Raw genomic sequence first — 67,902 nt, 5'->3', positions numbered from 1 at the left:
AGTCAATTATGCTATTGAATGAATGAGGTGTGAATGTGGAAGGCAACACCCCCAGACAGCAGCAACCCTCGGAGAGGGGATGGGAGCCAGACCAGATCAGTAGAACAGGTCAGCCACTGACTCACTACTCGCCTTCTCAGCCTCCCACCCCCCGCTCACCTTCTCAACCCCCTTCCCCACCGCCAGCTCACCTGCCCACCCACCAATTCCTGCCCGCTCACCTCCTCAGTCCCCCAGCTCACCTCAGCTCTCCCCTCCCCGGCTCGCATACTCATCCCCTGCCACTGCCCGCCTGCTCTCCTCCTCAGCCTCCCACCCCCCTGGCCAGGGATGAGCTACCAAAATCTTAACAACCAGTTCCCTCCTCACCCCAGGGGGTTGTGTCCCCCCGGGACTCCTGCGCCTATCCAACCCCCTGCGTTCCTTTTATGCCCCCCCCTCTGGACCCCACCCCATCCACTGCCCTTCCCTGTCCTCTGACTGCCCCCTGTCACCCCATCCAACCTCCTCATTCCTGATGGCCCCCTGGGACCTTTGCCCCATTCAACCACCCCTTCTCCCTGTCCCCTGACCACCTCTGGAACCCCTGCCCTGATGGTTCGCGGGACGCCTGGGACGACTGAGAAGCCAATGGCGCCTTCCCACTAAGGCCCAGGGTGGCAGAGGGAGGTAGGAGAGCTGGCGCGGGGAGCGGCTCCCCCGCGCCCCCCCCCGGGTACCGGCTGAGGAGCGGGCGGCCCCCCTGACCCAGCTCACTTTGTCTCTGTCTCCACCTTCCTGGGCCTGAGCGCGAAGCTGCCACACCGCTTCTCTTCCCTCCAAGGCTTCCTGCGCGAACAGCTGATTCACGGAAGCGGGGTGGGACATTCAGGGGAGTAGGTGGAGCGGAGGTGAGCTGGGGTCAGCCGCTGGCTCACCTGTCCCCCCGCCACTGCCCACCTCCTCAGCCCCCTCCACCCGCTATTGTGTCATACAGGAGGCCTGTAATATGCAGGGGGTCAGATTAGATGCTCTAATGGTCTCTTCTAGCCATAAAGTCGACTAATTCCTAAAAAACTGAGTGTAGCATTGGGAGCAGCAGCGTCTGATGTTTTCCTGTCTAGCTGGCTTGCTTCCTAGAACGAATGCTCCTTGAGTGGGGTGATCCACAGGGAGTAGCTCAAACCTCCAAAGTGCCTGGCCAGGGGCAGGACATTAGCCCAGCAAGGGAGGGGTGTGGCAGTGACATCACAAAGGCCTTTTGCAGGGGCTCAGACTATTGGCCCAAGGTGGTGGGGAGGTGGTGACCTCACAGAGAGATGCTGACATCAGCCAGGCAGGACAGGGGCGAGGGGCCAGGGAAACCTCAGAGACCCTGTGGCTTTGCTTCAGCAAGTCTCCTTCTCCAGGTCTCTCTTTGAGGACTGGGGGAATATTGGGGTTCCCGTACCTGAGCGCCAGGAGGAACCTCTTTCGAGTTTTCTCCTTCCCTTTTAGTGATTTTACTAGAAAACAGATGTCCCTGTTTAGAGGGTTAGAGCCTCCTCGAGGTTTGAAACTGTTCGGTCTGATCATTCTGGTGACAGTTGAATTCATGGAAAGCATGATCTTAAGGAGGCAGAATTTTATTCCAAACCTGGGATCTTGTCCCTTAGAATCACTGAGGACATTAGGGTTTGTCCTTTTTGTTTCAACTTTTCCTCCATCCATCCCTCCTTTCTCTTCCTCTCTTGCTTCTTTTCTCCTTTCTCCCGTTCCCCTCCTAACACCAGGAGGTGTGTGTGTGTGTGTGTGTGTGTGTGTGTGTGTGTGTGTTGCGGGGGAGTGCTCGGCAGCTCTCACTGTGGGAGGTCCACCCCAAACTCTGGAGCTGCAGTAGTGCTGGGGCAGTGATCCCCGCCAGTGACCTGGGCCATCCTTTGAGCTCTCTGGTGAGACCTCTCAGCCTCCCATCCTCAGTCTCTACCCTGATTGGCTGAGCAGGGGGTTATTGACAGGGAGGAGACTCAAGGCCTTTTTGTTCTCTTTTAAGACCAAGTAAATAAGTCATAACCACTTATATGTTTGATGGATTTTGCTGCTTCTCTGCATTAATTGTCTCTGAGCAGTTCATGATTCTCTCTAACTTTGCAGTTCTCCTAAAATACTGGCTGAATAATTACTGTGCATACTTGTTGGACTGGAGCTCATCTGAGAGCACTTTCTTGAGGTCATTCAATTATGTAATTCAAAATCCGATGGTTAATTTGACAATCAGGGCTCTGGGTCCTATTCCCAATTCTGCCATTGACTGGCTGTGTGACCTAAGACAAGTCAGTTCTCCTTTCTCAGCCTGAGCGTCTCCCTCTTTCAAGTAGGGGTAATAATGATCCGCTCCTACCTACATCAACACACTCACTCTTCCCCAACACACACACACACTGTCTCTCCACACACAAATAGTCTCCACACTGCAGCTGAAAAGCAGCTGGCAATCTAGTAGGATGACCCTGGAACAATGGGATAGAGAAACCTGCATCACTGAAAGTGCAGCCACAAAGACACCACACACCAGCTTCCCCTAGCTGGCAAGTATCACACCTCCACAGAAAGATCCCTATGGTATCGTAGGCCAGCTTCCTAAGGCCTCAGCCTCAACCATTTAACATAGGGGCCTTTCTACACTCTGGTTCTGTTCTAACGGAAGGATCATTTCCAATTGTTCGCTCAGACCAGCTTACCCAGCACCCTCACTGCTGTGCAGCTCTGGATGTGTGGCCATGGCTGAACAGCAAGAATTCCTGCCCATTTCCCTTCTGGCTGGAGCATGGTTTGTGGTTAATGATGTTGCTGTACATTGTTTGCTTCCTGCCTTGGTAATTCAGACAGTCCCTTTTCCCAACATATCTCCAGCACATCAGTCCCTGGCTGGGTCTCCTGGGCAGTGGAAAACATCCCTTGTTTGGTGCTGCCAAGGGATCGTGCATAGCTGAGATGTCTCTCGGTTTGGATCAAAGGGAATGTTGGATGGAATATATCACACAACCCTCCCTGCTCCCCAGAGCCCCATGGGGAGAATGTAGAGAAGGGGAGTCATTCCTCCCTGCACTCCCAGAAGAGTTGCTAGGACTCCTTCCTGCCAGCTACTCACCCCTGGATTCATGCTTAGCTCCTAAGATCTTTCTGCTCCAAAGGCTCCATAGTCCTGGGGTGGGGAGGGTGTCACTGCACAGTCTGAAACACAAGGGAGGTTTCTGGAATTGAAGGAAGGAGCAGAAAATGGAGAGGAAAGAAACAGAGAGAAAACGCCTCATCTCTCGCCCCTCCCCCTGCCTCCCCCATCAAGAAATGTTACCAAGGACCAGCGTCAGGGGAAATGGTGCCCTGGGCAAAACTTGTACTTTGGCAAAGTTCTTGGTTCAGGCTTGTAGCAGTGATGGAATAAACTGCAGGTTCAAATCAAGTCTCTGGAGTACATCCACAACTGGGATGGGCCATTCAGTCCTTTGTACAGAGCTTCAGTTTGTAGCCAAGTCCCTCCAGAGGTAGGAAGCAGGACTGAAGACAAGATGGAGATGAGGCGTCAGTCTTTTATAGTCTCTTGCCATGTGGTCTTTGCTTTCTTTGTCCCAAGGACACTCTATCCAGCAAACGACATAGAAAAAGCTTAGAGTTCTGTCCATAGGCAGGTCCCTGCACACCTTGCTGAGCCACAAGGCATATCTGCCTTCGCTAAATGGGTCAATTGTGTAGCTGATGGTCCTTAATGGGCCATCAAGCAGGCTAGGCAGAGCTGACACCAATTTGTCTGGCTGGGGTGTTCCCCAGAAGCATAGCACAAGTTTGAAATACAGGCAGCATAGAGCCAATATTCATAATGTCAACTACAAAAATGATACATATCTAGAGATAGCACAATTATAATCAGCCAATCATAACCTCTCCATAGACCCTTTATGTGACCACCTTTATACAATATTGGCTGCAAATATAGAACAGTGGTGGCAACGGTGATCTATACAGTTACAGATTATGTCAAGAACGTCACAGGAGGTGACATGGTATCAGCGAGACTGATACTGGAATACTGCCTCCAGTTTTGGTGTCCTCATTTGAAAAAGATGGTGTGAAATTGGAGCTGAGACAGCAAAGAGCCACCAAATGTTCTGAGGGCTGGAGAAAAATGCCTTCTAGTGAGCTATTGAAAGAGCTCAACCTGTTTAGCTTCTCAAAAGAAGATTGAAAGGTGACTTCATTGAAATGTTGAAGTGCCTTACTGGAGAGAAAAGATTGGCTATTAAAGGGCTCTTTAATGTAGCAGAGAAAGGCATAAAAAAAGCCAATGGCTGGAAGGTGAAAAGAGACAAATTCATATTACAATTAAGGCACAAATATTCAACAGCGAGGATGATTCACCACAGGAACAAGCTACCAAGGAAATTGGTGCATTCTCCATCTCGTGACGTCATTTCATGAAGACTAGATGCCTTTCTGGAATGTGTTTACCCCAAAAGTAGCTCTTGTGTCATACAGGAGGCCTGTGATATGCAGGGGTCAGATTAGATGCTCTAATGGTCTCTTCTGGCCATAAAGTCAACTAATTTCTGAAAAACTAAGTGTAGCATTGGGAGCAGCGTCTGATGTTTTACTGTCTAGCTGGCTTGCTTCCTAGAACGAGCGCTCCTTGAGTGGGGTGATCCACAGGGAGTAGCTCAAACCTCCAAAGTGCCTGGCCAGGGGCAGGACATTAGCCCAGCAAGGGAGGGGTGTGGCAGTGACATCACAAAGGCCTTTTGCAGGACCTCAGACTATTGGCCAAAGGTGGTGGGGAGGTGGTGACCTCACAGAGAGATGCTGACATCAGCCAGGCAGGACAGGGGCGAGGGGCCAGGGAAACCTCAGAGACCCTGTGGCTTTGCTTCAGCAAGTCTCCTTCTCCAGGTCTCTCTTTGAGGACTGGGGGAATATTGGGGTTCACGTACCTGAGCGCCAGGAGGAACCTCTTTCGAGTTTTCTCCTTCTCTTTTAGTGATTTTACTTGAAAACAGCCGACCCTGTTTAGAAGGTAAGAGCCTCCTCGAGGTTTGAAACTGTTCAGTCTGATCCATCTGGTGACAGTTGAATTCATGGAAAACATGATCTTAAGGAGGCAGTATTTTATTCCAAACCTGGCATCTTGTCCCTTAGAATCACTGAGGACATTAGGGTTTGTCCATACATAAGAACATAAGAAAGGCCGTACCGGGTCAGACCAAAGGTCCATCTAGCCCAGTATCTGTCTACCGACAGTGGCCAATGCCAGGTGCCCCTGAGGGAGTGAACCTAACAGGCAATGATCAAGTGATCTCTCTCCTGCCATCCATCTCCATCCTCTGACGAACAGAGGCTAGGGACACCATTCTTACCCATCCTTGACTGGAGATTTGTAATGGGAATCACTAGGAGAGGAATGATCCTGGGGAAGTCAATGCCCAGCCTCCCAACCCTGCTCCTTTGGCCTTGTTTAATGAACAGATGAAAGATAAGAGCGTTGTACTCAATACGTTCAGTGTCCATACAATCTCGGTGCACACTGGATTTGAAAGTTGTCCTTCTTCATCCACGAGTGTCCATTTGAAATCAGAGGATTTATAATGCCCCATGGGCTACTTCCCTGTGATACACAGGGTCACACACATCGTGGTGAATAGGACAGATGACTAAGTAATCACAGTGGGTTTCACCCCCGTGGGATCACCTGTAAGGATTTTTCCTTCCTTTAAAGAGGGCAGGACCCAAACCCCATTCAGAAGACATGGGGAATCTTACAGTAAATTCTTCCCACATAGTCCCCTTTGTAAAGCCCATCTATCGGAGCTTCCCTTAGCACAAGAAAAAAAGGACACGCAGTGGTAACCACACAAACAAGACTTTATTTCCTATGGGGAAAAGGGCTAGGATAGGACAGAGAAGGGGCAGATTAACAAAACTTTAACTCTGGAAATGCTCCACTCTCCCAAACAGTTACACCCCTGAGGTAATGTTGATGTTCTCTCTCTTCTCTTGCAAGGACAGTGGTGGATGGCTGCTGCTCTCTTGACATTGGACATCAGGGACGGACTTCGATGAGGGACATAGGAACGGGTGAGTAGACCTAACTAAAACCTCCCTATCCCTCATTGCGTCTTCTGTTCCTGGATGTTAGACCCTATCTACGCGGATTCAATCCGTGCGTGGGAGTGTGCTTCCCCACCCAAAATAATAGAGCACATGGGAAAAGGTCACCACATTCTTTTCCCAAGTCCAAGATGGCCACCTTATAGATAACGCAAAAGGTACATGCCTTTCTTCCCTTCTTTTACTAAAATTTGGCAGGGGCAACTAGCATTTTACAACCTGGAGACTGGATTTGACCGATCAGGGGATGTTCTGGGACAGGGTGACCCATCCAGAAGGGGGTTGTGTATCCCCTCTGAGAACTCCTCCCCCTGTCCTCTACCAATTGAAGTGGGTGTCAGCCCTGTAGGACCACCCCGAGAGGGGATTTGACCAAACACGGAAGTAATGTGGCGGAGTGACCTGCCCGCAACAGGATCACATGGGCCATCTAAAAAGCCCTCACACCACCCTCTACCAATTGGCGACGGTTTCAACCCACCTTGGGCCATCACAGAAGGGAAACATGTACCAATCAGAACAGATATAGCCCGAAGGTCGAGGCCATGATTTCTGCAAAACACATCCTTGGAACGAGACGGCCTCTTCCCCGCAGTGTTGGGTTGCGACTTCCAGGACGATGCTGCCAGTCACGCAAACATGGAGCTCCGGAGATCGGCGGCTTCTGGCCTAGGCCTTCGGGCACTACCTATTCTGATCGGTACGTTTCTTCTGGGATGGCCTAAGGGATGAGTGTGAAACCCTGATCGATTAGCAGAGGACGGTGGGGATTTCATGAGGGGTGATGGGCCCTCTTATGGGCAGGTCACCCCACCATGGCACTTTCACCTATCTGGTGAAATCCTCTCTGGTTGGTCCTAAGGGGATGAGGCCCACCCCAACTGGGGTGAGTCCTTGGAGGGGTTACATGACCCACTTCCGGATGGGTCACTCTGCCCCAGAACTTTCCCCCGTTGCTCAGATCCATTCCTGAGGTAGATCGATGGCGATAAAATACCCCCAGATTGGGGGAGGAGTGGGAGGAGCTCTTAGAGGGGTCACATGCCACTCCTTGCTTCTGCTCACGTTTGCATCTTGACCCCGAAAGTCTTATGTCATGGGGTCATTCTCCTGGTGACAGACGAGTGATGCCTTAGGGGTGAAGGGGCGAGGTCCCTTGGCTGGAACCAAATAACTGCCCTTAGCCTCAGTGTGGTTTGACCTAATGGCCACAGTCAAAATGGCTGCCCTCCCCCTCAGGGCTGTGTGGCCCAACGACCAGAGTCCGTGCGGCCGCCCTCTCCGTCGGGGCCGTGTGACCCAACGACCAGAGTCCGTGCGGCCGCCCTCTCCGTCGGGGCCGTGTGACCCAACGACCAGAGTCCGTGTGGCCGCTCTCTCCGTCGGGTCTGTGTGGCCCAACGACCAGAGTCCGTGTGGCTGCCCGCTCCGTCGGGGCTGTGTGGCCCAACGACCAGAGTCCGTGCGGCCGCCCGCTCCGTCGGGGCTGTGGGGCCCAACGACCAGAGTCCGTGTGGCCGCCCTCTCCGTCGGGCTGCGGGGCCCAACGACCAGAGTCCGTGGCGCCGCCTCTCCGCTGGGCTGTGTGGCCCAACGACCAGAGTCCGTGGCGCCGCCTCTCCGCTGGGCTGTGGGGCCCAACGACCAGAGTCCGTGGCGCCGCCCGCCTCCGCCGGGCTGTGGGGCCAGAGACCAGAGTCCGTGCGGCCGCCCTCCCTCTCTGTCGGGGCTGTGTGGCCCAACGACCAGAGTCCGTGCGGCCGCCCTCCCTCTCCGGCAGGGCTGTGTGGCCCAGAGACCAGTGTCCGTGCCGCTATCCTGTCTCTCACGCCTGTGTGGCCCGATGGCTCCAGACAATATGGCTGCTCTCTCCCTCAGTGCTGTGTGGCCCAACGGGCAGAGTCAATATCGCTGCCCTTCAGCACAGGGCTGTCTGGCTGAGAGTTCAGAGACAAGATGGCCGCCCCTCCTCTTGGGGCTGTGCAGTCTAGTGGCACATTGGGGAGGTGGGCTGCCACCCAAGGATGGATGGTGGCCGGGGTAGGGGGACCCAGGCCCTTGTTACTCCCCCCCGGGTCCTACCCCAGGGCCTTGTCCATGGCCAATGTGTTCGGCACTGAGTCAGTGGGGATCCAGCCAGAACATCTGACGTCAGTCACCATGGCGATGGCTAGTTCTCCCAGGTTACTTCCTACGAGATGTCTCTAGGACATGGGCTGGGGGTCTCTGGGCTCCCGGCGTGGGAATCTCCCAGTGACCTGAGCTCCCTTGCACGTCTGCAGGCACCCGGGATGGGGTTGGGTCTCGGCACCTTGGGGCTCTGCAGTCAGGGGCATCAGCTGCTTCTGGACTGGAGCCTACAATGTGCATCCTCCATTTTCGGCATCTGCCTAGACCGAGCTGAGCTGCTCCTTTCACACTGGTGCTCCAGTTGTAGCATGTCCGGCAGGGCTGGGGAGGGGCTTGGCTTCCGCCGCCTAGACTGTGAGGTTATGTGTGACTGGTGCACCCCGGCACATCCTGCTCTGCCTCTTCTCTCTCCTCCTTCCCATGCAGCAGCTGCTTTGCCTTCTCCCAAGAGATGTGATCAGTGGTGGGCCTGGTTGGCTCCTGTTAGCCTCTAGATGTCTGTAAGAGGGAGAAAGGGCAGGAACACAAATCAGAAGAACAAAACCTTCCAGCAGGGTAGTTTTCCACAGCACAAAACCACCACACTTTGCTAATGCTCCTTTGTAACTTCCCTGAGAGCTGGCATTGCGTAAAGAGAGCACCCAACCCCCCACAACCTCCGCTACCCTGTGGGCTGGCAATGGATAGAGGGAGTCTGGGAGACTTTCTCCTCTCTCCGCCTGGCTCTGATGACTGAGGGAATCACATGCGAGAAGCTCTGTGAATGTAGGGCTCTGTGCAGTGGGGAGAGATGTCAGACATGGAGCCCAAAGGTGGGGTTGTCCTGACTCTGCAGTAACTTCATTACAGTGAGAGAGATTTCAGAGTTCAGCTACAGGGTTCTGCCCTGTAACCGTGTGGGGGCTGGGGCAGAAGTGGGGCAGTGATGCACTCATGAAAGGAGTAGGGCTAAGGGGGCCCTGTGGTACAGCCGCTAAAGCCCCTGTGTGCTGCTCCAGCCGGGCCGGCTCTGCCTGGCTGGGGTGGGGCGAGGTGGCTCCACGCGCTGCCGTTCCTCTCCGCCCCGGCCATTTGGGGATTTAGTTGGGGATCGGTCCTGCGTTGAGGAGGGGGGTGGACGCGATGACCTCCTGAGGTCCCTTCCAACCCTGCTAGTGATACTCTATGAGCTGCTCTTGCCTGTAGGCTCCGCCCCCTACAGCTCCTGTGGGCTGCGAATCATTAATCCCACCCTGGCCCTGCCCCTAGCTGCTCCTCACTCCAGCTCCAACCTCGGCTCGACCTCCACTAGGCCCCACCACCCCGGCTCCAGCCACTGGGCCCAACTGTCCATGCTCTGGTGTCTGACACCAGCGATATGTAGGAGTCGCTCACCTCCGGGCTTTCCATGCGTATGGCCCTGACTTTGTCAGCTCTGGTTTTAATCTGCCATTATGCTGCCCCGTCACATGGCTTTATTAGATCCCATTCAACTTCTTCAAAGTCTTCAATACGCCTCTCTGACCTACACAATTGTCTGTCATCTGCCAATATCCACCTCGTTGTTCAGTCCCTGTTCCAAAGACGCTGTTGTACGTACCATAGCAGGACAAAGAGGTCTTCTGTGTCGGTCCCGGTTCCCTAGTCGAATGCGGAACCCGACACGAGATTTCCAAGCTTCTGCAGCCATTTGTAATGTCTATTGAGGATGTGCCCTGTGGTCCTGTCACATGTCAAAGGCACTTCCTGAAAAGCTGAAACAAAGAGGAAACGGGTTGGAAGCCCCATGGTGCTGATGTGACTGGTGCCTAGGAAACCTCCCCTTCAGATGGCCATTGCCACATGCTATTAGCTACCCAAGAGTCTGCAGGCAAGAAACAGCAACTCAGCTACTCCCAAAATAGCCCTGGACAGAGAGGAGACCCCATTCCGTGTAACTTCCTCCCCAGCATACGCACGTCCACACGCTAAAACACAGGCAGGTGGGAGCAACTCTGCTTGGGATGGAACAGAAAAGCAGAGGTGTTAAATCATCCAACATTTACGCACAGATCCGCATAGGAATTTAGACTCCTAACAACATCTACTGAAATCCTATGTGGCCCTGGGCCTTCGTTCCTTAAGAGGTCACAGGGAAAGATGTTCCCAATGTGCACTCAGGGAATTTCCTATGAGCTGATAACCAAGATATGAGTGGTTCCTGGCCTGAAATCTCTCCATTACAGGGAGGGCAAGTGATGAATCTTTCCCTACAGAGGGTAATTGTCATCATCACCACCACCACCCTTAATAATAACAACAGCCCTTTTCAATTCTGTCAGGCCTTCCTTCAGAGATGTTCTGACCTCTATGAAGACAGTCTCCCACACAGTTCTAAGGCTACGTCTATTCTAGGAGCTAGGGATGGAATTTCCTGCTCCTGCACACATATTGTGGCACCTCGATCAAAGCTCACGTGATCATCCTTCTTCCTTAAACACTGTCCTTAGACAGAGAGGGACACATTCAAACTGTTTTCAGGCCCTGTGCTGCACCCTGTACTTCCCACAGAGGCACAAACACACAGAGGTATTTCCTTACCTTCATACAGGCGGGAGATGCCATCTTCAGTCACTGTTTCAGACAACAAGTCACAGTAATGGTGGATAGTATTTCCTAGACAGACAATGAATCTCATGACTTTTCAAATCCTTTGCTTAAAACTGCGAAAGATGCAGCCATTCTCCCAAGACAGCCCTTGGGAAATTAAATACATTCCTTACATCTGTTCACAAAGCACATTAGATAAAGCATCAGAAGCCTAGAAGTCACTGAGAGACTGATTTCCAAAGGAGATTGAATTCACATCATGCTGGTTCCCCAAGGCGCAGCCAAAGAGGAGTTGTGGGCAGGGGAAGTTGGTGCGATCGATACAGCTAAGTTGCTCCACTCATCTTGGAAGTCATGTTAATCTCTCTCTCTCTCTCTCTCTCTGTCACACACACACACACACACACACACACAGTTTTAAGATTCTGGTGCTGTGAGAGGGAACAGAGCAGCAGTCTAGAAAAGGGCTTTGAAGGAAGCAGGTCAAAAAAGCTCAAGTGAAGTCGCTCTGCTTACCAATGAACAGGGCTGCAGAATGTCTGATTGTTGTCTGTGAGCTTTCCAGGTATTCTAAGGCGTGGAACAGGAATTTGGGGATGTGGCTCTTGTTGTTCTGCATCTAGGAAGAAAGAAGGAAGAAACGCACAATATACAAATGACATGTTCTTCCCACAGGGACTAGTCCAGGGAAGCCAAAGCATAGAGCCAGGGCATGGCAACAGCCAGTATGAGCCCATACGCCATAGCAGCACCTCTCTGGAGTTACTGTTGTGTTCTCCAGAACCTCAGCTTTTGTTTTCAGAAAGTTTGCAGGTCTAACAGTTCAGGAGAAAAATTTCAAAATGTGAAGGGATTGTAACTCCTGCAGAAATGAACCAGCAGAGAGCCTGAATAGAGTCCTGCCACCCGATGGAAGCGGATGGGTACTCAGGGTGTGGGGTTAAAAGGTCTCCTCAAGTCCCCATTCACCACTCTGAAGGCACAAGGAATTCACCTACCAAGCACTTCCAGGCACACTTCCGGAGCTGTGTGGAGCCATCCCAGGCCATGCTGCGGAACAGCGTCTTCAAATGAGCCCACCTGAGAAACACTGCGCAGCGGAAGAGCGTCAGTTTGCATCTCTGCAAGAGAAGGTGAGACAAAGAGGGTTCTCACTGAGAGAGGGACAGTCTGGGGACATGGAGCCTTCCCGTCACTTGTTCTCCTGCTTTTCCTGCTAGTGGAGGAGATTCCTGTCATTTGTTGTACACAGGAGTGTGCTCAGGAGAGGGAATTGGCTGGAGCGAGCCAGAGCCGTCCTGTCTTTGGATGGTTTGGAGCGGTTGACCAGGGCCCTGCGCTTTGGGGGGCCCCGCACTTCAGGGGGACGCAGGACGTGGGCCATGCTGGGGCCAGGAGCAGTACTCCCACTATGCTATGCCCCACCTTGCCAGCGCCCAGCCGCTTGGGAAATGAGGGGTGGGGCTTGGGGGGGTGGGTAGGATTTGGGATGGGGCTGGGGGCGGAGCAGCGGTGGGAAGAGGTGGGGTGGCACTTGGGGGAAGGGATGGAGTGGGGCTGGGGCTTAGGGCAGAGTAGGGGTGTTGTCCCAGGCCCTGTGCCCTCTATGGACGGCCCTGGAAAGATTCATAAGAGATCTCCACAGCTCAGTCCTTAGGTGCAAAGAGACTGCATGAGAGCGTGAGTCAGCTTTGGGATCCCAAAGAGTCGGACCAAAGGGCCCCAGATCAGGCTTCCTCCACATCCCAGTTGGCCCAACAACAGAGGGCAACGTCCGGTGAATTCTGGGAAGCTGGGACCTGGAGAAGTTCTCTCAGGAGCTCCAGGGAAGAAGTCAGGCAGCTGCACCCACTTTCCAGAAGGCTGTGGGCAGATATCAGCTCCCTGAACTGAAGGGGCTCTTACAGATCTGTGCTCCCTTTCTTTGCTGCCTCTTGTTATGAACCTTTGGATGCAGCAGCCCAAAGGCCTGAGGCCCGTCTTTGCAGGAGAGGGTCAGGGCTCTTTCCCAGAAGAAGGCTTTTCTTCCCAATTGTGCTGTGTGCTGTGAGAATGGATGAGGCACTGGGCTCCAGCATGGAGTGAAGCAGGAGGAGAAGACTCTGCTTGGGCAAGGGGCTCTGGCCATTAATGGAGTGGGGGCCCCAGGAGATTCTGGCTCTTTACTCTTAAGGAAATAATGACCGTGGCACTTACCAGTGTCACACTCTCATCCCGGTCTTCAAGGTGCAGCAGGAGCGGGAGCAAGCAGTGGATCATCTTCTGCTGCACGATGGGTTTGTCCGGGTCCTTCACGCTGCTCACCACGTTGCCAAGCAGTAAAATGGCAACGGAGCGCACGCTGTCCCTCTCCTGGCAATGACACACAGGGAGTGGGGAAGCCCGGTTAAAGCCAGGCAGGATCAGAGCATAACGTGACAGAGTCATAATCCGCACGCTGCCCGGTTCCCCTGTTAACTGACTTGGGTCGCGGGAGCAGTGAGGCCACCAGGCCAGCGCCATAGACATCTTGTGTAGAACAAGGCCTGAGACACTGTGCAGGGCAGTGCAGCCCCATGGTGTCCTAGACACAATTTCTGTCTGGAGAGCACAGAATCCTAGACCCCTAGAAGCTTAGGGGAGAGGGAGGGAAGGCTGCTGGAGACTGGTCTGGGGAAGGGGAGGAGCAGCTGCTGGAGCCTTACAGGAGGTGCTGCTACAAAACACAGCAGTTCTTTTGCTCCTTGGTGCCCCTGAGAGCCGGGAGATTCCCGACCCACCTCTTTCCTGCTGGGAATCTCCACCTCTTTGGGGGCCGGTGTTCTCCAGACAGCTGGTCATCTGCCCAGTGCCAGGACCCCTCTCCCGAGGCCAGGCGGCAGCAGGGGCTGGGAGCATGGCGCTGATGCTGAGGTTTGCGGAGAAGAGCTCTGACAGGGAGGTGGCTGAGCAGGAGATTCCCACCCATGGCAGGGGCACCCTTGGAGGCTTCATGGCAGGGCTGAGGGGTGGGAGGGAAGGGGATGGGAAGAGAGAGACAAGGGCACCAGAGACAGGCGGGGGAGGAATGGGGTTCTCCTGTGTTTCCCAGCCTTACGTCATCAATGAAGGGGCGAAGGCTGACTGCAATGTCCTGGGAGATGGAGCCAAGCCCTCCCCATCCAGGAGGTAGAGGATGTGTGCAGCTTGTTGCATGGCTCCGATGACAGGCCCTCTGTCCGTGTCACAGAACATGTCCATGATCGCTGGCAGCTGGGCCCGTAACGAGTGCACCTGCAGCAATGGAGAAGGCAGCTCATTACTACCCTGGATGACAGCCTGGGGCATATGCTGGCCCATCCCACTCCCACCTATGAGACACCACGGCTGGCACAGCCGCCCAATGGGGCACAAAGTCATTCTCCTGTCACTCTCTGCCAGCTGCTCACTGTAACCTTTGTCTATGCTCACCCGCCTCCCACTGCATCACATCTGCAATCAGGGTCAGCTCACGGGAGCAGGGACCACGTCGTGCCTTGATTTGCTCAGTAAAGCACCTCCAACATTCGAGTGCTGTGCGTTAAACAACAAGGCTTGTGTGGGGATCTCGCCTCATTGCTGAGCGATTCAATAGACATCGGCTTCCTCGGTCCCCAGGCAATCCACGCCCTCACCTTTTCTGGCTGGAGCACAATACTGCCAAGGCCTCGCAGACTGAGCCGACGTACAATGGGGTTTTTATCTTGGGTCCATTCCATGAGCTGTGCCTGGGCTCTGATTTTGTCAGTATTGTCTCAATGGAAGGACTCTGGAGAAACTGGAAAGAGCCAAATCAACATCGGGTTGAGGAGCAGAGGTCTTCCTGTGGGGTCTGTCCCTGACACTCATCTTTACCAAATGGCCACTTACTCCCATACAACGTCTCCGGTGTGTAGAGAGCCAGTTGCTGCTCTTTCAGTTGGCTCGTTCCCAGAACTTAGACTAATGCACCAGTCACAAATAAACCCCCAGGAAAGGGGAATCTCCAGGCCCCACTGAGTGCCATGGAGAGACCCTGGGGCAGAAGAAAAGCAGAACCCCAGGAAAAGGTGAGGAGAGAAGCATGGCCTTGGGGCACCGGAGAAACATCTCCTCTTGTCACAGGATCCCACCTAAGTACATCCAGCCAGGAGCGATCTCACCCTGTCTCTCCCTCCTCTCTGTGCCATGCCCCACCACCATCCATGTGCGGAGAGGAGCTAGCTGGCTGGAAGGCTGCTGAGCTGCTGACAATGTGCCCAGAGCTTACTGGCCTGAGCTGCTCTCCTGTCAACTAATGAATCTCACCTCAGTGCAGAAAGTTATGGCGATATTTCTCTGCTCCTCCTCCTTCTCCCTTTGAACAGTGGTGACGGCCTCTCTGAAGACGGCAGGGAGCTGAGGGTTCTCAAACTCGATCATGGCTCTGGAACATGGAGCAGAAAGTCCCTTGTGGTTATCAAGGGGGAGAGAGTTCCTCTCTAGTTGCTGGGCTGAGATGGCAGCCTGGAACAGAGGAACATTTCACACGGAAATCCCATTCCCAAGAGAGACCCACTGAAGAGGAAACTTTGGGCTCCTACCTTGCAATCACGCCAACACCCTGCGAGTAGTAATATCGTGAGGCTATCATGTCCCAACCCTGCTGAAATTGGATGCTGGCAAATTCCTTCCAGTATCCGGGCATGGAAAAAAGAGTCTTCACAGCCTCCACCGACGTGCTAAAGACAAAAAATACCAGTGTCAGGCAACGAGATCAGCCCCAATCATGGCAAAGCTGCACACGCCCTGGCACACACAGCATGGACAGCAGGAGCTAGCCTCCCGAGGATAGATCCAGTGTGATATCATGGTGCTCCCCTGCCCAATGGGCCCTGTCGACACTGCAGTTTCATTGAGTTTGTAACCAGTTAGTGACACTGTAGCTTCTAAGATGGTTGATGTCATCACTCAATGCGGTTGAATACTTGATTCTTTACTGTGACAGGTAACAGGACTCAAGCGGGCATGTGGGGCCAGATCCTTAGTTGGTGTAAGTGAGCCTGGGCTAACTATAGCACCCGAACAAATGATGGCCATGAACAGCCTACATGTGTTTAGCAGAGCACATCTGTTCTTCCTTTTCCTTTCAGTCATTACCTTAGGGGGTTGAGGCAGCTGATCCTCCTCGGGGCTGGATGTCGTGCTGGCCATGTAGGTCCCTGGCAAGTGCAGATCCATCACATACTGCACTTGCCTGACGCAGAGGATGAGCATCTGGGGATACATTTCCAGGATGGCTTCTCGGTATCCCCATAGGAAAAGGACCTCGTAAATGGTCCTCATTGCCTGGAGGGGGGGAAGAATTTCACTCCACTATCCCAATCTGCCACCTGCCCCCATTGCCATTCGCTATTGTCCTTTTCTCGGGTCTCATTTCCTCCCCAGCCTATTACAAAAGAGGATTGGCTCCTGAGAGGGGAGGAGACATTTGGAGGGTCCTGAACCTTCACCCATTCCTGGAACGGAAGCAGGATGGAGCCCTACGGAAAGGTCAGAGGAGTCTGGATGATGTTATTCCCATTATTTCGCTTAATGGTGCAGACTCTGTGCTTTGGGTTTCCAGCCATGACTGCACGGGCTGAAACCATCCTGAGGAGATCTGTTCTTGTAGACCCAGTGTTTCTGGCCCAGTCAAAAGTACTGACATCTCATGATCCCATGCTGGGAAGATTTCTAGTCACAATTTAGAGAGCCAGAAACCTGGATACTTCCAAGAGACACCCGAACTGCACCTGCTCACTAAAGAGCCACCTAGAGCGGCAAACAGAGCCAGGGCACCAGCAGATAAACCGCTTCAGATCAGTAACTTTTCCTGGGTGAAGCTTTATTTACACCTCTTTGGTTTGCTAGCAGGTGGCCAGGACACACTAAGGCCTGGTCTGCATTACAGAGTTATGTCAATGCAAGGCCCCTCACCCAGCATCACCCTAACTATGGAATTTCCTTCCCATTGGCAGAACTGCCCCTTGGTGCCAAATTCATAACTCCACCTCCATAAGTGGCAGAGAGTCCAGGTCGATGCAGTGTCAGTGTAGACACAACGTCGCAGACGCCAACTGGCTTTCAGGAGCCTTCCCACAATGCCCCACCCTGACCGCATAATCGAGACGAGCGCTTCTGGTGAGGACGCACTGCCGACACAAGCAGCAAAGTGCAGACACACACAAGGGATAGAATTGCTGTGGCGGCTGTATGCCGAGATTACGCAGGTCGGCTTCATTGTGTAGTGGAGCCGTGGCCTGAAGCTAAGAAGGGGTGAAGCTCACAGACACACACAGATGCACTATCCTCCCGCGGTTGCGGGTTCTCAAAGTGACATCTCAAACCTCACTTACAGCCAGAGACACATTGCCGCTCTTCTCCTCCCGGTGTCTCTGCTGGAGCTTGTCCAGCAGCTGCTGCAGCACCTCCCTGGGGAGCTGTGGTTCTTCCCCCAGGGCCTTCCACAGCTCAATGGCACATCTGCAGATTCAGAAAGAGAAGTCAGACCTTCCCTGCTTGGCCACCTCTTGCCCTCCCCAGGGAGAGGCTTGGAAAACGGGCAGGAAAGGCGTCTGAGAGAGGAGACACCGATTGGTGCAGGGAGGCTGAGGCAGGGCAAGTCCCATCAGAGAAGGTTGTATTTATTCCTTTCCCCTAATGGGTTGTTGTTCCTGAAGCTAGCACCGCTGTTTCCAGGACAGTGACCATGATCTGACCACCGAGTGACCAGCACAGTGTGACCACCAGACTGTGCAACATTCTGCTCTGTTACGCTAGGCTCAGTCCCGAGGAACTTGCCTGACCTCAGTGCAGTTCCTCTGGCTATTTGGGGTGTAACTGAGACCCAGCATTTGGCCAAGTGTCTCTTAGCAGCTGAATCCTACTGCAGTGTGGTGGACGGGTCAGACACTGACTCAGAACATGCCCTGATAGGAGAGGGTTCAGGGGAGATTGTACTGCCCAGTGTGACAGAGCTGGAAGGAAACTAGTACTGAAATCCCCTCCTCTCTTCTCTCCATTCTTGCTGATCTAACCGCCCTGGTCCCCAGGCATCCGCACAGGAAGACTGCAGACAGATCCAAAAGGCTTCCAGTCATTTAACTTCCAAGTTTGGTGAGGAAGGTCGGACATGGTGGTCAAGCCCTGGGGACACTGAGAACTAGGTTGACAAACCAAGAGCAAATGGCCTGGATTTAAGGTCTTCAGGAAGCTTGACTGAAATTCTGTGCCAACGCTGCCGAGTTTCTATAGGTTCTGAGCACAGACCCTGGAAAGCACTGGGGCTGCTTCAAGGAATTCAAACCTGAAAGGTTTACAAATCAAACACTCAAATCAATATGAAAACCAACACTGTATTCCTCTGGTAACGGAACTGGGTAAGAAATTCAGTTTCTTTCATGCTGCTCTTCAATTCTCTCTCCCATGTGACACAGATTTGTCTATGGTCAGTGCAGAACTGCATTGCAGAGGATGCTGAGGAAAGACGGAGTTTTGACCTCTGGCGAGGGTCCAGTTGGGTTTCACGGCCCCTAGGCACATGGAGACTGTATTATAAACACCTCAGCTGGATGACTCTGCAAAGTGATCGGCAATAACCAGCAGGACTCAGGGTTCACAACGTATTGAGATGAAAAGAGGCACTCACCCTCTCAGAGCTGTTCTTGCCGGCTGTCTGCAGACTCAGGCAGGCTGCACTGCATTTACGCTCTGGTCATGTGTGGATCATTTATTTATTTATTTAGTTTGCAACAATTAGGTCTGGAACTTTCTGTCTGAAGAGATTTACCTGCTGCAGCGCCATAAGGATGAGTGCATTTTTTCACCACTTCCTCAGCCATGGAATAACTAGGATCTGACTGCAGGTAATAATCCTGCACTGGTCCCCAGCGGACGGACAGATGGACCTCATGGACCTTTTCCATCTCTGCCTTCTCTCACACAATAGGGAGCAGCCAGACCTCATGACCCAGGGATGTGGAGTGAGCCCCAAAGTCATTTATTGGCCCTGTACTGACGGGAGAGGAAGTGGGGTGACCCATAGAAATCAGGACAGTGCTGGACTTCCCAGAAAACTGGCACGTCTCCATCCTGGGGAGTGCAGGAGGAGGGTTGGCTCTCAGTGGCTGGGCCTGGGCATCTCCTCTTGGTGAGCCTGGACAGCTCTCTGCACAGCAGGAAACTCCTCCAGCTGCGTGAGCCCGACGGACCCTTCCCGGACTGTGGCCTGTCGGTAGGAGCAGGAAGAGAAATAATGGCCTGAGGTGATAACAGAGCAGCTCCCTACCTGTCCGAGGACAGCGTGTGTGCCACACAGCTCAGAACCACGTCCTGGGGTGGGAACGAGCCAGCAAGGCCGTGGCCCTCAGTGCTGCTTTTCTGGCTCTGGGATGACAGACGTTGTCCAGCCAGATTAAGATACGTCCCACGACGTCTCCAACCTGGAAGAATGCCAGAAAGTTGAGGGATGGATTTATCCATGAGTGACAACCTCCCAGGTAACCCCTCCTGGCAGCCCTGCAAGCCGCCTCTCACCTCGGTTGCCCATCTTGGCTCCTCCATAATCTGAAGAAAGAGGCTTTGACAAGTCCAGGAACCCCAGCCTTCCTGAGGTCTGGTTTAGTACCTTAAAGCTCAGAAACACACACAAAAGACTTCCCCCAAACCTTACTGTGGGCACAGCCCAAACTCCCCTGCTATCCCAGGGCCTTCCCTGCCTTAGCAAACTGCTCTCAGCCTGCTCTCAAGGGCTTCCCTGCAGGAGCCTTTCCTCCATCTCTGCAGCTTCCTGCTGATCTCTCTAGCACAATCAGTTCCTCCAGGCCCATGCTTCTCAACCCAGTTTCCATTGTGGGCCCCATATGTGCTGTGTGGGGCACGTCCAATACCACCTGTTTGGCCCTGAGGATGTCCCAGGTAGAGAAGCGCTGCTCCAGACCCAGCTGGTTCCACTGATGTACCCCAGAGCCCATCCCAGAGATGGCAGGCAGGGCTAGTTGGACGGGGCTAGCCAGCTCCAGGCCCCAGCCCTAAGGAGAACCTCTACACTGCGGGATTTTAAAACCTGCCGTAACCAATCTCAAAGCCGGGTCTCTAACCTCGGGCTCAGGCTATGGCACTGGGAACAGCAGTGCAGACCTGAGACTTGGGCTGGAGCCCAGGCTCTGAAGCCCCCTCCTCCCCAGGCTTCAGAGCTCCAGTTCCAGCCCAAGCCCAGAAGAGGCTGCGTTGCCGCTTGGCCCCACTGTGCCAGCCCTGGGAGCCCACGTCCATAGGGCCAGGCTTTCGGCCCTGCTGCAGAGTTTGCAGCACAAGGTAGACAGACCCGAAAGGGACAAGCCGCCCTCGGGCTCTTCCATGAGGAACTGGTCATTGCTCTTTCCTCTCTCGAACAAGGAGCAGGAGCTACAACCCGGGTGGCTGGATTCTGGTGCCCTGTTCTGCTAGCAGGAGTTAGAGCCCTGCACAAATCAATCTCCTGATTGAGGGGCCATTTGTTATCTTCCCCCTCGGACCTGCTGGAAACAGGGAACTCGGACAGAGACAGGGACGACCTGCAGGAAACCCCAGGAACAGGCAGGTTTGGGGAGGAAGCTCAGGCTCAGGATTCTGTTTGTTTATGAGTCTCCGAGTTTCCAGGAAAGCCAAAGCCCAGGAAGGGAATAAGTCTGCACTTAGGCGCCATGGGCAGGCGGTATCTGGGGAAGGGCAGGAATGTCACCTATTTCCAGGCCGAGCGATTGAAGGCAACAGTTAAAGGACTGTAGGGAACGTGAACCCTGATTCCTTTCTCGATAACCCCACCTGCGCAGGCTTGGGCAACTCAAGGAGCTCTCTGGGCTTCAGTTTCCCCAGGTGTCAAATGGGTTGAATTCCTACCTCCCAGGAGGGTGGTGGAGCTTCATTAATCAGGGGGAATAATGACTCTGAGAGCCTCCTACCCAGGGGATGTAGAAATGAAGTCTGCCAGAAACCTCCCTAGGCCAGTCTAATTCACGGGGGAGGCACTCAGATCCTGTGGGGATGGGCAGCAGGATCAGAGCTAGGAGAGACAGAGAGAAAAGTGCAAAGCCAAATTCCTCCTGATCCTTCAGCTGGAAAACAAGGCCCCGCAGCATGTCTGAGGAAACCAGTGTGGAGGCCCCTGGGCAGACTAGGTAAGTGCTGCGCTGCCAGGGCTGGGGCTATCGCCCCCTTCAGTGGGGCTGGGCTGTCCTCAGGACGTGTCAGAGCTCCAGCGGGCAGAGAACAGGTCACACACCTCACGCCGCGGATCCCCGCAGCCAAGCGATGAAGGGAAAGGGGCTCAGCCAACCTTCACAGCACCATGCCCGTGTGTCCCAGGAACAGTTTCCTAGGAGAGGAAATTCTCCCCTCCCCCTCTCTGCGCAGCATCCCCCTGCCCCACGGCGGGAGTCTCTTACTCTCTCCATCTTGTCTCCGTAGAGACACGATGGTCCTCAGCTCTTCCTCGGCGGCTTGAAATCGCTCCAGGGTGGGTGTCGTCAGACCTTCACGGCTCTCATCAGCAGGGCTTGGAGCTGGGCTGAGGGAAGCTGCTCCCCGGGGGTCTGCAATGAGAGGGACAGAGCCTGTCGGGACTGAGTATTTCCATCGCTCAGCTGCCCTGGAACAGTCTGTCCCGGCGGGAGGCTGGCAGCGCCCCGTGAGCGTGGAGACTCCGGCTGAGCCCTTTTCTTAACAAACCTCAACAGGTGCCGAGGTTTCCTCAGTCTTTCATACGCTTCCCCCTCCCCCCTGCCTGAGAAGAGATGGGAGCCTCTCAGCCGGTGCTGGGACAACAAGGGTACACCATTTCCTCCCTCTCTAGCCTCCTCCCAGGAAGCCCAGCTTTGCTGAGAAAGCCTCAATGGCCTGCAAAGCCCAGTCAAGTTGCTTGTTGAGTGCAGCCGAGGGGTCACTGCAGAACCTGCCCCATGTCCCATCCCACCCCGAGCACCTGAGCAGATTGGCTCAGCAACTCTAGCAGCCCACAGTGTCTGCGAGGAAAGGACTGAGAACAGGGCCCAAGCGGAAATGCCTCTTCCTTCCCCACCCTGCAGCGTGTGGTGCTGCCACAAAACAGGCAGGAATTGCCGGCAGGACAGAAAGTAGCTTCGACTGAAGGAGCAAGTCTGCCTGGCTGAGGAGAATGCCAAACTGTGGGCCTCTGGGGCCAGCCCCCCGTGGGTCAGAACTCACTGGGCACAATGTTACTGCAGGGGGGCTGGTTCCAGGGTCACCTAAACCCAGGGCCTGGGGTGCTGAAGGCCTTTGCCCTGGTGTCTCAGGCACCTCCTGAGTGTTACTGCAGCTGGCCTGCGTGGCTGGAGTAGCCCTGTCTGTCCTGGACGCCAGCAGCTGAGGATGCAGTAGAGCACACCAGAGCGACACACTCGCATAGATACTCCTGGCAGAGGGGATCCAACCTGGGATTTCTGGAGTTTAGTGCAGGAGCCTCTCCCGCAGCAGCTAAAACCCAACTGGCTGTTAGCTAAGGCTCTAGAGCAGACTCCTTTGATCTCTGTCTCTAAGTGGTCCTGGTGCCACTAGACGGGCCAGAACACCCCACCCAGCAGGTGTGTGGGTTACCCCTACAAGTGCAGGGAGGGGCCTGGTAGGATTTTCAGCAGTGCCTGTGTCCCATGGAGAGTGCATCAGAATCAGGCACCTGAGTCAGGCACTTCTGCGAATCCCACTAAGCACCTCTGAACTTCCTGAGGTGCCTGAACCCCTTTGTCAACCTGGGCCTCGTTCAAGCAACCCAGAGAAACTCGTAAAGACTGGCTGGAGTCGATCACACTTGAAGAGTGTTTCCTTTCAGCTCCCTGAGCAAGGGGCAGGTAGGTCTCCTGTCAGAGATCCCAGCTCCGGGAGATATTAATACACCCAGCAGGGGAGGCTTTCCAATAGCACAGTCACAAAGCGTCATTACCATGGTCATATGGGAGCTGCTTGGTAATGAGGGGGTGGGAGTGCGCTCTTCTTCCTGCTCTTCTGGGCTCCCTTTTTCCCACTTCCCCTGCGACCTGACGCCTCCTTCTTCGTCCCTGGAGCAGAAAGAAACATTCGTAACATTTCCCTTTTCCATGTAGTATCCCTGCTTTACAGAGGATGGAGGTCGGGCCCAGAGCCCTGAAGTGAATTGCCCAGGGTCAGACTGAAGGTTGTTGGCAGCTACAGAGAACTCCGATCTCATGGATCTTTGCTGGGGCTTTTACCACACGAGGCTTCCTCGGACCTGGGGGCAAGTTTCTTTTCCATGGTGTTTTCTACTTGTCCTCCCCTTGCACACCTTCCTGTCAGTGATGGGCAACGGGCCTCATTTGCATTTAACCCCAAGAAGTAATGGCTCAGCTCTGGTACGGTTCCCAGCTGGGACCTCTGGAGCATTTTACTGATGAAATGGACCTGATCCAGGAGACAAGAAATGATTTCCTACAACGTCCAGCCTCTCTGTTCTCCTTACAGCCCGGAGCAATGTTAGTACTCCCACCCCACAGTGCCAGACGCCCAGAGGGGGGGTGACCTGACACACTCAGCTCTCCCCACCTCAGAGATGGACCTCGGCCACCCTTGCCAAAAGGATCTGGCACTAAATGGATTCCAGAGTCTGAGGTACCCATCAGGGCCGGCTCCAGGCAGCAGCCGAGCAAGCTGGTGCTTGGGGCGGCAGATTCCAAGGGGCGGCAGTCCGTCCAATCCCATTTTGGGGGGGGGGCTTTGCTGCTTCCGCTGCCTCGGCAGGTTTTTTTCTTTTTGGTTTGTGGCAGCGCAGAGGAGGGGAGCTGCTGGGAGCGGTGCCAGGTCTGCAGCAAGCCCAGCAGCCCGCCCACCGGAGCAGCGTGGAGCCCTCCCAGCAGGCAGCGCGAGCACCCCACTTAAGGAAGCCCTGGCCGCCCCCCTTGTCTCCACCCCCCACGCTAGCTGGAGTGTGCACTCCGCTGCCCGGGGTCTGCAGGGCTCGGAGTCCCCCTGCACCCGTGTTCCCGTCGCCCCGCAGGTATTTTTTTTCTTTTTGGTTTTTTATTTTTTCTTCCTTCGGTGCTCCAGCTGGCTGGGCGGTTTGTTTCGCACACACCCCGCCCCGCTGTTCGACCGCCGGCAGGTTTCCTGCTGCTCCTCCTTTGCTGCTATGGCCGGCAGGTTTGTTCACCCCTTCACTGCTCCGCCGGCTGGGCGGTTTGTTTCGCGACACACCCCGCCCCGCTGCTCCGACCGGCCGGCAGGTTTCCTGCTGCTCCTCCTTTGCTGCTATGGCCGGCAGGTTTGTTCACCCCCTTCACTGCTCCGGCCGGCTGGGCGGTTTGTTTCGCACACACCCCGCCCCGCTGCTCCGACCGCCGGCAGGTTTCCTGCTGCTCCTCCTTTGCTGCTATGGCCGGCAGGTTTGTTCACCCCTTCACTGCTCCGGCCGGCTGGGCGGTTTGTTTCATGCCCCCGTCGCCCGACCGCAGGTTTGTTTCACGCCCCTTCACTGCTCCAGCCAGCAGGTTTGATTCATCCTCCCCGCCCCTTCGTCACTCCGACCGCCAGCAGGTTTCCACCCACCCCTTTGCTGCTCCGGCCAGGAGGTTGGTTTCCCCACTTCGCTGCTCGCCGGCCGGTTTGTTTTGAGCCCCCTTGTTGCTCCAACCGCCGGCAGGTTTCGACCCCTTTGATGCTCCGCCGGCTGGCTGGCAGGTTGGTTTCCCTTTGCTGTTTCCGCTGGCTGGCAGGTTTGTTCCCCAACCCCATCGCCACTTCGGCCTCTGCACAATTTTTTTTTTTTTTGCTTGGGGTGGCAAAAAGCCAGAGCGGCCCTGGTCCCCATCGCTGTCCCGTGAGAAGGCCCTGATGTGTAAGGCTTGTAGGGTGACTGGTGTGAGTATTCCTCACATGCTCCTCGCTAACCATGTGGATTGAATCCTCACCTGTAGGATCCAGTTCAACTTTCCCTGTATCCTCCTGCAGCTTCACCTCCTCTGACTCCACCTGGTTCTCAGCTGCTATCTTCTTCCGGGACAAGTGCCTCCACCTTCTTTGTGAGGAAATTGTTCTCTCCTCATCCCTGTCTGCCATCGAGGTGTCAGATTGGTTACAGACACAGAGTCTCTTCATGCCTGACAGGATGGACCATGAACATTTCCTTCTCTGGGGCTTCTCTGGCAAGGCCTGTTCTTGCTGGCTAAAGTCAGAGCATGCCTCCATTGCTACAGGTTGACAAGCACTTTGTGCACATGGATCTCTCTGTGCTCCCTAGAGATGAGTCTTTGGAAAAAGGAATGAAGCCTGGAATAGAAAGAAGGAGGAAATGGGTTTTTCTGTCATTCTCTAAAGGAAGGGAATTAGTTTGCCCAGGATTCACAGGTCCAGGAGACCGGTCTTTTGAAGCCATCTGCTCCTCTAATAGCCAGGACTGGTTCATACAACAGAGAACATAAGCAACCCAAGACCACCCATCCTGGGTCCAACCAAAGGTCCATCTAGCCCATTATCCTGTGTTCAGACAGTAGCCAGTGCCCCAGAGGGAATGAACAATACACCTACATTAGACAATCATTACATGAGACAAAAGGTTTCTATTCCCAACGGGAAGGCAAGGAGTGCATTGGGGCAACTCCAGAGGAAATACTATTTATGGAGATATCAGTCTAAATTCTACACCAGTTTTGTTATCTTCCCTTTAGGTGATACTCCTGAAATTCACCCCACTCGTCTGCTGAAAGTTAAAACAGTGGAAATCTGCCTCCAGAGAAGGTGAGAGGCTGGCGCAGGAGGGAGCTGAAAGATGCCGACGTTCAAATCAAAACGGAACGTTGAGACCTGACTGTTGCAACCCTGGCCCCCACCAGTCCCTAGGACATGGGTGGCCGACCTGAGCCTGAGAAGGAGCCAGAATTTACCAGTGAACATTGCCAAAGAGCCACAGTCATATGTCAGCAGCCCTCATCCACTACCGCCCCAGCCCCCGGCATCTCCCTCCCACCGGCAGCCCCCCCAATCAGCGCCTCCCCCTCCCTCCCCACTCCTCCCGCCCGCTGCAATCAGCTGTTTGGCAGTGCGCAGGAGGCTGTGGTGGGGAGGGGGGAGGAGCGAGGGCATGGCAGGCTCGGGGCTAGGGGCAGGGGCCTTGGGGGAAGGGGTGGGGTGGTGGCAGGAGCTGGGGCAGAGCCGGGGGTTGAGCAGTGAGCACCCCACAGCGTATTGGAACGTCAGCATCTGTAGCTCCAGCCTGGGAGTCAGCGCCATGCAAGGAGCTGCATAGTAACCTCTGAAGAGCCGCATGCGGCTCCGGAGCCACAGGTTGGCCACCCCTGGGCTAGGAGAAAGAGGCACCAACCTGCCATGTGCGATCTAAGGAGCAGAAACAGAATCTGGGAATTACCTTCTGTAAAAACTCATCTTCGTTCGAACACCTGTGGAAATAGCTGATTCAAGAAGTTGTTGAGAGATGGCTAGTCCAAGGCCTATCAGCAGCTCCTTGGGTCACCAGCCGTTGTCAACCAAGCCAGTTGGCAGACTGAAGGCCGGGCAAGAATGCTGAAGCAGAACATTCTTTGCTGTTGGGATACATGACATCACAATAAATTTAACCATAAACACACCTGGACACCCACCCAGAGAGACACACACACAGAAGAGTTTGTAACATTAACAACAGTGAGAGAGACACCCAAAATCTCTAGGGATTTTGATTTGGAGGAGGGGGATTATAGACTCCAATTGCATGGGTGCTCTGGGCGTGAAGCACCCACAAGGAAAAATTAGTGGGTGCTTAGCACCCACTGGCAGCCAAGCTCTGCCCTGCCTGCAGTGCGTCTCGCATGCAAGTGGCCCCAGTGAGCAACTCCTCCTGCTCCCTCCCAGCACTTCCTGCCCACCACAAAACAGCTCTTTCATGGAATTCAGGATACTCCAGGAGGGTCGGGGCGGAGGGGAGATGGTATACTTGGGGAGGAGATGGTGGAGAGGCGAGGTGGGGTGGGATAGAAGTGGGGCGCGGGGGGAACAGGGTTAGGAAGAGAGGGGGCAGAGGAAAGGGTTGATTGGGGGGTGCAGCGGGGCAGACCAGGGAAAAGGTGGGGCGGTGCTTTGGGGAAGAGGTGGAGTGGGGGAGGGGCCTGGGGCAGAGCGTAGTTGAGCACCACTGGCCAGAGGGGAAGTTGGTGCCTACTGAGGGGATGGACAAAGGACTGATAGACTCATAGAAGATGAGGGTTGGAAGGGACCTCAGGAGGTCATCCAGTCCAACCCCCTGCTCATGGCAGGACCAACACCAACTAAATCATCCCAGCCAGGGCTTTGTCGAGCTGGGCCTTAAAAACCTCTAAGGATGGAGATTCCACCACCTCCCTAGGGAACCCATCCCAGTGCTTCACCGCTCTCCTAGTGAAATAGTGTTTCCTAATATCCAACCTAGACCTCCCCCACTGCAACTTGAGATCATAGCTCCTTGTTCTGTCATCTGCCACCACTGAGCACAGCCAAGCTCCATTCTCTTTGGAACCTCCTTCAGGTAGTTGAAGGCTGCTATCAAATCCCGCCTCACTCTTCTCTTCTGTAAACTAAATAAGCCCAGTTCCCTCAGCCTCTCCTCATACATCATCTGCCCCAGCCCCCTAATCATTTTCCTTGCCCTCTGCTGGACTGTCTCCAATTTTTCCACATCCTTTCTGTAGTGGGGGGGCCCAAAACGGGACACAATACTCCAGATTTGGCCTCATCAGTGTTGAATAGAGGGGAAAAAATCACCTCCCTCGAGCTGCTGGCAATGCTCCTACTAATGCAGCCCAATATGCCGTTAGCCTTCTTGGCAACAAGGGCACACTGAGAAGCTTGATATGAGTTAGCATCCACTGTAATCCTCACGTCACTTTCTGCAGAACTGCCGCTTAGCCAGTCGGTCTCCAGTCTTTACCAGTGCATGGGATTCTTCTGTCCTAAGTGCAGGACTCTGCACTTGTCCTTCTTGAACCTCATCAGATTTTTTTTGGCCCAATCCTGTAATTTGTGTAGGTCACTCTGGACCCTATCCCTACCCTCCAGCATATCTACCCCTCCCCCCAGCTTAGGGTCATGTGCGAACTTGCTGAGGGTGCAATCCATCCCATCATCCAGATCATTTATGAAGATGTTGCATAAATCGGCCCCAGGACTGACCCAGTGGGGGGGGGTGGAGAAGAGGAGGCACACGGTGAGCAGCAGGGACCCCAGAGACGGGGGTGCAGTGGAGGAGAGGGGGAACTCAGCCAGGCAGCAGTGGGCAGATGGGGTTGGGAGAAGTGGGGAAGCAGATACAGGAAGAGATGGAGCACAGGCTGGGCACTGGGGCCCAGGCATCCGGGGCCTGGTTGGCGGCAGCTGTGCCAGGGGAGGCTTCCCCCACTATTATACCCACCGCCTGTGCTTCCACTGAGGGATCTCCAGAGTGTCAATGTTCCCCGGAGCTCGCCTTCCCTGACAGGCCTGAGCAACCAGAGCTTGTCACTAGACCACGCACAGCCTCCCCGTGGGAAGCGTATGGACCCAAACAGGCTGGAGACAAGTTATCGCAGAAATCACTGGGGACTCGGGGAGCATCTTCAGCTGAGCAGGGTGACACACCCCACAGGAGCTGAATTTCTGACTCGGGGCTGAGTAGTGCAGGGTGGATGCGCAGCACAGCTGTGAGGCTGTCTGCTGCGATCGATGCACCAGGGTCGATTTAGTGGGGGTCTAGTGAAGACCCACTAAATTGACAGCAGAGCGCTCTCCGGGCAACTCTGGGACTACACCGGGAACGACAGGAGTAAGGTAAGTCTCCCGTCGGCCCAGCACAGCGTAGACACAGCAGTAAGTCGACCTAAGCTACCTCGAATCCAGCTGTGTTAGTCATGTGGCTGGAGCAGCATCAGTTAGGACGACTTACTGCGGTAGGAAGGACACAGTGGGAGGGGCAGTGTGGGGATCTCTCTGCCATGGTGCCCTGGGGCTGAGGGGTCTGTGAGAGGGGCAGTGTCCGGGCTTGTCTGCTATGGGGCTTGGGGTGTGTGGGAGGGGCAGTGTGGGGATCTCTGTGCCATGGGGCCTGGGGCTTAGGGGTCTGTGGGAGGGGCAGTGTGGGGATCTCTGTGCCATGGGGCCATAGGGCTGAGGGGTCTATGGGAGGGGCAGTGTGGGGATCTCTCTGCCATGGGGCCCTGGGGCTGAGGGATCTGTGGGAGGGGCAGTGTGGGGATCTCTCTGCCATGGGGCTCTGGGGCTGAGGGGTCTGTGAGAGGGGCAGTGTCCGGGCTTGTCTGCTATGGGGCTTGGGGTGTGTGAGGGGCAGGGTGGGGATCTCTCTGCCATGGGGAATAGGGCTGAGGGGTCTTTGGGAGGGGCAGTGTGGGGATCTCTCTGCCATGGGGCCCTGGAGCTGAGGGGTCTATGGGAGGGGCAGTGTGGGGTTCTCTCTGTCATGGGGCCCTGGGGCTCAGGGGTCTGTGCAAGGGTCAGTGTGGGGATCTCTCTGCCATGGGGCCCTGGAGCTGAGGGGTCTATGGGAGGGGCAGTGTGGGGTTCTCTCTGTCATGGGGCCCTGGGGCTCAGGGGTCTGTGCAAGGGTCAGTGTGGGGCTCTCTCTGCCATGGAGCCCTGGGGCTGAGGGGTCTGTGGGCGGGGCAGTGTGGGGATCTCTCTGCCATGGGGCCCTGGGGCTGAGAGGTCTGTGAGAGGGACAGTGTGGGGAATTAGAGGATTGGACCAAAAGAAATATGATGAGGTTCAGCAAGGACAAGTGCAGAATCCTGTACTTAGAACGGAAGAATCCCCTGCACTGCTACAGACTAGGGACCGAATGGCTGGGCAGCAGTTCTTCAGAAAAGTACCTAGGGGTTACGGTGGACGAAAAGCTGAATATGATTCAACAGTGTGCCCTTGTTGCCAAGAAGACTAATGGCATTTTGGGTTGTATAAGTAGGGGCATTTCCAGCAGATCAAGGGATGTGATCATCCCCCTCTATTCAGCACTGGTGAGGCCTCATTTGGAGTACTGTGTCCAGTTTTGGGCCCCACACTACAAGAAGGATGTGGATAAATTGGAGAGAGTCCAGCGGAGGGCAACAAAAATGATTAGGGGGCTGGAGCACATGACTTATGAGGAGAGGCTGAGGTAACTGGGATTGTTTAGTCTTCAGAAGAGAAGAATGAGGGGGGATTTGATAGCTGCTTTCAACTACCTGAAAGGGGGTTCCAAAGAGGATGGATCTAGACTGTTCTCAGTGGTAGAAGATTACAGAACAAGGAGTAATGGTCTCAAGTTGCAGAAGGGAAGGCTTAGTTTGGACATTAGGAAAAACTTTTTCACTAGTAGAGTGGTGAAGAACTGGAATGGGTTACCTAGGGAGGTGGTGGAATCTCCTTCCTTAGAGGTTTTTAAGGTCAGGCTTGACAAAGCCCTGGTTGGGATGATTTAGTTGGGTTTGGTCCTGCTTTGAGCAGGGGGTTGGACTAGATACCTCCTGAGGTCCCTTCCAACCCTGAGATTCTATGATTCTATGATCTCTCTGCCATGGGGCCCTGGGGCTGAGAGGTCTGTGAGAGGGACAGTGTCCGGACTTGTCTGCTATGGGGCCTGGGGTCTGTGGGAGGGGCAGTGTGGGGATCTCTCTGCCTTTGGATGCTAACATGGGAGGGGAAAACATTAAATCTTCTCTCCCCATCCCTTTACACCCCTGTCCTTCCTCTTCCCCCCTTCCCAGCAAGATTCACCCTCTGCCCTTGTCTGTCTGATGCAGAGAACCCCCTCCGACCAGTCAGATAAGGACCTTGCGCCTGAGGTTAAGGCTGAGGAGAATGAAGACCCAGCCGCAGAAGGAGAGGAAGAGGAGGAAGAGCTAGAGACAGAGGAGGAGGAGAAGCAGGAAGAGCAAGTCCTGATCACAGAAAAAGAGGAGGAGGTGGAGGACCTAGCCATAAAAGAGGAGGAGGACTTGACCACAGAGGAAAAGGACGAGGCGGACATATCCGTAGAGGAGGAAAAGGAGGAGGATGAGAACTTGTCTGCAGAAGAGGAAGAAGAGGAGGAGGAGGAGGAGAACGTGTCTGCAGAAGAGGAGGAGGTCAAGCACCTCTCCACAGAAGAGGAAGAGGACTTGACCACAGAGACGGAGGAGGAAGAAGAAGGTAAAAGAAGAGGAAGAAGAAGGTAAAGGAAGGACGTGGCCCTGGTGGAGGAACACCTGATCATGGAGCAAAAGGAAGAAGAGAAGGACCTGGCCATGGAGCAGCAAGAGGAGCACCTGCCTGTGGAGGAAGAGGAGGAGGACCTGGCCACAGTAGTGGAGCACCTGGCCATGGAGCAGGTGGAGAGGAGGAGGACCTGGCTACAGAGGAGGGAAAGGAGGACCTGAATTAGCAGGAGGAGAAGGAAGAGGACCTGGCAATGGAGGAGGACGAGGATGTGGCCATTCAGAAGAAAGAAGAGAAGGAAGAAGAGGTACTGGCTATGGAGGGAAAGGAAGTGGAGGAGGATTAGGACTTGGCCCCGGAGAATGAGCAGGAGGAAGAGGACCTGGTCACAGAGGAGAAGGAGGAGGATGTGGCCATGCAGGGGGAAGAAGAGGCGGAAGAGGAGGTAGAGGACCTGGCTATAGACTAGGAGGACCCAGGAACAGAGGAGGACGAGGATGTGCCAATGCAGGGGGATGAAGAAGAGAAGGAGATGGACCTAGCCCTGGAGGAGGAGGAGCAAGAGGACCTGGCCAGAGAGGAGGACGAGAAGGAGGAAAAGGAGGAGGAGAACCTGTCCAGGAGGACCTGACCATAGAGGAGGAAGTGGAGGAGGGGGAGGACCGGGCCATGGGAATGGAGCATGTCGTCATGGAGAAGAAAGCGGAAGAGGATGACTTGGATGAGGAAGAGGATGAGGAGGGCAAAGCCAAGTCCTCCTCCACCTCCATGGCCAGGTCCCCCTTGCCCAGATGCATAAATAGGGAAGTAATGAGTAGGAGCAAGGAGGGGATCTTACCTCTCTCTATAGCATTGGTGAGAGAGATAATGGAATGGTGACGTCCAGTTCTGGTGTCTGTGTTTTTAAAGGATGGTGTTAAATTGGAGAGGGTGCAGAAAAGAGTCACACAAATGATCTGAGAGCTGGAGAAAATGACCTACAGTGAGAGACTCAAATTGTAGGTGGGTGAAATTTAATGGCCTGGAACATTCAGGAGATCAGATGAGATGATCCAATGGTACCTTCTGGCCTTAAGCTCTATGAAACTCTATGAACCATCGTCTCCCCCCTCCCCCCCCCCGCTCCGATGTGCTTCACCGCACAGAAGGGTGGCTGGACAGCCTGGAATGGCCCTGCTCCAAAGCGGCCCTGGCGGAGAAGACAGCAGTGAGTGAGAGACGGCTGTGGGGACCTGGCGGGAGGGCAGGAGACCTTGGACAAGGAGGGGGCTCCCTTGGCAGGGAAGCAGATCGGTGGCACTGGAGAGGACAGCAAAGAGCAGGGATTCCTGGGGCTGAGGACTGGGCAGCAGCCAAGGGGAAATTCTGGGCGTAAGCGCTGGGGGTAGGTGGGAATCGTGGGATTGGGGGGTAAGGCGAGGCTGGCGGTAGAAAGGTAGGGGGCAGCTGTGAGAGGCTGGGCCAAGTGGGAAGGGAAGGAAGGAATCGGGAGGACAGGGCCCAGCTGTGTTGCCAGAGGATCCTGCTGGCTGTGTCTGGGCAGCCTCTCTGGGAAGTGCCCAGGGGTCAGTAGGGCCTGAATCTGACATTCTCCTTTGGGTCTTACAGGAACTAACTGAGAGCTGCCCCAGGACTCTGGGCCCAGCTCTGTCCTCTCCAGCTCCATGGACCGCACGTGAAACCTCCCGTACCAGAAGCTCCTGCCTGGCTCCCCCAGCTCCGGTGCTGCTCAGTCCAGAGACGCTGCCTCTTCCATGGCCAGGTTCTCCTCCACCTACTGAACAGCCTGCGGTGATGGGTAAGGGAACCCATGGCCACACGGAGACACCATGGGCACGGATGGGGATTGAATCTGGGCCCTTCACCATCACGGGCACAAGCCTGCCAGGCTCCCATTCAGGTAGCCATGGAAGGCTCTGCCTGCAGACACCCCCTCTCCATTCCCACTGCCAGACTCTTGCCTGCGGTGACAACGAAGGAGCAGGAGAACTCCTGGGGGAGAACCCCCGGGCTGCACAGTCGGGTGTCAATATTGAAAGGTGCCTTTTGGCCTCTAAGTGCCTCTTTTACTCGGCTGTTTAGCCATGGGGGCATTTTTTTTATCCTTGCACGGGTTTGTTTTTTGTTTGCGGTGTACATTTAGTGTGAGCCTCTAGTACAGTGTTTTTAAACAGTCTCCGTGCGCTTGGCTGGCATTTCACCCTGGCATGTTGCTTTTAATTTCCATTTAACGAGCCTGCTCACGTCTGGGCAGTTCCCCTTTCTGAGGTTAAATGCTCCTGTGGTGGGTTTCTTGGGCATTTCCCCCTCCAGGGCTGTGCCATGTGATTCCATCAGGGCTGTGATTGCAGAAAGTAACTACTGCAGCGTGGGGGTTGCACGGTGAGAGCTCACACCGTGCACTCTCCTAAGCAGAGAACGTCTCCAAGGACCGGCACTGCGGTACCGCTCCTTGCCAACACCGCCCAGATCTGCTGCATGTGCCCTGTCAGCCAGCAGGGGGTTGGTCTCTATTGTCACAAACGGGGGATAAAAGGACTCTCCTTATCCATGTGAGGGCATTCAGCCAGTATTCACGGGGCGCTGGATGTCATCCGGCCCCTTGGCAGCTCTGAGCTCAGAAGGACAGTGGGTGAGTGTTTGGGAAAGAATTTCTACTGATTTCCCGTTGGGCTCCATCCAAAGCCAATAACTAGGGCTGTCAATTAATGGCCTTTTGATCGCACTGTTAAACAATAATAGAATACCAGGTTACATGTATTATCAATACTTTTGAATTTTTTTATACTTTCAAATATATTGATTTCAATTACAACACAGAATACAAAAACAACGAGGAGTCCTTGTGTCACCTTAGAGACTAACAAATTTATATGGGCATAAGCTTTCGTGCATGCTTTCATCAGATGCATGGAGTGTAACAGACAGTAGGGAGGTATAAATACACAGCGTATGAAAAGATGGGAGTTGCCTTACCAAGTGCGGGGGGTCAGTGCTAACCAGCCAATTCAATTAAGGTGGAAGTGGGCTAATCTCAACAAGGGGTGGAAGCATCCACCAAGAAGGGGTGGAAAGCATTTTTGTAGTGCTAATGAAGCCAGTGTAAACAAGGTGGCCCATTTAAAACAGTTGACAAGAAAGTGTGAGTATCAGCAGGGGGACATTAGATTTTTAGCACACGGAAGCTTATTCCCAAATAAATGTGTTAGTTTCTAAGGTGCCACAAGGACTCCTTGTTTTTGCTGATACAAAACGTTTTTGCTACCACTCTGAAACCAGATCTTAAGTGGTTTCTCTGCTGGTACCCTGGCTCAGTTGCCTTCAGCTCTAGGTGGCCCTTTAGTGAGCAGGTGCAGTTGGGGTGTGTCTTGGAAGTATCCAGGTTTCTGTCTCTGTAAATTTTGCCTAGAAATCTTCCCAGCACGGGATCATGAGATGTCCACCACTTTTGACTGGGCCAGAAATACTGGGCCTATGAGAACGGATCTACTCTGGATGGTTTCAGCCTGTCCAGTCATGGCTGGAAAGCCAAAGCACAGAGTCTGCAGCATTAAGAGAAAGAACGGGGAATAACATCATCCAAACTCTTCTGATCTTTCCACAGGGCTCCATCCTGCTTCCAGGAGTGGGTGAAGGTTCAGGAGCCTTCATATGTCTCCTCCGCTCTGAGGAGCCAATCTTATTTTGTAATACACTGGAGAGGAATTGAGACATGACAAAAGGACAATAGCGAGTGGCAATGGGGGCAGATGGCAGACTGGGATAGTTGAGTGAAATTCTTCCCCCCCTCCAGGCAATGAGGACCATTTACGAGGTCCTTTTCCTATGGGGATACCGAGAAGCCATCCTGGAAATGTATCCCTAGATGCTCATCCTCTGCATCAGGCAAGTGCAGTATGTGATGGATCTGCACTTGCCAAGGACCCCTGAGCAAATCTGTGGGCCTCTGTCCCAGAACGTGGACAGAGCCACACCAGCAGCACATGGGACCAGGCACCGCAGGATGTCAGTGTCACAGGTAAACAGGAGGAAGAGGGACCAGTTCAACTGGTTCTGTGGGCACAGTTAGGGGCCTCCATCTACATGGGAAAAAGAGAGCGCCAGAAGACACCTCAGGTGGTGTAAACTGACACAGCTTTGCTCGCTTATGCCAACTAAGGATCTGGCCCCACATGCCTGCTTGAGTCCTGTTACCTGTCACAGTAAAGAATCAAGTATTCAACCGCATTGAGTGATGACATCAACCATCTTCAGAAGCTACAGTGTCACTAACTGGTTACAAACTCAATGGAACTGCAGTGTCGACAGGGCCCATTGGGCAGGGAAGCACCATGATATCACACTAGATCTATCCTTGGGGAGGCTAGCTCCTGCTGTCCATACTGTGTGTGCCAGGGCATGTGCAGATTTGCCATGCTTGGGGCTGATCTCTTTACCTGACACTGGTATTTTTTGTCTTTAGCACATCGGTGGAGGCTGTGAAGACTCTTTTTTCCATGCCTGGAGACTGGAAGGAATTTGCTGGCATCCAGTTACAGCAGAGTTGAGACATGATAGCCTCCCGCAATTACTACTCGCAGGGTGTTGGCGTGATTGCAAGGTAGGAGCCCAAAGGTTCCTCTTCATTGGGAATGGGATTTCCATGTGAAATATTCCTCTGTTCCAGGCTGCCATCTCAGCCCAGCAACTAGAGAGGAACTCTCTCTCCCCTTTGATAACCACAAGGGACTTTCTGCTCTATGTTCCAGAGCCATGATCGAGTTTGAGAACCCTCAGCTCCCTGCAGCTTTCAGAGAGGCCGTCAGCATTGTCCAGAGTGAGAAGGAGGAGGAGCAGAGAAATATCGCCATGACTTTCTGCACTGAGGTGAGATTCATTAGTTGACAGGCACAAGTGGGCTTTCTGGAGAGCAGCTCAGGCCAGTAAGCTCTGGGCACATTGTCAGCAGCTCAGCAGCCTTCCAGCCAGCTAGCTCCTCTCCGCACATGGATGGTGGTGGGGCATGGCACAGAGAGGGAGGGAGAGACAGGGTGAGATCGCTCCTGGCTGGATGTGCCTAGGTGGGATCATGTGACAAGAGGAGATGTTTCTCCGGTGCCCCAAGGCCATGCTTCTCTCCTCACCTTTCCTGGGGTTCTGCTTTTCTTCTGCCCCAGGGGTCGCTCCATGGCACTCAGTGGGGCCTGGAGATTCCCTGTCCCTGGGGGTTTATTTGTGACTTGTGTATTAGTCTAAGTTCTGAACCAACTGAAAGAGCAGCACCTGGCTCCCTACACACCAGAGACTTTGTATGGGAGTAAGTGGCCATTTGGTAAAGATGAGTGTCCAGGAACAGACTCCACAGTAAGATCTCTGCTCCTCATCCAGATCTTGATTTGGCTCTTTTCAGTTTCTTCAGAGTGCTTCTATTGCCACGACAGTGACAAAATCAGACCTCCGGGCGCAGTTCATGGAGTAGATCAAAGACACAAATCCCATCATACGCAGGCTCAGTCTACGGGGCCTTGGCAGTATTGTGCTTCAGCCAGAAAAAGTGAGAGGCATGGATTGTCCGGGGGACCAAGGAAGCCGATGTCTATCGAATAGCTCAGAAATGAGAGTGAGATCCCCACACAAGCCTTGCTGTGGAGTTAGAAACTCTGTGACTCCTTCACTCCCTCTGCAGCTGGCCCTGACCTAAGCCTGTTTTCCCACCTGGAGCTGACCCCTGTAGCCAGGTCCCATCTGCTTCGGTTGGGTGGCAGGACTCTATTCCAGGTTCTCTGCTGGTTCATTTCTGCAGGAGTTACAATCTCTTCACATTTTTTAAATTTTTCTCCTGCCTCTGTGTCCTGCCTGTGCGGACTCTGCTCCGTTTGCCTGTGCGGTCGGCACATCGGCTGTGTACCCCGCTGCTGCTGTCTGCGGCCCCCGCTGCACTGCAGGCGCTGTGGAGTTAGAAACGCTGTGACTCCTTCGCTCCCTCTGCAGCTGGCCCTGACCCAAGCCTGAGAGGGTCCGGTTGTTTTCCCACCTGGAGCTGACCCCTGTAGCCAGGTCCCATCTGCTTCGGTTGGGTGGCAGGACTCTATTCCAGGTTCTCTGCTGGTTCATTTCTGCAGGAGTTACAATCTCTTCACATTTTTTAAATTTTTCTCCACAACTGTCAGACCTGCAAACTTTTGTTTTTGAAAATGAAAGCTGAGGTTCTGGAGAACACAATAGTAACTCCAGAGAGGTGCTACTGTGGTGCATGGGCTCATACTGGCTGTTGCCATGCCCTGGCTCTATGCTTTGGCTTCCCTGGACTAGTCGCTGTGGGGAGAACATGTCATTTGTATATTGTGCATTTCTTCCTTCTTTCTTCCTAGATGCAGAACAAGAGCCTGTCATAAACAGATAGTTAAGGGTTAAGGTCCCTTTTACCTGTAAAGGGTTAACATGCAGTACCTGATGACCACCTGACCAGAGGACCAATCAGAGACAAGATTTTTTTCAAATCTCTGTGGAGGGAAGCCTTTGTCTGTGTTCTTTGTTAGAGCTCTCTTTGGATCTAAGAGAGGTCAGTCATGTCTCCAAGTTCTCCTGGAGTAGTTTCTACTATTTAATAGTGAGTATTAATTAGAAAGGCGAATTAGTCTTATAATTTGATTTCTACATTTGCAATTGTGTGTTTGCTAAAGGAAATTCTTTATTCCTGTTTGCTGATATTGCTTTTACTGAGAAAGGGGGGAGGGGGAATTCTCTCCAGAGATTGATAAGTTTAGAACCTGTATTGTTCTATCTTGGATTACAGAGACAAGTTACTTTCTTTTTATTTTTTAATAAAGTCTTTTCTTTTTAAAACTTGGTTAATTCCTCCTCTTGTGGAGATTCAAGGGAAGGGGAGGGGGGAAGAGTGAGTTCCTCCTAAGGGTGATTCACAAAGTTGAATCGGTGTGTCTCTCTCCAGAGTGGCTAGGAGAGAGGGAGGGGGGAAGTGGGCTGCTTCCCTGTGTGTAGATTCAAGGAGTTTGGATCAAGGTATCTCTCTCTCCGGAGCAGGCTGGAGAGGGGGAAGGGGGGAGGGGAACTGGCTGTTTCTCTCTCTGGTGAGATTCAAGGGGTTTGAATCTGGGTTCCCCAGGGGAAGCTTGGGGGACAGGCAGTGTGTCAGACACTTTAACCTGACTGGTGGCAGCGAGAAGGAGACCTACCCTAGGATTTTAGGGTGGGGGGATACATGCAGGTCCCCACATTGGATCCCAACAGCTCCAAGTGGGGGTGAGACCTATGACAGAGCCACATCCCCAAATTCCTGTTCCACGCCTTAGAGTACCTGGAAAGCTCACAGACAACAATCAGACATTCTGCAGCCCTGTTCATTGGTAATCAGAGCAACTTCACTTGAGCTTTTTTGACTTGCTTCCTTCAAAGCCCTTTTCTAGACTGCTGCTCTGTTCCCTCCGACAGCACCAGAATCTTAACACTGTGTGTGCGTGTGTGAAGGGAGCAACTTAGCTGTATGACTGCACCAATGTCCCCTGCCCACAACTACATTTTGGCTGCACCTAGGGAAGCCAGCATGATGTGAATTCAATCTTCTTTGGAAATCAGCCTCTCAGTATCTTCTGGGCCCCTGATGTTTTATCTAATGTGCTTTGTGAACAGATGTAAGGAATGTATTTAATTTCCCAAGGGCTGTCTTGGGGCAATGGCTGCATCTTTAGCAGTTTTCAGCGAAGGATTTGAAAAGTAATGAGATCCATGGTATGTCTAGGGGCGTGTCTGCACTACGAAATTCAGTGGATTTTATAGAAGTTGAGCTTTAGCAACCAATTTTATACAGTCAATCATGCTTGTCCCCACTAAGCGCATTAGGTTGGTGCAGTGCGTCCTCAGTACCCTGGCTAGTATTGACTCATGGAGTGGTGCACAGAGGGTTGCTATCCCACAGTCCCCGCTGCCCATTGGAATTCTGCGTTAAGCTCCCAATGCCTGATGAGGCAAAAACATCGTTGTGTGTGGTTTTGGGTACATGCTGTCAGTCTCCCCTCCCTCCCTCTTTGAAAGCAACAGCAAACAATCATTTCGCACCTTTTTTCCTGGGTTATCTGTGCAGATGCCATGGCAGATACCATGGAGCCCGCTCCACTGCACACGGCTTTTGTGAGCATTGTAACCACCTCGCGCATTATCCTGCAGTATGTGCAGAGCCTAGCTAGGAGCCACCAGCATAAGGAAGATTGTGAGGAGGACATGGACACAGATGTTCCTGAAAGCACAGGATGTGGCGATTGGGATATCATGGCGGCATTGGGGCATATTGATACAGTGGAACACCGATTCTAGGTCTTGCAAACAAGCACAGACTGCTTGGACTGCATAGTGTTGCAGGTCTGGATGATTCCCATTGGCTGCGAAACTTTCGCATGTGTAAGGCCACTTTCATGGAACTTTGTGAGTTGCTTTTTCCACCCTGAAGTGCAGGAATACCAAGATGAGACCTGCTCTGACAGTTGAGAAGCGAGTGGCGATATCCCTGTGGAAGCTTGCAACACCTGTCTGCTACCGGTCAGTCGGGAATCAATTTGCTCTGTTCCCTCCGACAGCACCAGAATCTTAAAAGTGTGTGTGTGTGTGTGTGTGTGTGTGTGTAAAACTACCGTGGGGGCTGCTGTGATCCAAGTAGCCAAGGCAATCAATAACCTTCTGTTAACAAGGGAAGTGACTCTTGGAAATGTGCAGGTCATAGTAGATGGCTTTGCTTCAGTGGGGTTCCCTAACTGTGATGGGGCGACAGAGGGAACACGTATCCCTATCTTGGCACCGGGCCACCTTGCCAAAGAGTACATAAACCACAAGGGGTACTTCTATGGTGTTGCAAGCACTAGTGGGTCACAAGGGCCATTTCACCGATATCAACGTGGACGGTCGGGAAGGTGCATGATGCTCACATCTTTTGGAACTCCGTGCTGTTAGAAAACTGCAAGAAGGGACTTTCTTCCCAGATCAGAAAATTACCATTGGGGATGTTGAAATGCCAATAGTTATCCTTGGGGACCCAGCCTACCGCTTGCTCCCATGGCTCATGAAGCCGCATATAGGCAGCCTGGACAGTAGTAAGGAGCAGTTCAACTGTAGCCTGAGCAAGTACAGAATGGTGGTAGAATGTGCCTTTGGACGTTTAAAGGGGCACTGACGTTGTTTGCTGGGTAGGTTAGACCTCAGCGAAAGCAATATTCCTGTTATTGCTGCTTGCTGTGTGCTCCATAATATCTGTGAGAGTAAGGGGGAGATGTTTATGGCAGGGTGGGAGGTTAAGGCAAATCTCCTGGCGGCCAATTTTGAACAGCCAGACACCAGGGCAATTAGAAAAGCACACCAAGGCATGCTATGCATCAGAGAGGCTTTGAAAACCAGTTTCATGACTGACCAGGCTACGGTGTGACAGTTGTGTGTGTTTGTCCTTGATGTGAAGCTGCCTCCTTTGGTGAATGTGCTTCCCTGTAAGCCAATCCCCCTCCCCCTCTTCGACCACAGCTGGCACAGGAAATAAAGTCTCTATTGTTCTGAATCCATTCATTCTTTATTCATTTAAAAAAAAAAGATCTCTGACAACGCTGACTAGTAAAAGGTAGCCTAGTCGGGTGGGATAGGAGGGTAGGACAAGGTCACAGTGCTTATTGTAGCCACAGTATAAATCAAGGCTGTTTGAATGACAGCCTTCTGTTGCTTGGGCCATCCCCTGGAGTTGAGCAGCTTGGTGCCCGGAGCCTCCCCACCCCTGTGTTCTTGGGCATCTGGGTGAGGAGGATCTGGAACTTGGCAAGGAGGGCAATGGATGCAGCAGGGTTCTGAAGTCTAGTTGCCTGTCCTGCAGCTCCACCAGACGCCTCATCATGTCCGTTTGCTCCCGCATTAGCCTCAGCATCTCCTCCTGCGTGTTCCGATAACGCTCACTGTATGCTTTCCTGGTTTTGCCACTGAATGCCTCCATGCATTCAGCTGTGTCCTATCAGTGCGGGAGAACTGTGTGAGCTCTGAAAATGTCATCACTAGTGCGTTTTTTTCCGCCTTCTAATCTGCGATAACCTCAGGGATGAAGTTGATACAGGGAGCATAGAAACATTTGGAGCTGCAGGGTGGGGAAAGGGAGAGTAGAATTTAAGAAGATACATTTCTGAGAACAAAAGAGAGACTCTTTCACAGTGAATCAAGCAATTCACAGCAGACAGCATATGTGTTTTAGGTACAAGGTCGCACTTTGTCTTTTATATTGAGTGCCTGCCGGTATGGTGACACATCACACACAGCTGGGCAACAGAATTCGGTTTCCAGGCAGCCATGGTAAGCCAAAGGGTACGCAGGGTTGGCTTCTTCCACGTTCATGACATGTGGGAATGGTTTCAAACTGCAGTACCCTCCTTTCCCATAGCAACCAATGCCGGTTGGGTTTGCTGTTTAAAAGGAGGGGCTGTGGTTTTGGGGTAAATGTGCAGCACACCCCTCCCCCCGATCCCCTGCATGAATATTCTCCAGGATGATCCCTTTAGCCAAGTGCAAACAGCCCAGCATGACTGGGGTCTAATGTGCTGGGGATCACCAAACAGAGGGGATTACTGTTCCCTTACCAAAATTCCCTATTTCAACCAGGTGACCATGAATGATATCACTCTCCTGAGGCTGACACAGAAAGATAAAGACTGAATGTTGCATGAATGTGACCAAAACCCAGGACCATTCGCTGCCATGCTTTGTGCTGCAATGATTCCAGACTACTTGCTACTGGCTTGATGTGGTAAAGTGACCTACCGTGGAGGACGAAATAAGGCAGTCCTCCCCAGAAACCTTCCGCAAAGGCTTTCAGAGTACCTCCAGGAGAGCTTCGTGGAGATATTCCTGAGGATTTCCGCCCATCCCCAGACATGTTAAAAGACTTTTCCAATAGCTTTACTGGCTGTGAATGCATCCCAATTGTTCAGGGCAAATCAAACATTAAACACAGTTGCTTTTAATCACTGTAGTGTAGTTAGGTGGTGCCTTCTCCGCCTTCAGGGTCCGGGAACAATTCGCCCTGGGAGGGTATTGGCTCCAGGGTGAGGAAAAGGTTCTGGCTGCTGCGGAGAATGGATTCTCCACTTGCCTGCTGGGCATTCTCCTCCTCCTCCTCTTCCTCATCCACAAAATCCTCTTCCGTGTCGCACGAGGCTGCCACCTTGCAGGTGTCCACAAACAGTGGTGGGTAGAGGTAAGGACCCCCCAGAATGGCATGCAGCTGATCATAGAAGCGGCATGTCTGTGGCTCTGACCCGGAGTGACCATTTGCCTCCTTTGTCTTTTTGTAGGCTTGCCTGAGCTCCTAAATTTTCATATGGAACTGCTGTGTCCCCCTGGTGTGGACTCTTTCCACCATGCCCTGTGTGATTTTGGCATATATATCAACATTTCTTCTGCTTGATCAGAGTTCTGCCTGCACAGATTCTTCTCCCCATACAACAATCAGATCCAGTGTCTCCTGTTTGCTTCACACTGGAGCTCGTTTGTGATTCTGGGACTGCATGGTCACCTGTTCTGCTGAGCTCGCCATGCTGACCAAACAGGAAATGAAATTCAAAAGTTTTTGGTGCTTTTCCTGTGTACCTGTCTAGTGCATCGGAGTTGAAAGTGCTCTCCAGAACAGTCACACTGGAGCACTCTGGGATAGCTCCTGGAGGCCAATACCATCAAATTGCACAGTACTGAATCTACAGTACTGCAGATTCAACCCAGGAAGCTTGATTTTTGCGCTACTTCCCTCATCAGGAGGAGTACAGTGGTTGATTTTAAGAGTCCTTTAGGTGGTCAGAATGGGGTTGGTTGTGTAGACACATTACTTATAAAATCGACCTAACGTGGCTAAATTTGACCTAACCTTGTATTTTAGAGCAGGCCTAGGAAAGACTATCCACCATTACTGCGATTTGTTGTCTGAAACAGTGAATGAAGATGGCATCTCCCGCCTGTATGAAGGTAAGGAAATACCTCTGTGTGTTAGTGCCTCTGTGGGAAGTACAGAGGTGCAGCACAGGGCCTGAAAACAGTTTGAATGTGTCCCTCTCTGTCTAAGGACAGAGTTTAAGGAAGAAGGATGGTCACGCGAGCTTTCATCGAGGTGCCACAATATGTGTACGGGAGCAGGGGAATTCCATCTCTAGCTCCTAGAATAGAGCTGTGTGGGGAGACTGTTGTCATAAAGGTCAGGAATGTCTCTAAAGGAAGGCCTGACAGAATTGAAAAGGGCTGTTGTTATTATTAAGGGTGGTGGTGGTGATGATGATGATGACGATTACCCTCTGTAGGGAAAGATTCATCACCTGCCCTCCTGTAATGGCGTCTTTGCAGGCCAAGGAACTTCACCTGAGATTGGTTATCAGCTCATAGGAAAACCCATGAGTGCACATGGGAAACACTTTTCCCTGTGAACTCTTAAGGAATGAAGGCACAGGGCCACAAAGGATTTCAATAGACATTAGGAGCCTAAATCCCTTTGTGGATCTCAGCCTAAATGTCTGATGGTTTAACACCTCTGCTGCTGTCAATTTCCTATTCCACCAAAAGAACAAGTGCCCCCAACTGTCTGTGTGTATGGGTGTGCATGTGTATGCCGGCGGAGAGGGAACTTATGCAAAAATGGAGGCTCCTCTCTCTCCAGGGCTATTTTGGGAGTAGCTGAGTTGTTGTTTCTGTGCCCCCAGACTCTTGGGTAGCTAATAGCATGTGGCAATGGCCATCTGAAGGGGAGGTTTCTAGGCACCAGTTACATCAGCACCATGGGGCTTCCAACCCGTTTCCTCTTTGTTTCAGCTTTTCAAGAAGTGCCTTTGAAATCTGACAGGACCAGAAGGTACATCCTCAATAGACATTACAAATGGTTGCAGAAACTTGGAAATCTCGTGTCAGGTTCTGCATTCGACTAGGGAACCAGGACCAACACAGAAGACCTCTTCATCCTGCTATGGTATGTACAGCAGATGCTTATCAACACTTTGGAACCTGGGCTGAACAGTGAGATGTATATTGGCAGATGACACAAAATTATGTAGGTTACTCGGCCCTAGAGAAGACTTTGAAGAAGTTCAAAGGGATCTGTGATGGGTTGGGTCACAGAGATCCCCTTGGGACTGTCACCTGATGTGCTGAAATTATCTCTGAGCCCGTTTTCCCTGCCAGCCTGGGCCCCCAGAACCCCATCTTGTGACCAGACATGCTAGCCTGCCCAACACAGACCCAGGGTCTGGTCCACACCCCGAAAGCTGTAGACTTCACTGAAAACAGCTCAGCAAGTTACCTGTCTTCAGCATCCCAGACACCCAGCTCCCAATGGGATCCAAACCTCAAATAAATCTGTTTTACTCTGTATAATGCTTATACAGGGTATATTTGTAAATTGTTCACCCTCCATAACACTGATAGAGAGAGATGAACAGCTGTTTGCCCCCTCCCCCCCCCACCCCAGGTATTAATCGCATACTCTGGGTTTATTAATAAACAAAAGTGATTTTATTTAGTATAAAAAGTAGGATTTAAGTGGTTTCAAGTAATAACAGACAGAACAAAGTAAGCCACAAAAGCAAAATAAAGCCAAAACACTCAAGTCTAAGCCTAATATATTCAGAAACTGGTTACAGGTAATGCTGAATAGAGGGGAATGATCACATCCCTCGATCTGCTGGCAATGCTCCTATTTAGACAGCCCAAAATGCCATTAGCCTTCTTGGCAACACTGTAGACTCATATCCAACTTCTCATCCACTGTAACCCTAGGTCCTTTTCTGCAGAACTGCTGCCTAGCCACTCAACAGGTGCACTTCTGAACTGTGGGTCTGCACTGACCAGGGACAACAACTATGAGGTGGGATGTTAAGGGTGGGGTATACTACAGGAACTTTGGAGTTGGACTCAAGAACCTGAAGCAAAAGACACTGCCCAGCGTACACTGGGAAGGGTGTTTTGCTCGTGCTTTTATGTCTATGGATACCGCTTGACTGTTTTCTCAGATTACTGCTAGGTTACTTTTATTAAAGAAACTCTACCTCGGACTCTGTGCTTGCGAGAGGGGAAGAATTGCCTCTTAGAGGCATCCAGGCGTTACAGTGAAATTTCCCCAGGTTCCCGGGTGGGGGCTTGAGCCGGTTCTGGTTGCATTGTTGAAAAGGAACCCCCTAGGTGTTGAACCTGCCCTTCTCGCTGCCCACTTCAACTGGCAGAAGGGTTACAGACTGAACAGAACAGAACATGGGGGAGCAGCAACACCCGGCTGCTAACAGGGCAGTTGGCCAGACCTTGACTGACCAGGTTAAACTCCCAACTGCTCATTAAATACTGATATAAAATCCTCTGCAGACTGTGCCCCATTTCCCCCAAATTATCAAATAATGAACCCAACGCAGGTCTCTCAAGCACCAACTGTGAATCACCTGCCCTCCCCTACTGCTCCCCCCCAGCTGAACAAGGGACCTTCTAACTCTATCCCTGTTCCTGCCCCCTCTTAACATGCCATTGCCCAGCACTCCCCACTGTCCATGTCAATGGCAAAATCTGAGGAGGTTTTATGTTAATATTTAATAATTAGATGGAGAAATGTAAAATCTAAGGCCTGGGCAGTTGTGTCCCTCCAAAACAGGGAGGAGTTGCTGTTGTTCTAATGACTGGGGGGTACCCAAAGGGATTTCACCGCAATCTGTCATCATTAGGAAGAAAATGGAGCAAAGTCTGAATATTTGATAACAGGAGAGAAGTGTGGCAAGATCTCTTGGGGAAGGAGCATCAATATTCAACAATCAGACAGTAAAAGGCAAAATCTGAGGGGAAATCAAATCAAAATTAATTAAATAACTGGAAAGTGCTGATTCCCCTGGCCCTGCCTTTGACACAGGCAGCAGGGAGCCATGGGGGACAGGGACACTGCATGAACAGGGGCAGGGAGGGGGATGGAGCCAGAAGGTCCCATGGCAGTTGGGGGGGCAGCAGTGGAGGAGGGTCAGCAGCTGGGACTGGGCAAACTGGGACCGGGCAGTCTCAGTGGGGACGTGGCTCGTCCCTTCCCCTCCAGTGACCCAGCCGTGCCCCGTCGCTGGCACAGAACAGCCCCCACGTTCCCACCCTGCCGGGGTTTTGTCTGAGCACTGGGGGAAATGACCCCCCACCTCCCAGGGCCATTTGTCCTGAGCTTGTGGTGACAGAGGGGAGGGAATGTGAGGGGCCGGGGCAGGAGTCTGTGGCCACACTGGGTCCTGCCCAGGCGAACAGGGGCAGTGAAGCAGAGAGCAGCCCCTTGGGGTGGGGGTGGGCCCCTTAACCCCCCCCTTCTCAACCCCATATGGGGCAGTGAAACAGCTTGTCAGGGACTGGCCAGCTCTGCCTTAGCAGCCAGGGGGAGGCTCCTGGCTCTGATGTTCATTAACTATGGGGCGAGTCACATTCTTCAGCAACATGTCGGTTTTATTGGGTGTAACGGGAGAAACAATTTGAATCAGAGACGTGAGGGGAAAGTTGGTCACTGGGGGGGTTGACCCCGTCCCCCTGCAACACCCTGACATGGAGAATGACGCAGGGCAACAGCTTCCCTCCAAAAAAGGAGAAGTTGCTGCACTTAAAACATGTGAGGGAAAAATCCCAACCGGAGAGGAGTTTCTGTCAGTAACTGGTAATGACGTGGGAAAGAGCAAACCCGGAGATTTGACCTGTGTTCAGTCATGAGTGAGATGTACAGGGGGAAACAATCTGATGCTCAAAACTGAGGCGAAAGTTGGTCCTTTGGGGGTTTAGCTCCCCTCCCCCGCACTGGGGTAATGACTCGGGGCAGCAGTTTCCCTCCAGAACAAGACGTGGCAGCAGACAGGGACTGGGGAGCCCAGAGCAGCAGAGGATTTTCCATCAGTATTTGAGAGTTACACAGAACGTGACACAATCGGAGGAGATTTTATATCAGTCGCCAGTAACGAGAGAGACAGGGCCGAGCTGAAGGGTGTTTTACATCTAATTTGGGCATTCAATGGGAAATGGGGGAAATCGGGGGAGGGGTTGGTCAATGATGGGTTATCAGAGAGAAAAGGGTGAAATCCAAGGGAACTTTCCATCCACACTCAGTCACTACCTGGGACGTGCTGGGTCCCCAGGCCCTGCCATTGACGTGGGCAGCAGGGAGCCCGGGGCGATGCCGCGTTACCAGGGTGGGGGGGGCTGTAACCCCTGACCATAAGGGGGGCTGTGATGCTTACTGGGGCCCGGCCAGGGCTGAAGTTTGCATCCAGGCCGTTGCTGCCCCCCTGCCAGGCGACCCCCGCCCGAAGCAGGGAGGCTGGAGGGAGGGCGCTGAAGCAGCAGCTGTCCCACGAGCAGGGAGCTCTGGGGGGTTCCTGAGCCCAGAGCCCAGGTGCCAGAGAGGAGCCATCCCCTTCCACGGGTGACAGCTACCAGGGAGGAGAGGGGGCGGCGCCAGCCAGAGACCAGGGACCCTCCAGCTCCCCACACCAAGCGGCTGTTTTCTCCCTGTTCCCAGGCCTCAGCTGTTTTCTCCCTGTTCCCAGGCCTCAGCTGGGAAGCTCCCTGTTCCCAGGCCTCAGCTGGGGCCATCCCTCCCTCAGGGCCTGGCCCAGCATGGGGAAGGGAGGGATGGCCCCACGGGCGCTCAGCTGGCCCCAGCCGCTCAGCCTCCAGCCTGTCACTGACGGTCCCTCAGCCGCCTGCAGTCCGTACTGGCCAGGGGCCCGGGATACATGGAGCTGGGCTTTGCATGGCAGTTGGGGGGGGCAGCAGCAGGGGAGGGGCAGGTGACTGGCAGTGGGTCGGGGGAGGGGGGAGCTGGGCTTTGCATGGCAGTTGGGGGCAGCAGGGGAGGGGCAGGTGACTGGCAGTTGGTCGGGGGAGGGGGCAGCTGGGCTTTGCATGGCAGTTGTGGGGGCAGCAGCGGGGGAGGGGCAGGTGACTGGCAGTTGGTCGGGGGAGGGGGAGCTGGGCTTTGCATGGCAGTTCGGGGGCAGCAGGGGAGGGGCAGGTGACTGGCAGTTGGTCGGGGGAGGGGGCAGCTGGGCTTTGCATGGCAGTTGTGGGGCAGCAGCAGGGGAGGGGCAGGTGACTGGCAGTTGGTCGGGGAGGGGGAGCTGGGCTTTGCATGGCAGTTCGGGGGCAGCAGCAGGGGAGGGGCAGGTGACTGGCAGTTGGTCGGGGAGGGGGGAGCTGGGCTTTGCATGGCAGTTCGGGGGGCAGCAGCAGGGGGGGGGCAGGTGCCTGGCAGTTGGTCGGGGGAGGGGGCAGCTGGGCTTTGCATGGCAGTTCGGGGGCAGCAGCAGGAGGGGCAGGTGACTGGCAGTTGGTCGGGGGAGGGGGAGCTGGGCTTTGCATGGCAGTTGGGGGCAGCAGCAGGCGGGGCAGGTGACTGGCAGTTGGTCGGGGGAGGGGGAGCTGGGCTTTGCATGGCAGTTGGGGGCAGCAGCAGGAGGGGCAGGTGACTGGCAGTTGGTCGGGGGAGGGGGAGCTGGGCTTTGCATGGCAGTTCAGGGGGGCAGCAGCAGGGGAGGGGCAGGTGACTGGCAGTTGGTCGGGGAGGGGGAGCTGGGCTTTGCATGGCAGTTCGGGGCAGCCGCTGGGGTGGGCCAGGTGACTGGCAGTTGGTCGCGGGAGGGGGCAGCTGGGCTTTGCATGGCAGTTCGGGGGCAGCAGCAGGAGGGGCAGGTGACTGGCAGTTGGTCGGGGAGGGGGAGCTGGGCTTTGCATGGCAGTTCGGGGGGGCAGCAGCAGGGGAGGGGCAGGTGACTGGCAGTTGGTCGGGGGAGGGGGCAGCTGGGCTTTGCATGGCAGTTCGGGGGGGCAGCAGCAGGGGAGGGGCAGGTGACTGGCAGTTGGTCGGGGGAGGGGGGAGCTGGGCTTTGCATGGCAGTTCGGGGGGGCAGCAGCAGGGGAGGGGCAGGTTACTGGCAGTTGGTCGGGGGAGGGGGGAGCTGGGCTTTGCATGGCAGTTCGGGGGCAGGGGAGGGGCAGGTGACTGGCAGTTGGTCGGGGGAGGGGGCAGCTGGGCTTTGCATGGCAGTTCGGGGGGGCAGCAGCAGGGGAGGGGCAGGTTACTGGCAGTTGGTCGGGGGAGGGGGGAGCTGGGCTTTGCATGGCAGTTGTGGGGGCAGCAGCAGGGGAGGGGCAGGTGACTGGCAGTTGGTCGGGGGAGGGGGGAGCTGGGCTGGGCGGAGAGGGGGGCGGCAACTGGGACAGGGGGGCCTGGGGCTGGACAGTTTCATTTGGGGATATCTGAGAGTTAGGGGGGAAACGGGGCAGAACCTGACGGGGGAGGGGGGTGACAGAGAAATGTTCAATAATGTGAGAGAAAAGGGAAATGTGAAAGGATTTTATCTCCATATTTGATAATCACAGACAAAAAAGGGCAAAACTGGAGATAATTTTCTTTTCAATATTTGAGACAAGTGACAAAACCTGAGGTGATTTTATTTCCAACTGCGAGAATGAGAGAAAATGGCAAACAGATGCTGACTCATGTCCAGTAATTTTTAAACTGGCCATTCCTGAAGCTGATCCGAAGAGGGGAGAATAACTGGGGGGCTGAGCACCTTTGTGGGGTCTCTCGGGGCACAGGGGAGACCTGACAAGATGCTGAAGATTTTCCATCCTGAAAAAAAGAACCGTTCTGACGTTTGTGTGTTTTCCTCCAGCAGCGTCCGGGCAGGGGAGCCTGGTCTTCCCTGCTGTTTCTGCGGCTACATGAGAAGGTTTCTCGTTGGAGATGGAGGGGCTAAATCTGGGAGGAAAAGATCTGTTTTTTCCAGTGTGTTCCAGTTGAATAAGTATCACAAAAACAAATACAAAATGTTTTTGAACTGGCAGAATGAATCGAACGATCATGTCATTTAAGGCCACAAATTTAAAAATATGTAGGCACCTAAAGATGCAGATAGACAACTAGTGAGACTTTCAAATGTGCCTCCATGCCTAACTCCCATTAATTTCATCTGTATCAACAGGCACCTATAACTGAGGGACCTTAGCGCTGTAGCAACCCTGGCATGCAGCAGCAGCAGAACTGCAATTGTCTCTGCCTCAGTTTCCCTTAGCTGGTTCAGGGATGGAACTTATATCTGTCAGTCTTTAGCTATGTCTACACTTAAAAGTTCAAAGCACAGTCATGGCTTTGCAGCACTGTAACTTGCTGAGCTTGGGGGTGACAGTGGTGTGTTTTTTAACCCCCCTGAGTGAGAAAGTTGCAGTGCAGTAACTTGCCAGTGTAGACAAGCCCTTTGTCTGTAGCTCCAGTCCTCCAGTGGACTGACTTGTGTCTCTTCACTTTCGGGTCTGAAAAGAGTCTGGCCTCAAGCAAAGTGCTGCCGGCTCAAGTGTCCCAGGAGTTGGGCCTTTGACTCAGGGCTCTTCTAACCTGTAGCAGGGTGGTCACCCACTCCTGCCCTGAGGAGCTTAGAAGAGCCCAGCAGAGGGCTGGGGCTGGGGCAAGCAGCTCCCAGGCTGATTGGGGAAGTAGGCACAGCTGGCAGCCATGCCTCGAACAGCCCACAGCCGGCCCCTATAAAAAGGCTTTGAGGGATGGGCACAGATATAATCTCTCTGTCTGTAGAGGGAGAAGGGCCTGGCTGCTAGGGAGCTGAGCAGGTACCTGGGGGGAGTAGGGCTGGGGAAGGCCAAGGGAGCTGGGGAGCTCTGGCCTGGAAAGCCCAGGGCCGGTGCAAGGATGTTTCGTGCCCTAGGCAAAACTTCCACCTTGCGCCCCGCACCTCTGCCCTGAGGTGCCCCCCCTGGTGGCAGCTCCTCCGCCCTGAGGTGCCCCCTGTGGCAGCTCCCCACCCTCTGCCCTGAGGCACCTCCCCGCTCCAGCTCACCCCTGCTCCACGCACGAGCACCCTGAGCACGCCGTCGCAGCCACTTCTCCCGCCTCCCAGGCTTGTGGCACCTAAGCTGATTGGCACCGCAAGCCTGGGAGGTGGGAGAAGTGAAGGAGCCATGGCATGCTTGGGGAGGAGGCGGGGCAGGGGTGAGCTGGGACAGGGAGTTCCCCTGCGTGCTCCCCAATTGCTGCAGGCAGCCCTCCCCGCGCCCCCCTGTCCCAGGTCCCTCTGCCTACAGGCCGGCAGCGACTAGGGTGGCCGGTTCCGGCCGCCACAGTCGCTGATGAAAAAATGGTGCCCCCAAATTCTAGCTCCTAAGTGACTGCCTAGGTCGCCTAAATGGTTGCACCAGCCCTGGGAAAACCTCAGGCTGTGGCCTAGTCTAAAGCCACCTGGGTACTGGGGTTGCAGAGGGCAGCCCATGGGTAGGCTGAGGCAGCAGGTCCAGACCCAACCTTGCCTATGATGAGTGGCTTACAATGCAGTCTGCCCCAGTGCATGAGGGTGAGTTGGTGACTGGCAGTAGCCTACAACTGAGGTGAGGTGGGGTAGTGGAGTTCCCTGAGTGGGGAGACCTGGAGAAACTGGGGTACTGCCAGGGGCAACACCCACTGAAAGGGTCACCCGGGTCTAGGAGGGACATGGGGGCCAGTGGTAGCGTGACACTGGCTGACAGGGGGCTCGGGAGGCTGGACACTAATTCCTGAGATGACCAGCAGGAGGTGCTGCTGGGTGAGTCTGTGCCAGGTTACATAACCCCTTTCCACTGCTCCCCTTCACAGGTTTCTTACTTTGTTTTTGCCCCATTGTAAAAAACAAGGGAAGTTACAGCAGGAACACAAAGGCAAAGTCCAGTGTTCCTACTCTTGTTGCCACCCCTGGTCAGGGAGCTCAGCTGTCTCTACCCACGTCCATCCCTGGGCGGTAGGGGGACCCAGGCCCACCCTCTCCTGTGGGTCCCAGCCCAGAGAGCCTGAGTGATGCACTCAGGGACTGTGTTTAAATCACCTTCTGCTTCCTGCCACAGGGTCTTGGGTACCTCCTGCCTGGTAACAGGCGGCTGGGCCTGAGCTCCCAGTGGGGTAGAGAGACCCACCTGTGCTAGCTGAGCTCGAGGTCTTGCACTAAAACTAGCGGTGGAGCTGGGCTAGCACAGGTGGCAGCTCAAGCCAGCTCCCGGGTATGTACCGCAGGAGTCCAGGCAGGCTTGTTCTCAGGCAGGAAGCCCGAGCTACCCCCTGGACTCCCCGTTATACTGCTATTCTTAGCATCCGAGCTCAAGGCGAGCTAACACTTCTGTCTGCCAGCACTGGGAAGCCTACCCCAGCTGGGTGTAGACATAACCTGAGTGTGGTTTAAATGGTTCAGATCCCAGGGGGCACAAAGATGTGGTCACAATTCAGTCCTGCCACTTGCACCAAGGCTGGAGGCAATGAGGGTGGGCCACTGAATCGTGAAATCACTGGGGTCAGGGACTGCTCTGCTTGTAGGAATATCCCCAGAGACCCTCACCTGGGATATGTGTGGCTGGGAGATGGGGATACTTCCCACCCAGTGATCAGTGGCCATTCATACCTCATTTAAAGCTTTGCCTGCACTGGCTTCTTTTCCCTAATATGTCCTGTTATATGGGAGCATCTAAATGCCCAGCCAAGATGGGGCCCCATTGTGCTGGGAGCTGGACACAACAGTAGTGAGAGACCATCCCTGCCCAGGTGTAAGGGACCAGTGTATAGGCAGTCGCGCCTAGTGGTCACAGCTGGGCTGAGGTCTGCCTGCCAGGGATGGGGATCATTGGGCCAGAGTTAGAGAAATCACAAGGCCAGGCTCCATGAACAAGAGTTGGGGTCAGACTCCGAGACCAGAGGCAGTACCAGGTTAGAGCCAAGAGGCAGGAATCGGCATCAGGAAACAAGGCAAAGTCCAGCAAAGTAGCAGGTGGTTGCCCAGACAACTTCTTGAGGCAACCCCTGGGGCTATGTAGGGGCACTTGGCCAATCAGAGGCCTGCAGGGTACTGTCACTCTGGGTCTCCTGGGTGGTACTTCCTGTAGTGCCTACTCTCCCCAGTGCTCCCTGGTGCAGCTGGCACTGCAGGAGTATTGGCCAACCCAGGTTCTAGTCCCCGGGTCTTTACAGCTGAATAGTTTATTACAATTTCGATAGAGCTGAGAGTGCCACAGGTCTCAGCTGTGGTCTGGACGGCTTCTGGCAGTTGTGGGTTTTAGGCCGCTAATCCTGCTCAGAGCCAGGGCAGGTGAGGACTGTAGGGGAAATCCCTTCCTTCTGGTCTATGTTGGGCAGCAGAGGCTTGTTACCTCATCCTCACTGCCCCGTGGCACTGTCACTTCATCCCACTCACTCACTCCGCCATCTGGTTTGCTGTTTCTCCTGTTCCCAGGCCAAGCTACGATGACAGGGAAGCACTCACAGGTGGGAAGCACTGGTGAGACCCCAAACACATACCCTGGCTTCTCTGAGTCACATCCTCTCACAGGCTTTGTCCCCGACCATTTCTTGTTTCTCTAGATGAGACATTTTCACAAATGTCAGAATGCCTTGGTGCTCAACACCACGATACAACCCTTTCTCCTCCCCAAAGTGCTTTAATGCCCGTTCTCTCTCCCAGCCTCACTTCTGCCAGGCATTACAGACGTGTCTCTCGTCCCATTGCACAGATGGGGATGCTGAGGTACAGAGAGAGGAAATGACCTACCCCAGGTCACACAGCAAAGCCATGGCAGAGCTAGAGAGAAAAGCCAACAGCTCTCACTCTCGCTGTCATCAGCAGACAACAAGCCCCCTGGGGGAGGGACAGAGCCCAGCAATTGGAGGTGGGGAGGGCGGATTTTCATCGACAGTTTTCTGTTAGAAAATCCCATGAACATTAAACAAGTTTGGTTTGTGGAATCATGAATCAATTTGGATGAAAATTCTTTGCAAAAATGTTTTGTTTTCCAAACCAAAAGCATCTCCCGTTTGTGGCGTCCCCTTAAACTGTCTCTTCGCACACAAAGAGGAGACAATGATTTAGAAACGAGATAAGATGCTTCAGTCAGGTACGTAGTTGCTCCTTAATGATTTAAAGATAATAAAATGCCAGTAAAATTGACTCTTTCAGCACTTACACAGCAGACCCCACTGACCGCATCTAACCGGGGCCAGGTGGGGCCAGGTCACCCTATCAAACATTCAGATACCCAGGGGAACGGGACAGTGCGAGGCTGCAGCACCATCTAGTGGCCACAGGACAAATCGCCGGCTGCGGCACCTGTGGGCACTGGTGGTTCGGTTAACATGGAAAGCTGCATAATGCAAGGTTGGGAAAACGGGGGTCTGCTGCACTACATCATCATCTGCAATGACTCAACCCGATAGGACACCTCCTGTGCTACATTGCTACTAGTGACCTCTCAGTCAGGTCCCCACAGCTCCCCAGCCTTCCCCCACCAGGAGGCAGGTGTGAGAGGCTTGTTATCCCTAACCGACAGAGGAAGAAACGAAGGCTGAGAAAGGCGAAGGGCCTTGTCTTACATCCCAGAGCCTGTCGGCACAGAGTTGGGAACAGGACCCGGGAGTCCTGACTGTCAAACTAACCATCAGTCTGGAGTTTCACGCACTGAATGATCAGAACAAAGTGACCTCGAATGAGCTACAGACCAACCACCATTCACACAGATTATTCAGCACGTGTTGTAGAAGCACTAGACCATCCGAGAGAACCAGGAACGGCTCAGAGACAGCCAATGGCGAGAAGGAAGGAGAACAATTCACCAAGCAGATGATTGGTTCTGGCTTATTTGCTGGGCCTTAAAAGAGAACAACAAAGTCCTGAGTCTCCTCCCTGTCACTAGATCCCCTGCTCAGCCAATCAGCATTGAGACTCTGGCGGAGGCTGAGGGTTCCCCAGATGGCCCACGGATGGCTCAGGTCACCAGTGAGGATCGCTCTCAGAGCAGTCTTCCTGTCCCATCTCTTTGGGACGGCCTCCCTCCACGAGGGCTAAAGAGCAGCCCCTCCTCGCCAGTCGAGGAGGGAAGTAGGAAAAAGGGAAACCAAAAATGATGAACCCCAATGTCCCCTGACTCTAATGGACAAAGGCCTAGGTGGTAAAAAATTCTCCCACCTTAACCTAGTGTTTTCCACGCCTTGAATTTGGCCAGCACCAGGTGGGTCAGGCTGCCCAGGTACCAAACGTCTCTGGGGCTCTTACCTGCTCCACAGGGACGTCTGTCTTCTCGCTCAATTAGCCGTGGGAAAGGGGAAAACCCCAAGGAGGCTCCTCCTCGTGATCACAGGCCTGACCCAGAATCCTCTCTCAGTCCTCAAGGAGAGACCTACAGAAGGAGACTCTCTGCAGCAAAGCCCCGGGGGTCTCGGAGATGGCCCCAGCCCTGCAGCCTGTCCTACCTGGCCGTTGTCATGGACGCTCTGTGAGGTCACCGCCTCCCAACCTCCTTTGACCAATCAGCTGAGGTGCTGCAAAAGGCCCTTGTGATGTCACCGCCACACCCACCCCTGCCCTGCAGGGCTAATGTCCTGCCCCTGGCCAGCCCCTTTGCATGTTTGAGCTGCTCTCCCTGTGACACCCCCACGCACTCAGGGTTAGTGCTGGGGATCAAGCAGGCAGCACATGGAAACCTCAGAGGCTCTCAATGTGCCACACTCAGTTTTGCAGAGATTTGGAGACTAAGGCCAGAAGAGACGGTTAGAGCATCTCATCTGACCCCTCTGCACATCACAGGCCTCCTGTATGGTGCAGTAGTGAGTTTTGGACCAAAGCAGACTCCAGAAAGGCACCTCCTCAAGGGATGGAGAAAGCACCACTTCCCTTGGTAGTCTGGAGGAAATTGATGCTGTGGGGGGCAGGGAATTCACCCCAAGGCCACACTTGTGAGTCTGTATCATAACAGGCATGCACAACAGCACTGCACAAAGTTTGTACACGTCACCTTAACTCTGATGGTCCCTAACATGTAAAGGCCTGGTCTCCATGGTGTTTTTGTGCTTCTAGAACTAGTTTGGGGAGAGAGGCACTAATTTATTTGTTATAGTGAGGGGACCCCTGGGTGCAACCTGGAGCTGGGGTACCACTGAGCTGTCTGTCTCCCAGCCTGGGTTCCTCTCACACAGCTGCTGGGAGAAGATGCGGATCGCTCCCGGCCCTGCACTCACACAAACCTTTTCACAGGCAGGGACACACCCAGCTGCAGGGACTAGGAAGCTTCTCCCCAGCCTAGGTCCCTAGTGCTGCAGCGTCTTGCCCTGGCCAAAAGCCTGATGGTATCAGTTTATTCCCAGTCTGTCCCTCTCCTCCCAGTGGAGAGGATCATGCACCAGTCTCTGGTCCTGAGCAGGTGCCCCAAGCACATCTAGCAAAACACAGAGTTTTAGGGGGAAATAGAACACACAGTTAGTAACTACGCAAAGAGGCTTGAAGTGATTGTAAGCAATGAGCGCACAGCTCAATGCAGGTTACCCAAGAACTGACCCAAAAGAACCCTCTGCTTTGGCCTCAGCGGCAGATCTGGGGCTGTGAGAGCTGAAGCTCCAGACTCACTTTCCTGCTCAGCCCCAGCCCTTTCCCCAGGTCTCTCCTCACCGGCAGGCTCCGGCTCAGGGGCTGGCTCCAGCCACCGCAAAGAGTCCGAACCCTCCCCGCCCCGCAGAGCTGGGCACAAAGGGGGCTAATGCAGATCTCTCCCCCATACAGACCCGGCTGGGGCAGCAGCAGCAGCCTAGGCACCCACCGGCCCCGGCAGCTGGTTTGTGCAGCAGCCCCAGACTCCAAATGCCCTGCACCGGACACACCCGCCGGGCTCACAGCTCCTGCCCACCCTCCCAGGGTGTGATGGGCTCATGCAGGAGTCTGACTCCTACCAGCTCAGTTCAACTCTCCGTGGGACCACCTGGTGCCCTGTTGGCTTGTGGCCAAGCCCTGGAATCTCTGCTTCTTTCTCTGGAGTTGTGCAAGAGCAACTCTTTCCCCTCCTGCCGGTGAGTTGCTCCCACTGGAGCCAGGCCTCGGTCTGGCCGGCTTGACGCAATGGCCGCAATGGGCCGGGCCCTAGAACTTGACACCCTGGCTAGAGATGCTGCCGTCCTGTGGGGTGACCTGAGGGCTGCAATTCTTGCAGCTTCACCAGATGCCCACGGGTTTGGCCCTTGCACTTGCTGCCGCACTTTGGCTCTTGCCCACAGGGCGCGTAACGAAAGGAGGGCCAGGCCCAGGCTTGATAGCCAGGGACAGGCAGGAGGGAGGAAGAGCCCCAGGCTGGAGCCCAGCACAACTTCCTCCTCTGGGCCCTTCGAGCAGAGGCAGCTGGTGCTGACAGCTCCAAGGGAAGCTTAAAAGCCACAGAGCGACCGAGGGTGGGGCAAGAGGAGGGGAGGACCATGCCCGCGTGTGGGCTGCAGACAGCCACAAAGACACCAGCCAGCCTGCTCCCTGGCACACCAGACACCCACTGAAAGGCACCCGCAGACCAGCATGGGGGCAGCTGCTGATGCTCTGTGGCCAACAGCAGAAGACAGTAGGAAAGCAGGGCCTGCCCCGCGGCTGGGGCCTCTTACCGTTCCCGCTCCAAGGTTGCTCATTTTGGCAGTGGGGCAGGAGATTTTACCCCAAGGGGCTTTTCCCCAGCTGGCGGGAAGCAGAGAAACACACAGGCTCCAAAGGTGCTATTTAGCAAGCCCCCTCAAGCGGCGGGACAGGCGCACACTTGGAAGAGGGAAACTGCTCTGCACGTGAGCCGGGCAGCCGCCCATTTCTCTGGCACGTCAGGAATGGCAAAGGTGCAGGACTTTGTCAGGGAGGCTTAAGCATGGGGGATTGGGGTGCAGCAGGCTGTACAGGTGCGATTTAGTGGCCCCGTGGCACAGGAGGGAGGTCGAGGAAAAGGAATCCTGCTGGTAGGCAGGGGCCTTGGAGAAAAAGAGGAAGGGAACTGGGGACTTATTTTTTTGGTCTCTCTTTTGCCTTCCTGCCTCCTTGCCCTTGTGGGGGAGGTGTAAAGGCTTTCAACAAGCCTGGCTAGCTCAGCCTGTAGCACACCAGGCCCTACTCTGCGAGTCTATGGTCTGAGTCCTTGTCTGGCCACTCACCCCGTCCACTGCCTCGTGCGCCACGAGCTCAATGGTTTCCAGAACCACACAGATTCCCAGAAGCGGTGGCAATTTCCTGGAAAAACCCCTTTCTCCTGCCAAGTCCTTTGGAATCAGGAGAGAGGAGCAGGCCCAGGAAGCCCCGTCTCCAGCTGACCACAAGCACTGTGGGGCCAGGTGCTGGGAAAGCCAAGGGGAGCAGAGACAGCAGAGGAGAGAGAGGGAGAAGCAAAGGGTCCAAGTGTAAAGGGGGGCATGGTCCCTATATTGTGGCACATTTTTCTGGCTTATACACACCCCCAGTGGAATGGACCAGCTAGGATGTGAGTCCTCACTCCCACTCCCTTTACCCAGAGGCCTCCCTGACCTCAAGGACTCTCCTTCTACTCTGTGTGTGGCAAAGTCCTCGTAACCCTGGTAAGGCTGGGCCCAGGGTGTCTGGGGGTTCAACCTCCAATCTTGTTGTGGTCACTTAGAACAGGGGCTAGGGTGTCCCCACTCTGGGGTTCTCTCTCTGCTCTGGCCACTCCTCTAACCAGTGGAGCTGCTGCATCTGCACCTGGATCCAACCCTCTAACCAGGATCCTAGATGATTTCAGCTACTACTGGCTGCGATGGGAATCGAGACAGCACAGCTAAAGGTGGGGGCCTGAGAGCATCTCCAGGCAGCTCTCCGCGTTTCACAGGCAGGGCCAGATTAAGGTCAAGAGGGGTCTAAGGCTAACGGGAGGGAAGGGCCTAAGCATGAATTACATCTAGCAGGGAAATTGGGAAGTCACCACACGGAGTGAGGTTCAGTTGAGAGTGAGTCCCTCAGCCAGGCGATGCAAAGCACCGCCTGCTGCCCTTGAGTCCTACAGCCAGGATAACAGCCCTTTAGTGCCCTGCCCCCGATAACAAAGTGACTTGTGAGCCAGCACCAGCCAAAAGTGGCCATTTGGGCATAGCAGCCCCCTCGTGCTGAGCACCGAGGCAGGGTGGGTGTGTCCATGCAGAGGAGGTCGGCTCCTGAAGTCCTGTTCCCAGCTCAGCACTAGGACTCGGGGAGAGCTCACTCAGCCCCTGCTTGCATTGAGAATCTCCTAGTTCAACGGAGGGTCTCAACAGCACCTGGGAGGTGAGTCCCAGCTGGGGTCAGGCTTGCCGACGGGGGAGCAAAGGGGCAATTTCCCAGGGGCCTGGGCGATGTCACAGGGACTGGCGGGCCCTGCCGCACAGGAGAGATTCACATGCCTCCTTGCTGCAGAGGCGGCAGGTGCCCCGCCTATGTTTCTCCATCCCGCCGCACCTGGCTGGGACTCGCACGCTAGAGGTGCAGCGCAGGGGGGGGGGGCACCAGACAGCAAGTGTGAAAATCAGTGGGGTAATAGGCATCTATATAAGGAAAAGCCCCAAATATCAGGGGTGCTGATGTCAGGGTGTCTCTGCCCTGTCCCCATCTCTGCAGAGCAGGGGAGGGGACACAACCTGGCTCCGGAGAACTCGGAGGCGGAGCTGCTCCATTCTACTCTGAATGGGGAGTGTGTGACTGGGGGCCTTTCTTAAAGAGACAGTGCGCTGTGTCTGAGAGCGCCCCAGCTCCCAGCCTCTCTCTCTCTCACACACACACACATTGTCCTCTCTGTGTCAGTCACACACACTGTCCTGTCTGTGTCACAACCTCTCACACACACTGTCCCATCTATGTCTCACACACACATATTGTCCTGTCTGTGTGTCCCACCCCCGTCACTGCCCCGTTCTTGCTGCCCCTGGGCCCCCCCGTCCCCCCCAGCGCCCCCGGCCGACACCGACAGCCGCAGGAGCCGGGGGACGCTTTGTACTCACGGCGTCTGGCGCGGTCACAGCACCCCAGCCCATGGGTTTTGTCCTTGGCATCGGAGCGTGTCTCACTCCCCAGCCCGCTGCTCCGCTCAGCAGTCTGGGAATTGTCTCTTGGCACAGTCAGCTGCAAGGGACACGGGCTGAGGGATTCATCTCTCCAGCATCCACCTCACAGCTGCCAGGCGCCACTTCTGTTGGCCAAAAGTAACTGCCTGTCCCGTGTGTCTGACTGATGACTCCAATTCTCAGGCAATATGTTCACCAGCAAAGCCCAGCAGCAGTGAGATCCTCTTCCTGAGCCCATCCCCCAGCGCTGCCAGCCTCGGGCAGCCACACAGCAGGGAGACTGACTGCTTAGAAGGAAGTTTACGGCTGTGGAACCAGCTTGCCTTACACACTCGTGATAATGGATCTCATCACTGTCTGAGTCAAGCTCTGTGACAATACTGCATCCGATTGCCCGGATGTGACCGGCTGCTTCCCCAGCAGCATCTCTGCCCAGCACACCTTTCCCATCGCAGCTGCAGCTCCTGGGCTGGTCCCAGATGGCCACTCCCAGATTCACTGTTGAATCTCAGCTCAGAGCCACTCTGCTGCAATAGACTCCTGGCTGCACTGCCCAGCCACATGGACCAGCCGCAGAACGAAGGAGTGTGACTGATGGCTACAAAGCTCCAGCCATGGATTCTCCAGCCAACGGGAGCAGCGCCAGCCTTCCCCTTAAAGAAAATCATTTCAGCTCACACCATCCAGCTGCAAGAATGTATGAATCCCCCAGAGCAAAATGCATTAAATCAATGCCACATTGCACCCAGCTGTAGGGCAGCAAGTATAACCAGCCATATACCCGGCATGAGCGCCACTCACTACACAGCTGGAGCTCCAGGCCTGGTGTCGCAGCACTTAGGATGCTCTGGGAGGGAGGTGGAGGAGGGGGGATGTGGCGCACTTGGGAGAGGAGGCAGGGAAGAGGTGGGGCGGGAATTTGGGGAAGGGAGTGGAATAGGGGTGGGGGTAGAGCAAGGGCAAATAAAGGCAGGGTGGGAGAAAGGACTTGGGGAAGGGGGTGGAATGGGCCAGGAGCTTGGGGGAAGGGATGCAGTGGAGGCAGGGCTGTGGGCAGGGCCTTAGGGAGAGGGGTGGGGACCGAGCACCCCCAGGCCAGAAAGGACGTCGGCCCCTATAACAGATGCTGGCTCCCACAGCTGCAACCAGTAAGGGAGCCAAGACCTGCTACAAAAGGAGAGAGCACAGAGGCAGTGGGTGGACAGAGGCAGAAAGGGCTGGGGTAATGGGGATGGACGGACGGACACACACACACACACACACACACACACACACACACACTGCAATTATTGTATGTATTTGATTCCTTTAACCAATTTTAGTTCTCACCTTATTTTTTTATTGTGAACAAACCTTTAACTTTTCGACACTGAAGGACTGGCCTCAGCATGATTCTGGGATAAGATCTAAGTTCTACATTGACCTGGGTGTGCGGTTTGAGCTTTGGGATCAGAAGAACTGTTTTTCAGATGAGACTGGTTGTAAAGAATCACTCGTCTCTGAACCCAGTGGTTTTGGTGGTGATATAGAAATTGGAATGCCTGGGGAAACTGCTTTGATGACTTCTTGTTAGCCAGTGGGGTGAAGCAGAAGTTGCTTTTGTTGCTGGTTTGGTAAATCCTAGGAGGATTAGCCACCAGCCTCAGGGCGTCTGCCCTACTTCTCAGCAGTTCGGCCTGAATTTGGCACCCTCAGTTGTGTCCCACAAAGCCACCACGGTTACACCGTGAAGGACATATCAAGGACTGGTGACATCACCATTATCACCTGACTCTGCACAGACTGACCTGGTGACTGGGGAAAGGGTCAGAAACATTCTGTGCACGTTTGTCCGTCTGTCCCCTTCTCCTCCCGTCCCAGGTTCCGGGTGCAGATTTCCCAGACACTTGACTCCAAAGCACACGGGTTCAGATTAAAACATGAATCAAGATTACTAACTACAGAAACCAGAAGTGAAGTGATACCAAACAGCTCAAAGCAGATTACCTAGTAAATACACAAAACTGCAAACAAAGCCTAAAAGACTAGGAAGATTGGGTCTGATTTAGCAAGTGCTCACCCTGACTGATGGCACAAGCAGGCTTGCAGACGCTGAAGGCACAAGCTGCACTTGCTTTCCAGCTTGGGCCCCACCCCGCACCAAGTCATTTTCTTTCGGAGCTTCTCTCAGGTGTTCAGCAATGGGAGAGTATCCAACAACCGATGATGTCACTCCCTGCCTTAGAGAGCTGTTCCATGTGGCCGATACTCGTTCTTCCAAACTTGGTTCCCAGCCCAGTTTGTGGAGAAACACGGGTACCCAAAATGGAGCTCAGTGTCATGTGGTCCGGTCACATGCCCTTGCCCACCTTGCCGAGCCCATTGCTCAGAGGCTGCCTGGAGCATTCTCCAGCAGGCTCACCAGGTCGGGGATAAGATTCTCCTAAGGCCTATTGTCTCCCTGCTGGCTCTTCCCAACCAGCTGTCTACACTGGAAGCATCTTTCCTAGTGGCTGTCACCAGGTGTAAATACATTTGGAATAAAGATACAGAGTCAATATTCATAACTTCAGCTACCAAACTGATACATGCATACAGACAGGAGTCTTATATTCAGCAAATCAGAACTTTTCCAATAACGTCTGACACGACCCATCTTGTACTAAATGCATCATCATGAGGGATCCGGGGTGTAGTGTCAAAAGCAGGTTCTCTCTCCTTCCCCAGCAGGTTGGCAGGAAGGCCCAGCAGTTCAGCAGCCAGGGCTGTGGCAGGGAGGAGGGGCTGACCAGGACTTCTCCTCTGCCTGGCCTTTGCTGAACCAAGCAAAACCAGAGGGTCACTGATCAGCTCCGGGTGAGCTGCTGCTGGAACCTGCTCCCAGACATGGACAACTGGATACTTGGGAACCAAATGCCCTGCTGGGCGTGGGAATTAGGAAATGGACGTTTTACTATGGCCAGCCCTAGTCAGGGCACTGAGAGAATTTCCCTCCTATGTGGAGGAGTCTCTGATGTCTAGTGTGGTGTTAGCTCCAACGGAAGCATTTTCCACGCTAAGGACATCTGAGAGGCTCTTCCCTGCGTGGATCTGCTGAGGCTTGATGCCATGTGAGCACCAAATGAAGCTTCCTCCACATTCAAGCTCCTCCTCCTCTGAATTACCTGATGGGGAATAATGTGTGAGCTCAGACTGAATCTTTTCCTGCATTTATTGAAGCTTTTCCCACAATCCAAGCATTTATGGGTTCTCTCTTGTGTGGACTGTCTGGTGTCAAGCAAGGTTTGATCATCAAATGAAATTTTGATGTTTACAAAGTTATGAGCTGGGACTGAAGCTTTTCCCTTCATCCAAGCATTTATGGGGTTTCTCTCTTGTGTGGATTCTCCCATGATTAATGAGGCTTGAGCGCTGACTGAAACTGTTCCCACAGTCCAAGTATTTATGGGGTTTCCTTCCTGTGTGGATTCTCCTGTGGCAAATAAGGCCTGAGTGCTGATTGAAGCTTTTCCAACATTCAAGGCATTGATAGGGTTGCTCTCCTGTGTGGATTCCCCCATGCTTAGTGAGGCTTGCTCTCACTGAAACTTTTCCCACAGTCCAAACATTTCAAGAGTTTCTCTCCCATGTGGATTCTCTTATGCTTAAGTAGGCTTGAGCACTGACTGAAACTTTTCCTACAGTCCAAGTATTTATATGGTCGCTCTCCAGTATGGATTTTCCCATGGCTAAGAAGGCCAGAGCTATGACTAAAACTTTTCCCGCAGTCCGAGCATTTAGAGGGTTTCTCTCCTGTGTGGATTCTCTGATGTACAATAAGGGCTGATGCTGCACTCTAACCCTTCCTCTCAATAAAGGCACTTATATGGCCTCTCACCTGTGTGGATTCTCCTGTGGCAAATAAGGCCTGAGAGCTGACTGAAGGTTTTCCTACCATTTACGCATTCATAAGGTCTCTCTCCTGTGTGGATTCTCCCATGCTTTAAAAAGGCCAGACTGCCGACTGAAACTTTTCCCACACTCCAAGCATTTCTAGGGTTTCTTTTCTTTGTGATTTGTCTGCTGGGCTGTGGTTTCCTGGGCACCATTGCCTCCTCTCCCACATTCAATGGAGTCATCCACTTTCTTCCATGGGCTGTTTCCCAGCTTCCTCTCTGACCTGTGCCGATGACTCCAGGCTCTTCTCCATTCCCAGCACTGGGAAAAATTCCTTCAGCTCCTCTCAGAAACCTCCCCGCAGTTCCACTTCCTCAAGACCTTCCTGCTGTGGATTCCTCCTCGTTCTCACTCATTGTCTCCTTGTGACGTTATGACTGTGATATAATATCTCATTGAAAGATGACAGGGCCAGAAAGAGTTAATTAACTCATAGACTGACCTGACCCATGGGTGAACCTTGAGGACGGGTTAAGAAGATATGTAAATGACTAGAGCTTTGAAATGCAAGTCTGCATTGTTAGAGGTAGAAGGGGAGATGTTTGCTCAGGTCTTGTGATGGCAGCAAACAAGTCTTGTCTATTGCTATAGTTTTAATTCAAAGATCAAAAAGGGAATATTAACATTTATGATGATACTTGAGAGAAATAGTATGATTGTCTATGTGTCTCTTTGAAGGTTGTGCTAACCTGTATCTGAACTGTTTAATGGATAAATTACTCTGTGCTAATTGCCAGGATATTTGGGAGAAGGAGTTAAGCCTATTGTTTTCTCAGGCCGAAAGGCTGCTGGAAATGTATAAGAAGCCTGGGACACGGTCCTTCTTCATCTCAGATCTGCTTTGGGTTTCAAGAGGGGGAAACCTTAAGCCATAAGGATTGAGATCCCCAGTCATTGACTGGAGCCACCCTGAATATGGAAATTGGACTATAACCTCTGGACTATTTCTAAAAGGACTTTTGGCAACTACAAGCTCTTCTCTGCTGTGTATCTGAACCTCAAGAATTGAATTCAAGTCTCTCTGTAGATTAATCTTTTAACCAACACTCTCTCTCTTTTCTTTTTTAAATAAATTTTAGCTTAGTTAATAAGAATAGGCTATAGCGTGTATTTTGGGTAAGATCTAAGTTATAATTGGACCTGGGTATGTGGCTGATCCTTTGGGATTGGAAGAACCTTTTCTTTTATATGATGAAGTAAGATTCTCAGGAATCATCATCCTATCTGACAGGTGTGTCTGGACGGAGGTCTGAGGCTGGGCACTTTAAGGGAACTGCGTGGTTTGGACTTCTAAGTGACCAGTGAGGTACTGTAGAAGCTGTTTTGTGCTGGTTGGTAAATCTAAGTATTGGAATAACCACCAGCGTTTGGGGTTTGTCTGCCCCATTTTGGTTGCAGTTCACCCTGATTGAGTGACCTCAGCTGGCTCCCACGGGCAGCACCGTCACACTCCTCACCTGCTGGGGGAGAGAGAGGGAACCCAGGCAGGAGTCAGTGCCTGGGAGGGTAGAAAGGACACAAAAGGGAGTAGCAAAGAGGGAAAACAACGCAATCACTGAAGGGGGCTTATAGCACATTTGGGGGATTTTCAGATTTCCCCTTCATTTGCCAGATAGTTTCTGTGTCAGTGTCACTGACTCCAGCGGTGGTGGTAGAGCTGCCACAGAAGTGCCACCGATCACGGCTTCCCCCCCACACCCACTGCTTGGGGTGGCAAAAATGCTGGAGCCAGGACCCACGGCTCTTCCCCTGCTTCCAGCTGGGTGATCAGGGCAGGTTTGGGAATGGGAAATCCTGCTCAGAGGGTGAAATCAGGTATGAGCACAGTGCCCTGAGGACTGGGGCAGTATTTGTCACAAAGGGGGCGTCTTGAGTTTAACCTGAGCCCAGGGTTTGCTGGGGAGTTGTGGGATATGAACAGATGGGAACGTGGTCACTGAGTCCCCGTGGCACAGGCCGAAGACTGGAGGGAACGGGAAGTTCTCACAGCATTACCAGGAGTGTTCAGGGTCTGTGGGCTCTGGGGGACTTGCTGAGGCACACACAGCTCTGGTGTTAAACCCCTGCCTGTGTCTGAACCCCCAAAGCCCTCCCCACACCTGGAGCCAGTCCCAGGAAGGGAGGTGCACAGAGATGCTGTGTGTGAGTGAGAATTAATGCAGAGAGGCTAAGACACTGCTCCTGCCCCTGTGACAGCTGGAGGGACGGGGATGAATTAGCATGTCCATTAGGTCAGTGCCCCCCACTCAGTGCCTGCTGCCCCCACCACAGCCCCGCTATTCATGGGGAAAGAAGCACAATAGGGCGGGTCTGGGAGGGCCAGAGGCTCTTCCTTCCTGCTTTCAGAAAGGGTGGCTGGCAGAATATGGTCAAATCATATCAGACTTCAATACATTTAATACATTATTATCCTGTGACATTATGAGTGTGATATAATATCTCACTGAAAGGTGACAGGGCCAGAAAGAGTTAATTAACTCACAGACTGACCCGACCCATGGCTGAACTTAGAGACTGCTTAGGAAGATCTGGAAATGAACAGAGCTTTGAAATGCGGCCTGCATTGTTAGAGGTAGAAGGAGATGTTTGCTCAGGTCTTGTGATGTAAGCAAACAAGTCTTGTCTATTGCTATAGCTTTGATTCAAAGATCAAAAAGTAACATTTAGGAAGATACTTGAGTGAAATAGTATGATTGTCTCTGTGTCTCTTTGGAGGTTGTGGTAACCTGTATCTGAAGGGTTTAATGGTTAAATTACTCTGTGCTAATTGCCAGGATGGTTGGGAGAAGGAGAGTTAAGCCTATTGTTTTCTTAGGCCAAAAGGCTGCTGGAAATGTATAAGAACCCTGGGACATGATCCTTCTTCATCTCAGAGCTGCTTTGGGTTTCAAGAGGGGGAAACCTTAAGCCACTGACTGGAGTCACCCTGAATATGGACATTGGACTATGGACTATATCTAAAAGGACTTTTGGCAACTACAAGCTCATCTCTGCTATGTATCTGAACCTCAAGAATTGAGTTTGTCTGTATGTATATTGATCTTTTAACTAACACTCTCTCTTTTCTTTTTTAATAAATTTTAGTTTAGTTAATAAGAATTGGCTATAAGATTGTATTCTGGGTAAGATCTAAGTTATCATTAGACCTGGGTCTGGGGCTTAGTCCTTTGGGATCAGGAGAACCTTTTCTTTTATATGATGAGATAAGACTTTCAGTAATCATCATCATATCTGACATGTGTGTCTGGATAGAGGCCTGAGACTGGGTACCTTAAGGGAATTGCATTGTTTAAACTTCTGAGTAACCAGTGAGGTACTTCAGAAGCTGTTCTGTGCTGGCTTGGTAAACTTAAGTATTGGAATATCCACCAGCATTTGGGGTTTGTCTGCCCCATTTTGGTTGCAGTTCACCCTAATTGAGTGACCTCAGTTGGCTCCCACGGGCAGCACCGTCACATATCCCTTATCCTTCATTATGCAAAATGCAAACATAAAATCCTACTACTGTAAGTGCCCAGTAACCCCCATATTCCTCATCTTGTATAGAATTGTGATGCTCCGTGTAAACCATGCCCTGTAAGGTATCAGGGGAAAGGTTAGGAGCTGCCAAAAGTCATTGTTCTCTCTGCCTAGCTATGTGTATCATCAGTGCATGTGAAATTACAAGGATTGGCTGGTTTTCATGGAAACATGCTGTAAGTTGTGGAATCAGCCAAATATGAGCTTCCCCAGCGGTAACACCAAGGAAGGTAACCAGCACCCGGGCGGGGTGTGAAACAACCTATCACCAGCCATTGTCCAGCAAGGAAGCCACCATTCAATGAGTCACCTGCATGAGGCCACAGCAAGGGAACTGCTCAGCCTCGCTGGGAGATTCAGCAATGCCCCCCTCCCCCCCGACATGCCTGGAATGGTGCTTCCCAAGCACATGGATGGAGGGTATCAAAACCAAACCCAGGGCCCAGGCTTGGCCCTTCTCCTTCACCCACCTCCACTGCCAGCAACAAGGACACTGAAGACTTGAGCCTCCAGCTGAGGGGACTGGCCCAGATTTCAAGGGAGAAATCTGGATGCTACGGACTGAAAAATCCAGGAGGGGGAGACAAACTGCTTAGTCTGGTTGTCGCCCGGTCTATCAGGGATGAGAGTTCAGACCGCGGGCTCATGTTTTAGTTCTGTGGTAACTAACTCGGACTTTTTGCCTATCACTT

At 53.5% G+C, this 67,902-nt stretch overlaps 3 protein-coding genes and 4 long non-coding RNA genes across 13 annotated transcripts; 2 read left to right on the top strand and 5 right to left on the bottom strand.

Moving 5' to 3' along the window:
* Nucleotides 1–8,684: 8,684 nt before the first annotated feature.
* Nucleotides 8,685–10,865, bottom strand: LOC120385195. The gene is made up of 3 exons (XR_005589344.1): nucleotides 10,804–10,865; nucleotides 9,824–9,977; nucleotides 8,685–8,742 (listed from the first exon to the last, which is right to left on the bottom strand). It is a non-coding gene; the product is annotated as an uncharacterized LOC120385195 (long non-coding RNA).
* Nucleotides 10,866–11,276: 411 nt separating this feature from the next.
* On the bottom strand, nucleotides 11,277–13,943 carry LOC120385199 (maestro heat-like repeat family member 5). The gene is made up of 4 exons (XM_039504304.1): nucleotides 13,889–13,943; nucleotides 13,009–13,164; nucleotides 11,811–11,933; nucleotides 11,277–11,431 (listed from the first exon to the last, which is right to left on the bottom strand). The coding sequence occupies exons 2-4, from the start codon at nucleotides 13,069–13,071 to the stop codon at nucleotides 11,306–11,308; spliced, it is 312 nt and encodes a 103-aa protein (XP_039360238.1). The 5' UTR covers nucleotides 13,072–13,164; nucleotides 13,889–13,943; the 3' UTR covers nucleotides 11,277–11,305.
* Nucleotides 13,944–15,154: 1,211 nt separating this feature from the next.
* LOC120385125 lies at nucleotides 15,155–15,951 on the bottom strand. The gene is made up of 3 exons (XR_005589281.1): nucleotides 15,928–15,951; nucleotides 15,372–15,509; nucleotides 15,155–15,214 (listed from the first exon to the last, which is right to left on the bottom strand). It is a non-coding gene; the product is annotated as an uncharacterized LOC120385125 (long non-coding RNA).
* Nucleotides 15,952–16,514: 563 nt separating this feature from the next.
* LOC120384987 lies at nucleotides 16,515–25,003 on the bottom strand. The gene is made up of 4 exons (XM_039504082.1): nucleotides 24,723–25,003; nucleotides 21,234–21,380; nucleotides 19,097–19,250; nucleotides 16,515–16,581 (listed from the first exon to the last, which is right to left on the bottom strand). The coding sequence occupies exons 1-4, from the start codon at nucleotides 24,997–24,999 to the stop codon at nucleotides 16,515–16,517; spliced, it is 645 nt and encodes a 214-aa protein (XP_039360016.1). The 5' UTR covers nucleotides 25,000–25,003.
* Nucleotides 25,004–31,575: 6,572 nt separating this feature from the next.
* LOC120385144 (maestro heat-like repeat family member 5) lies at nucleotides 31,576–37,349 on the top strand. 5 transcript variants are annotated; one of them, XR_005589293.1, is made up of 5 exons: nucleotides 31,576–31,944; nucleotides 32,551–32,740; nucleotides 35,405–35,542; nucleotides 35,691–35,808; nucleotides 36,332–36,607. XR_005589293.1 is itself a non-coding variant. In XM_039504252.1 (5 exons), exons 3-5 carry the CDS (start codon nucleotides 35,493–35,495, stop codon nucleotides 36,398–36,400), a joined length of 237 nt encoding a protein of 78 aa, XP_039360186.1. In that variant the 5' UTR covers nucleotides 32,363–32,740; nucleotides 34,547–34,960; nucleotides 35,405–35,492; the 3' UTR covers nucleotides 36,401–36,607. The 5 variants fall into 5 exon arrangements, 3 of the variants coding, with proteins under 3 accessions (XP_039360185.1, XP_039360186.1, XP_039360188.1); XM_039504252.1 differs by lacking the exon at nucleotides 31,576–31,944 and adding an exon at nucleotides 34,547–34,960 and having other exon boundaries at nucleotides 32,363–32,740; XR_005589294.1 differs by lacking the exons at nucleotides 31,576–31,944; nucleotides 36,332–36,607 and adding an exon at nucleotides 37,293–37,349 and having other exon boundaries at nucleotides 32,363–32,740.
* A 131-nt stretch (nucleotides 37,350–37,480) lies between these two features.
* On the top strand, nucleotides 37,481–60,161 carry LOC120385145. 3 transcript variants are annotated; one of them, XR_005589296.1, is made up of 6 exons: nucleotides 37,481–37,531; nucleotides 42,827–42,912; nucleotides 43,747–43,900; nucleotides 44,707–45,237; nucleotides 49,602–49,714; nucleotides 59,960–60,161. It is a non-coding gene; the product is annotated as an uncharacterized LOC120385145 (long non-coding RNA). The 3 variants fall into 3 exon arrangements; XR_005589297.1 differs by lacking the exons at nucleotides 44,707–45,237; nucleotides 59,960–60,161 and having other exon boundaries at nucleotides 49,605–49,770; XR_005589295.1 differs by lacking the exons at nucleotides 44,707–45,237; nucleotides 59,960–60,161 and having other exon boundaries at nucleotides 49,602–49,770.
* On the bottom strand, nucleotides 49,357–55,196 carry LOC120385146. The gene is made up of 2 exons (XR_005589298.1): nucleotides 54,996–55,196; nucleotides 49,357–49,687 (listed from the first exon to the last, which is right to left on the bottom strand). It is a non-coding gene; the product is annotated as an uncharacterized LOC120385146 (long non-coding RNA).
* Nucleotides 60,162–67,902: the final 7,741 nt, after the last annotated feature.

This window comes from Mauremys reevesii, linkage group 17 (genome assembly GCF_016161935.1).
Source record: "Mauremys reevesii isolate NIE-2019 linkage group 17, ASM1616193v1, whole genome shotgun sequence".
NCBI classification, from domain to species: Eukaryota; Metazoa; Chordata; order Testudines; family Geoemydidae; genus Mauremys; species Mauremys reevesii.
The sequence above is the reverse complement of the archived record's forward strand: the minus strand, read 5'-3'. Positions and strand labels throughout refer to the sequence as shown.

Coding starts and splice junctions, on each gene's coding strand:
- LOC120385199 (XM_039504304.1), bottom strand. CDS start 13,071: ATGATCCACTGCTTGCTCCCGCTCCTGCTGCACCTTGAAGACCGGGAT. Junction 11,934..13,008: donor GGGATGAGAGTGTGACACTG/GTAAGTGCCACG, acceptor CTTCTCTTGCAG/AGATGCAAACTGACGCTCTT. Junction 11,432..11,810: donor AGTGTGCCTGGAAGTGCTTG/GTAGGTGAATTC, acceptor CTTTCTTCCTAG/ATGCAGAACAACAAGAGCCA.
- LOC120385144 (XM_039504251.1), top strand. CDS start 32,033: ATGAACCATCGTCTCCCCCCTCCCCCCCCCCGCTCCGATGTGCTTCAC. Junction 32,150..32,550: donor CCCTGGCGGAGAAGACAGCA/GTGAGTGAGAGA, acceptor TGGGTCTTACAG/GAACTAACTGAGAGCTGCCC. Junction 32,982..35,404: donor TCGGGTGTCAATATTGAAAG/GTGCCTTTTGGC, acceptor TTTTGTCTTTAG/CACATCGGTGGAGGCTGTGA.
- LOC120384987 (XM_039504082.1), bottom strand. CDS start 24,999: ATGGAGGCATGCTCTGACTTTAGCCAGCAAGAACAGGCCTTGCCAGAG. Junction 21,381..24,722: donor AGTTGAACTGGATCCTACAG/GTGAGGATTCAA, acceptor CTCTCATTGCAG/ACCCCCGGGGAGCAGCTTCC. Junction 16,582..19,096: donor CACACGCTGTCCTCGGACAG/GTAGGGAGCTGC, acceptor TTGCCGCTCTAG/GTGGCTCTTTAGTGAGCAGG.